This window comes from Phaseolus vulgaris, chromosome 1, assembly GCF_000499845.2.
Source record: "Phaseolus vulgaris cultivar G19833 chromosome 1, P. vulgaris v2.0, whole genome shotgun sequence".
NCBI classification, from domain to species: Eukaryota; Viridiplantae; Streptophyta; class Magnoliopsida; order Fabales; family Fabaceae; genus Phaseolus; species Phaseolus vulgaris.
The window spans coordinates 34,900,915-34,973,003 of NC_023759.2; the positions used below are offsets into that span (position 1 = coordinate 34,900,915).

The following is a 72,089-nucleotide window of genomic DNA, read 5'->3' on the forward strand; positions in this document are numbered from 1 at the left end:
TTTGATTTTTTTTCCTACTCTAACTGGTGTCTTAATCCATTGGTTTGTATGAAGTTGGTTAAATGATGTAATTTTGTCGGGTAGTTCTATAGTTGGTGTTGTGAGGGTTGTCAGGATCTACATAAGGGTTGAATCACCCCTAAAGTAGTCAATATTTAATTTATTGTTTATTACTGATAAAAAAAACAACATGAGAACATGCAATTAGTTAATGTGTACATGCAATAGTTTTGGAAAAAAAGTGAATGGAATCATAACTGATTATGGTATGACTCATAATTGATTATGCATGCAGTCATAATCGATTATGGACTGACAAAGATAAATTATAAGAAAGTGTAATTCCTCTGGAGACACTTGCATTGAAGGTAAAAAAAACCAAATGCATAATCATGTGAATGAAATAAAACAGAAAAAACTTTGTTATTGTACAAAATTGGCCAAACTTTCCTTTTTTTCTTCTTAGGGTGTCATCCATCCTTCCCCTCTTTCTTTTTTTCTCACCAAATCAGCACAAATCCATACAACCAACATGAAGAATGCAAACTCTTTCTCGACCTCCAAATTCACCGTAACACTCCAAATCCACCACAACACTAAAAACACCCAACCAAATAGAGCATTAAAGAAAATAGAGCATTAAAGAGATTATTGTTTTTGAATTTTGTTTGTCTTATTTTTTATGAATTAGGTTTGACTTTTTCTCAAAGATGATAGAAAGAGAAAATTATGAGATTAAATATGTTAAAGTGTGGTATCATAATTATGTTTAGGTATTGGGATATTTTTTTTTTGCTAAAATTTACATATTATTTTTTATTTATTTTGAGACATGTTTAAGTAATTCTGATTCCGTGTTGCATTGTAAATTATGTTTCTTACAATTTATAAAATTTAATTAAATTATTTATAATTAAAAAAATATTATCGTAACACACTCTACTCCAAATTTTTGAAAATGCCCTAACCATCAGTGTATCCTGTACAGGTCCTGTATCCATGGAAAATAATTGGTAATTAACATTTAATCCCATTTAGTAATAAATTAAGTTTTGTAAAACCTATATGTTGAGAGCATCACAGAGAATACACCACTTGACGATGGAAAGAAAAAGGAAGAAACACACATAGAGAATTAAAGAAGTAAAGAAATGCCTGGTGGGTTGGGTTTTCAACCACGCTCTCCCACCCTCTCTTCCTCTCTGCTACATACACAACGCATACATCCCACATTCCAAACACGCGTTTGCATGTGCTCCTATAAACTATCATCTCACAAAATTATTCATCCCATTGCTTCAATTTTTTAACATCTTACCTCATCCTTCATCAATCAACTTATATTTAACTAATCCAAAGTGACCAGGAGAAAACAATAATATTTTACTCAGTTTTTGCAGCCTCTTATTGTTTATTCAATTATCTTTACGTAAAGGGATAATGACTGCTGCATTATATATATATACTGAGAGGTCGAGATCATGATTTAGTTGTCAGAGAAACTTGTTAACTGCTCCCAACATGGTCGCATTGTTCTCTCCTCCTGTCTTCTCAGCCAAGGGGTGGCTCTTAGAGGAGGAGCCATTAGGCTATAATATTACCCAAAACCGCTTCTACCAAGATGATGTGTCATCGGAGTACTCCTTTCCCTATCAATTTTATCCATCGCAGCCGCAGATTGAGGTTGAATTACAAAGGTCCACTGCACCATCCCCTGATCCTGCCATGGTCAAGAAACTTAGCCACAATGCTAGTGAACGTGATCGCCGCAAGAAGGTCAACAACTTGGTTTCTTCACTTCGCTCTCTTCTTCCACTTGCAGATCAAACGGTACTTTACCTCCCTTCTCTCTCACTGCTACTGTTTCACTTTGCTAATACACAATAACATTTTAATTTCTTCTTATGGAATATGAAAACCAAATTTCAGTTCCGATTTCTATCTATCTGTACTTTCTTCTTCACATTAGCAGACATACTGATCCCTTTAGGAACCAATTTCATGAAATTAGTATTACTGTTATCAATAGCTTCCATGATGGTTTATTAGATTTATTCTTCAACTGGGATGTGTTCTTAGCTTCTCTTTATTTTGTGGTAAACATCTTCTATTTTCTATGCATCTAGGCTTATTCTTGGATCATAGTCAAATTAACTTTGCAGATAATTTTTTTGATTGATTTGTGAAGATAGAAGATAATTAGGGGTTAATTTATATCAGGCCTGTTAAAAGCAGCCTGTTTTATTGGTTAATTTTGAAATTTTCATCAAATAAGAAGCAAAGGGGATAAAATGGAGAAAATATTCCGCAGTATGAACCTATGTGATTCCTATCAAATTCTGTGAAAATTGACCGAATGAATGATGTAATAATTTCTAATAAAAAACTACTTCTAACAATGACGTGCTAGACCTAAATTACTTGGTTTACATTTAATTAGTTCTTTATTTAAGTGCAAGATTGAACGAGTCTATTCTTCATTTAGGTGGTATTGTCTTATTTATCTTTTTGATTTTATTTTAATTAGTATGATTATAGTGATAATATAAAAATGTTCAATTGATTAATATTATTTTATGTTTTTAAGTATATTAACAAAAGGTAAAAGCATGAGAAACAGATATGTGAAAAAGACAGGAATTTCATCGGTATTATTATCTAAGTAAGCTAATAATACGGCTAAAATCACAAAATCAATAAATCTTAACAAAAGCAAATGAAACTTCCCCTAAATTGTAATGTAAATTGTGATAAATAGAGATCTCATAATTCCATGTTCATGTATGGTTGCAGAAAAAAATGAGCATTCCTTCAACAGTTTCTAGAGTGTTGAAATACATTCCTGAACTACAACAGCAAGTGCAAGCACTAACAAAGAGAAAAGAGGAGCTTCTATGCAGAATTTCTCGGCAATTGCAAGGAGATGCAGTGAAGAAAGAATCTCATAGGAAAATTTCCCATCACAACTCTTCTTTTGTTGTCTCTACAACTAGGCTTAACGATTGTGAAGCTGTAGTTCACATTTCCTCTCAAGAGACCCACAAGGCTCCACTATCCGAGATCTTGCAGTGTTTAGAAAATGATGGCCTTTTTCTGCTAGATGCTTCTTCCTCACAAACCTTTGGAGGAAGGTTCTTCTACAACTTGCATTTTCAGGTATCTTTCATATATAACATTCCAATTTATGATTACTTCAGAAGTTCAAAGATAATATTAACTATTAGCTTTTTAATTATACCCTTTCTTTCATACTTATCAAGAAAAAAAAGGGGGCATGAAAGTAAGACAGAAAAAGGACATTAGCAAAAGGACAATGCTAATGCTAATTAACGTCCTATGTCATTGGTTAATGATTAAAAATGCACTAAATTAAGTTATAAGAAAACATAATATTTAATATTGTACTCTATAATTTTTGAGAACCAATTCATGAACTAATTCTGGTGTTTCTGCAGGTGGCAAAAGCAGATAGATTAGAGTCCGATATTCTGACTGAGAAGCTTTTACCAATATATGAGAAGCAAAGGATTTTTCAATGAAACTAAAGTTGGCTCTTATGATCAAATGATCTCTGATGTTGCATTTGACCCTAAAATAGTCTGCACATATTTGGCATGTACGGATGGCAAGTTCAGAAAGGAGAAATCATGCATGTATTGATTTTAGAATTTACTGAATTTTGTATAATTAATATAAATGTTACAAAGTAAAGTGCTATTTGTCTCTCCCCTTAGAGTAAAAAGTATAGATGGTTTTAGATTCAATTTTGAGCTTTTCATATTTCAGTTATATCATGGTTGTGGTAGATATATGTTAGCTATCTCAATCATCCTCCTTTGAAGAAAAAGTAGCGATACTTCTGAGAAAATAAGTCACATTTCCTATGATAATAAATGTGAAATAATCACACATATAAAATTAATAACAGAGCTCAATCAATTATCTCTATGTTTGTGAGTTGATGCACACCTTTTATTGGAAGAAAATCTTAAAAATGTGTTTCTAACACATAATTTAAATAAATCCTTTCTCTTTTTATTGGAATGAGTAGTAATAAATTCTGCATGATGGTATTTATACACAATGCAAGGTATATAATCCTCACATTTTGTTTCCGATATTTAAGTATTCCTAAAATTTATTGGCTTTTATCTTTCCTAAAAATTTCTTTTGCAAGACCAAGTCCAACAATCTTTCACTCGAAGATTAATTACAAATTGTTTTCACGCCTCAATCAAGTGCAACAACATTCTCTTGTATGTTATTCTAGTAAGTCATTAAGCATTTTTGTACTAGTGCAATTTCAATTTGTCAATGATTACTACCTTTGCCAACATATTTAGTAAACTCACTCCCTAGAAATTTTCTCATTGTTAGTACCCCAACCTTAAGCAAAGACTCGATGAAGTGATAATGAAGATCAATGGGCCGTGTTATAGAATGAAATGTTGAATCCTTTCTTAGATGTATCACATTCTGACTATCACTATGCAAAACACTTTTATGTATTAATCCCAATTTTGTTAAAAAACTTCGAAGTCATATAAATTTGTTTCTATCTCATGTTACTGCTACATACTCAACCTTTGTAGTAGATAAATAAAAAATATTTTGTATTTGAGATGTCCAAGTAACAGTGGTACTTCTTCGGTGATCAACTTCACCTTCAAAGTTTACATTTACATAACCTTGTACTTTTAATTCTCCTTTACTAAAGTACAAACAATTCTATGGTGAGCTAGGTAGATGCCTCAAAATCCATTTAACTGCTTCCTAATAAGTTTTACATGGATTTGACATAAACCTTCTAACAACTTTCACTGTATGGCCAATGTCAGGTCTCATACAAACCATCACGTACATCAAACTTCCAATAAAGGCGATGAAGGTGAGAACAAAGGAGGGATGGTGGAGGGGGAAGAGGGAAGAACACTGGAGAAGAGAGGCAGACCTCAAGGCAGCTACATCGGTGAATAAATCTGGGGAAGGGAACTCCTCTACGTTCTTTTTCTCAAATTTCCTTGATAGTCATGGAGAGTATGATATGTTTAGGATCTTCAAAAAATGGGCCAGAGTGAAAAAGGTGTTCATTTCCAGGCGGCTAAATAGGTGGGGAAGAACATTTGGGTTTGTGAGATTCTATCCAATTCCTAATGAGGCTAAGTTGGAAAAGCAGGTGGATCAAGTTTACATTGGTAACCTCAAACTGTATGTTAACCTTCCAAAATATAGGAGAGTAGAGGTCAAAGTTAAGAAGGGAAAGTCAAACACATCTAGAAACGATATCATTCGTGCTAAGAGCCCTCGAGGTAAGCTGAAGGAGAAGGAGGTTTTGTGCGAACACAGAACCGTTCGAAAGGGCGATTCCCAGAAACCTAAGCAGTCCTACGCTGAGGTTGTACACAAGTCCTCAAAAGGTCGCTGAACAGGCTCTGGTTTTGAAACAATGTCAAATGCCCCGTCTTGGTTGGCTTCTAGTGCAGTTGGATGAATGTCTCCTGATATCTCTTTTGATACTTTGAACGAAGAGTTTGTCAAGGGGGGAATGAGCATAATCAAGCTTAGATTCATGGTGATAACCTAGAGCTCTTAACACCCAAAGATGGAGAAAGGATGGATGATATCATTAAGCTTAATAACGAATGGTTCGTCTCTCTTTTTGACTCTATTGAACCCTGGCCTGAATCTTACGAAGCAGGACATAAAATAGTCTGGGTCAGGTGCTATGGAATTCCCTTAACTTTGTGGAACAAACACTGTTTCTCAAAGGTGGTTAGAGAAGTAGTGTCCCTGGTTAAAGTCGATGAGTCTACTCGGTTGTGGGAGAATTTGGAGTATGCTCGTCTGTAAGTCAGGCTACTCAAATAATGCAAAGCAGATATGGTGAAGGGGTTTAGGGTTAATGGGCAAGTCTATACTAGTGTTATCGTAGAGGAGGTACCCAACCAAGAAAGAGGAGAATGTTCATGTCACAATTATCACTATGCCTCATCCGATAGTATCTTGTCTTCGGACACTGTAGTGGAGGAAACCTACCTTTCTGGAAGGTCGAGCGATGAAGGAGACATCCATGGCTATGACGGTATGCGGCGGGACGTGGTACTCGAGGCGGTGAGGCAGACCCAACCCTTGGTACAAACAAATTGGAAGATTTTGGAGAATAAGGCTCAGAGTGATATGGGGTGTCAGTCTAAAGGTGGTTTTTCTTTCCTTAATATGGCAAAACGTGTGCAAGGTGGGTCTGAAGGAGGGGCAGCTTTAGCTGCTGTTAGTCAAGTCAACGAGGCATGTAAGGTGTTTCAGAAATCGCTGGCTAACCTAATGGAAGGGGCCCAGGGGTGCAACTTCCTTGCTGCTGGGCTTTGTTGGATTAGGATTCCTCAATCATATAATGAAACGAGAATAATGATGATTAAATAATACCTGGTAGACCCGTGATCGTATAGCTGAGGGACGAAGACATGATCTTGATCGGGTTCCTTGGTAGACCCGTGATCGTATGGCTGAGGGATGAAGACATGATCTTGATCGGGTTCCCCTTTAGGGTGTATCGCTTAGAATGGAATTATGTGAGTAGAGAGACAAAGAGATGAGAGGCTCGAAAATCCCTTTAGGGAATGAGTTTCGGCCGTGTGATGTTAGAATATGAGGGTGTCTCTTTAGTTGTCTGGTAATCTCTATTTATAATACACCCAAGGGGAAACCCTAATTATTTATGGTAATAGTAATTACGTCCATCAAGTAATTACCAATAATATAATAGGATAATTATGGTAATTGATCAATTAATAAGATAAATAATCATGAGGTGCCACATAATATTCTTATATTCTCCCACTTGGCCAAAGGATTATTTATTATGAGCATTAGATAAGTCTGGCCAGATTTTAATACTCATTTTAGTCCTAAACTGTAATTGTAGCAGAGAAATACAGTCTTTGAATCAATATTCAACTCAAGACCCCCATTAATCATACTACAATACAAATTTAAAACTTAAGTAAATTTTAGGATCAATTGATAAGTAAGCCCTTTAGACTTTGATTTGTACAGTTAGTGTCTATGTATATTTAGGCATGCATAAACATATTTAAGGACACACAAATCAAGGTAAATGAGGAAATTTTATTAAACATAAGTAAGTACAAATATGCTAAATAAGGTCTTTAGATAATCCCATCTTCGAAACATGTTCTTCGAATACTTTAGGTGGGAGACCTTTAGTCATCGGATCCGCAAGCATATTTTTAGTACTAATATACTCAACACAAAGCTTATTTTCCTCAACTCGCTCACGTACGAACAAGTACTTTGTATCAAGATATAATCCAGCGCCACTCGAACTGTTATTGTTCGAAAAACTAACGGCAGCTGAGTTATCACAATAAAGCTTCAATGGCCTGGAAATGGAGTTAATGACTTTGAGTCCAACGATAAGATTTCGCAACAACATTCCATGACAAGTTGCATTGTACACTGCAACATATTCTGCCATCATTGTTGAGGTTGTTGTTAATTGCTGCTTATGACTCTTCCATGAGATAGGCCCACCTGCTAACATAAAGATATACCGAGAAATGGATTTCTTGTCATCTTTGCAAAATTAGAGTCAGAATAACCCACCACTTCTAAACTGTCACTTCTCCTATAGGTCAACTTATAGTCTTTTGTGCCTTGTAGATATCGAAGTACTTTCTTAGCTGCTTTCCAGTGATCTAGACCAGGATTAGATTGATACCGGCCTAGCATTCCAGCAATGTACGCGATATCCGGACGAGTACAGACTTGAGCATACATAATGCTTCCAACTACAGATGCATAAGGTATCATCGCCATTTGCTCTTTTTCAGCCTCTGTTTTCGGACATTGAAAAGAACCGAAAACATCTCCCTTAATTACTGGAGCCACAGAAGGAGAGCAATGCTGCATGTTATAACGAGTGAGGACACGGTCAAGGTAGGCCCTTTGGGATAATCCCAAAATCCCCTTAGCTCTATCTCGGTATATTTCGATGCCAATAACATAAGCGGCCTCTCCGAGATCCTTCATGTCAAAATTATGCGAAAGTATGCGCTTTGACTCATGCAACATGTCTATACTATTACTTGTCAATAGAATGTCATCTACGTAAAGGACAAGTATAGTAAAGTTGCTCCCACTCATCTTGAGGTAGGTGCATTGATCCACTTGATTCTTAAGAAAACCTTGTTTCTTCATAACTTCATCAAACTTTATGTACCACTGCCGTGAGGCTTGCTTCAGCCCGTAAATGGATTTCTTCAGCTTGCAGACTAGGTGTTCTTGACCTTCAGGTTTAAAACCTTCTGGTTGTTGCATGTACACGTCTTCATACAAGTCGCCGTTAAGGAAAGCGGTCTTGACGTCCATCTGATGTAGCTCTAGATCAAAGTGAGCTACGAGGGCCATTACGATCCTTAAGGAATCTTTTCGAGAGACAGGTGAAAAGGTCTCTTGATAATCAATTCCCTCTTTCTGAGTGAACCCTTTTGCAACCAATCTTGTTTTGAAGCGTTCAATGTTTCCATTCTGATCTAGCTTGGTTTTGAACACCCATTTAGATTCTATGAGTTTTACTCCATCGGGTAATTCTACTAGATCCCAAACATTGTTTTTCTTCATGGAGTCAAGCTCATCGAGCATGGCATTATTCCATTCAGAAGACTGATCACTAGTAATGGCTTCATTGTAAGAGGTAGGATCAGTATACCTTCCGGCATCCATTTCTGCTTCAGTCAGGTAGGTTACATAATCATCAAAATTAGTAGTAGTTTTAGTTCTAGATGACCTCCTGAGCTGATTAACGGGTTCTGCATTGTACTGATGTTTGTCGTTTAGGGTGCCTTCATTCTCGGATGGATGCAGAGTAGCATCAGGTTCTGAGCGTGGAGTAGGTGGTGCAGTGACACGCGGAGTGGGTACAAGAGGAGTGATCAGAGGCAAATTAGTAGTCGATGTAGATCTCCCCCCCGCCTCTTGTACTTCTAGTAAATCCAGGTAAGGATTGTCACTGCTCCCACTGATCTTGAAATCCTCTAGGAAATGAGCATGCTTGGTTTCTACAATGCGGGTGACGTGGGAAGGACAATAAAATCTATAACCCTTTGAGTGATCGGAATACCCGATGAAGTGACAAGTTACTGTTTTCATGTCAAGCTTCTTTAAGAAAGGGTTATAAACTTTAGCTTCAGCAAGACAACCTCATACTTTCATATATCTAAGACTCGGTTTCCTTCCAGTCCAAAGTTTATAAGGAGTTTTAGGGACAAATTTGGAAGGAACTCTATTGAGTATATGAACTGCTGCTTTTAATGCCTCGGTCCAGAGGAATAAGGGCAAATTGGAGTTGGCTAACATACTACGCACCATGTTCATTAGGGTCTTGTTTCTCCTTTCAACAACACCGTTTTGTTGAGGAGTACCGGGCATGGTGTATTGGTTCACAATCCCCTAGCTTTTACAAAACTCATAAAATGGACCAGGGGCTTGTCCCAAATCAGTATGTCTACCATAGTATTCACCTCCTCTATCTGATCGCACAACTTTTATTTGAAGATCAAGTTATTTTTCAACTTCAGTTTTATAATCTTTAAAAGTTGTAAGTGATTCAGATTTTTCCTTAATGAGATACAAGTACATGTAACGAGAATAATCATCTATAAAAGTGATAAATGAATTATGTCCTGTTATTCCAACGATGCTGTAAGGGCCACTAATGTCAGTATGAATAAGTTCTAATAATTTTCAACTCCTAGTGGCACCTTTCTTAGTCGTGGATGTCATTTTGCCTTTGAGGCATTTGACACATGTTCCAAAATCAGTGAAATCGAGAGATGGTAAGACTTCATCCTTCACAAGTCGAGATAAGCGATCTCGTGAAATGTGGCCTAAACGTTGATGCCACAACATGGATGAAGTTTCTAAGTCTCGTTTTCTCTTGGTCTTTGTTAAGTTCTCATTAATATTATATGATAACAAAGATTTGGAGAAGTTATCATCTAGTTCTAACTTATAGAGACCGTTATCCAGAAAACCAGTACCAAACAATTGAGAATTTAAAGAAATAGTAATTTCGGGAACATAAAAGCCATCAATGTCTAACTTTGGTCCTGATACAAGATTCCGAGTAATTTCGGGAATATATAAGGTATCATAAAGTTTAATACATTTTCCAGTTTTCATAAGTAATTCTAAGGTTCCCACAGCTTCGACAAATAGTTCTTGTCCATTCCCCATCTTAAGTGTTCTTTGGTTTCTTTCCAGCTTCCGGATTGTAAGGAATCCTTGGATTGAATTGGTCACATGAACCATAGAACCAGAGTCAAACCACCAAGTATTAGTTGGAACATTTAAATTAAAGGACTCAATTATCATATTTAGATGATTACCTTTCTTAGCCAGTCACTCCTTAAAGCTTGAGCACTTAGACTGCTTATGTCCTACCTTGCGGCAGAACTTGCAGTAGGACTTGCTAGTGGATTTGTTAGAGCTGGAGGGTGCACTTGCATCAGTTTTAGGGACCTTATTAGATTCCTTTTCAATGGAATTTGCCCTTCCGCTTCTTTGATTCAGTAGCCACGAGGTAAGCAACATCTGGTTTCTCCAGCTTCAAGCGCTCTTCTTCTTGAACAGTCATAGCAATCAACTCACTCATGGACCATTTGTCCTTCTGAGTATTATAGTTGACTTTGAAGGCTTCAAACGCAGAAGGTAGAAAAGTCATAATGAAGTGGACTAGGAAACCTTCACTGATTTTCACCAGTCAAGGTCTCAATTTCCATATTAGGGGTTGGTTAGACGACGAATTAAGATACTTAGGCTAAGGAAAAAGTTAGAGTGACATAGGGAAACTTAGATCTAAAGCGGACATAAGTAAGAACCATTATGATAATGAAGTTGTGATAAAATCTATTATAACATCAAAATAATATACTAAATTAGGTTCTACTTAAATAATCAGCTTTCACTTTGGTTAATTACCAATTATTTAAGCATAATGAACAATTATAAGTAAGGTAAGAATGTGACACACCATCTTTGGACAGAAGTGAACATTTAAGCTTATGTACATATTAAGTTTACAAAACACAAGTGCAACAAACATCGTTGGACAGAATAGAAGTAATTGTGTTTTTAGGCAAATGTCATGTGAATATTTAATAATTAAGTGTACTCACAAGTAAGTGAAGGTGCTTAATTAGACTCAAATAACAAGACATAACCCATCATCGTTGGACAGAAGGGAGACTCCTGTTATTAAGTTTAAGCAAAAATTTTAATTTTAATTTTGTCAAACTTAATATATATATATATATATATATGTATATATTTAAGAGTTTAACAAAATAAGTATTTTTTTTAAACATAATTACGGTATCATGAGATTTACCATATTTAATTCGATAAATAAAAGGAAACGCATAAATATGTTACTCATAAACCTGATAAGGTGAGTAGCGGAATATTAAGGATTTGATTTTAGATTTGGTCTTCAAAATTTTAATTAGATTGATATGTTTCCAAGTTTGACACGACTACTATTTTCGAAAATAGTAATAATAATAATAATACCCGAAAATTAATAAGGCAAGAATATACTATCCTAAATAAGGAAAAACTTGGAGACTAAGATATCAATTTTTATTTTTATTTTTTTTAGGAAAACACAATCAAATCAAATCCATTCCTAATTAAGGGAATCAATTGTATTTCGAAAATTTGAATTAGGGAAAAATATTATTTTTGAAATTTCCTAATTAAGGGAATAATTAATTTCCGAAAATTCTTTATTCCTAATTTTTGAAAATTCATACGAACAACAAATAATGATGATGAACATAGAATCAAAATTAATTCCACTCCAAATAAGAGAATACTCACGAAAATTATGAAGAACACATAACATTCATATTAAATTTTAATTTTCAAAATCTTAAAATAATTATGGATCTCGAAAAAATTAAAATTTATTTTTATGATATCAAGGTGGATTTTTGAAAATAAGTGGTTCAATAATATACCAAAATAAAAACATCGAAAATCAATAGGTTGAATCAAAATCTTCGTTTCTTCCAAATTTAGGGAAAACGAAAGAAGAATCGATTAAGCAACATAAACGCTCTGATACCACATGTTGGATTAGGATTCCTCAATCATATAATGAAACGAGAATAATGATGATTAAATAATACCTGGTAGACCCGTGATCGTATGACTGAGTGACGAAGACATGATCTTGCTCGGGTTCCCTGGTAGACCCGTGATCGTATGGCTGAGAGACGAAGACATGATCTTGATCGGGTTTCCCTTTAGGGTGTATCGCTTAGAATGGAATTATGTGAGTAGAGAGATAAAGAGATGAAAGGCTCGAAAATCCCTTTAGGGAATGAGTTTCGGCCGTGTGATGTTAGAATATGAGGGTGTCTCTTTAGTTGTCTGGTAATCTCTATTTATAATACACCCAAGGGGAAACCCTAATTATTTATGGTAATAGTAATTACGTCCATCAAGTAATTACCAATAATATAATAGGATAATTATGGTAATTGATCAATTAATAAGATAAATAATCGTGAGGTGCCACATAATATTCTTACAGGCTTAACCAAGGTGAGGCCCAATCAACTAAAAGTGGTGCGGTTAGTAAAGAAGTTAACGTGAGGGGCCCAATGTTAGGAAGCAAAGGGGAAGCAGTTAACCTCTGCTGCGGTAAGGAAGGATCCGTTACCATGTCTTCGTCACCCTTTCAACGACCAAGGGAAGATGGGGATGGTGATCACCGTGAAGTGTTGAAATCACAGGAGTGCGATTTCGATGTAAACCCTGCCACGCAATTCGCCGTTGCAACGAGGGAGAGGGATCTTCTTCGGGCAGCTCGGATCCCCAATCCAGTGGAAAGGTCAAGCGGTGTAAGGGGGTCAATGTTGAAGAACCAAACGCTGAACACTAGGCAACATCTAGCGGAGATGTGGGTTGTAAATCCTCACCGGAATTTTGAAGGCTAAGGTCCACGCGGGGGCACGATACGCAAACTGCCCAACCAAAGTGGAGGTTGAACGGGGGAGTCAGATCAGTCCATCACGGGGTAAGTTCTTCTTCAAGGCATAGCCATTGTTCCTTTGCGGAGTCGGTTACCGATATTCATCACTGCAACAATCGGATCAAGCTTGAAGTTAATGATACTGAATCCGTTAGAATTTGGGAGTTAGGACGTAATCTGGTAATGCAATATTCAGGGGATGAGGGGAGTTTGGTTGGAGAATTGGATCGTTTGGAGGTAAGAGACAAGGACGACAGAAAGGTCTCTCGGGTGGGTAGTGTAAAGGAGTTACCATGATTATCGTCAATCTTAACATTAGAGGGTTGGGAGGGGGGACGAAAGCAAGGTATTTGAGTCACCTCGTGGCTAAGGAGGGTGCTGAATTTGTTTGTCTGCAGGAAACGAAAACTTCCTCTTTTTCAGATGTCAGATGTTTTTTGTTATGGGGAAGTTGTATCATTGGGTGGGTTCACCATGAAGGGATTAATGGGGCTGTAAGTATGATAACAATGTGGAATAAAGAAGCCTTCGTATATGGAAGCCATGTAGTAGGAACTGGTTTTATTGCTATTGTGGGCTATCATCTCGAAGCAAAACGTCATTGTGTGGTGGTGAATGTCTACGCAACATGTAATATACAGGACAAAGTCCATCTGTGGGAAGCTTTGACAACATTCAAGCAATCTCACCAGAACTTGGCCTGGTGTTTATGTGGTGATTTCAATGCCGTAAGGAGGACCGAGGAAAGAAAAGGGATTAAAGGTCACTCATGTTAAAAGAAGGAGATTGTCGGTTTCAATAACTTTATTGAAACCAATGGTTGGATGGACATTCCATGTGTAGGGACAAATTTTACCTGGTTCAAAAAAAATGGTACAGCAAAAAGCAGATTAGATAGATTTATGGTCTCTGAAGAGTGGCTTCAGATTTGGCCGACATCCAAACAGTATGTGCAGCAGAGAACAGTTTCAAATCACTGCGCTTTAGTACTAAAATCGTGCGCTAAAGATTGGGGGCCTAAACCTTTCAGAACCTTCAATGTGTGGTTAAAGGAACTGGGTTTTACGGCTTTGATAAAGGAAAAATGGGAATCATATCAGGTGGAAGGTAATAGTATATCCGCACTCAAAGATAAGCTGAAACTTTTGAAGGCTGATCTTAAAGTGTGGAACAAAAATGTTTTTGGTAGTGTGGAATCGGATAGAAGACGTATTGAGATGGAAATTGAGGAGTTATATGGTGAGGATGACATTGATGCTCTAGAGGAAGATGGGAGGATGAGAAGGATGGAACTGCTTAATCAACTGGGGTTGGTTAATAAAAAGTTAGACTCCATCTACAGGCAAAAAGCAAGAGTGAATTGGCTTAAATATGGGGACTTTAACTCTAAATTTTTCCATTCTATGATTAAATGGAAAAGGCTAAAAAATGAGGTCAAAGGTGTTGAGGTTGACTCTCAGTGGTGCGAGGAACCAAAAGTTGTACAGAGGGAAGCAAAGTTACTCTTTGAAAAGAGGTTCATGGCTACGCAGGACTTTGGTGTACACTTGGGTTCGGTGGAGTTCAGGTCCTTACCCTTGGAGGTGAGTAGGAATATGATTGTCAGTTTCTCTGAGGTAGAAGTGAAGAATGTTGTATGGGAATGTGAAGGATCAAAAAGTCTGGGCCCGGATGGGTTTAACTTCAACTTCATCAAGAGCTGTTGGGAAGTGATTAAGGGGGATGTTATGGCAGCAGTTCAACTTTTTCACGCTACAGGGTCTCTTCTGAAAGGTTGCAATGCGTCGTTCATTGCTCTCATTCCTAAAGTAAGAGACCCGTCTTCGCTTGATCAATTCAGACCCATATCCCTTGTTGGAGTTATCTACAAGATCATTACAAAAATCTTGTCAAGCCGCATGAAGAAAATCATGCCTTTAATCATTGACGAATGCCAGTCAGCCTTCCTTTGTGACAAAGGATTATTGGACAGTGTCGTTATGGCTAATGAAGTCCTTGAGGAGATCAAGAGGAATAGGAAGAGTGGGGTATGCTTCAAGGTGGATTTCAAAAAGGCGTATGATTTAGTAAGATGCAGTTTTTTGTTTGATATGCTTCACAGGCTGGGTTTCCATGACAAGTGGATCTCGTGGGTTAAAGGGTGCTTGGTTTCATCATCAGTATCTGTGTTGGTTAACGGGAGCCCTACGGAGGAATTCAAACTTTCCAGGGGGTTGAGGCAGGGTGACCCAGTGACTCCCTTTCTATTCTTAGTGGTTGCTGAAGGTCTAGCAGGGTTGGTTAGACAAGCGTTGAGAACGGATGTACTTAGGGGAGTAAAGGTGGGAAGAAATAGTATTGAGTGTTGTTTGCTACAGTTCTCATATGACACACTCTTTATGTGTGAGGACTCCTTTGATAACAGTTTTTCAATCAAGGCTATCCTTCGCTGCTATGAAATTGTATTGGGTCTAAAAGTCAACTTCCATAAGTCTAAATTGACAGGTATTAGTGTGGATAGTTTTGCTATGAGTACCTATGCCAAAACCCTGAATTGTAATACGATGAAGCTCCCTTTCCAATATTTGGGGGTTGAGGTGGGTGGAAATCGGAGGAAGAAATAGTAATGGGAACCGGTAGTTAAGAAGTTCGAAGCTAAACTTAGCACATGGAAAGGGAGATTTTTATCAATGGCAGGACGAATTTGTTTGTTAAAATCGGTGTTCACTGCCATACCATTGTTCTACCTCTCAATCTTCAAAGCCCCTGTAGCAGTGTGTAACAAAATCAGTAGTATAAAGAGGAAGTTCCTTTGGGCTTGGGGAAAACAAAATAAATCGATATCCTGGGTTAGCTGGGATAATGTGTGTAAGCCTTTAGAGGAAGGAGGCTTGAGGTTGAAGGAAGTGAAGAATTTTAATGTGGCTCTCCTGGCGAAATGGAGATGGAGGATCATGAGTGATGAAGGAGGGAAATGGAAAGAAATCCTTTTATCCAAATATGGTACAGAAGCAGAAAATATACAGGTTAGGTCGAAACACCAATCTTGGTGGTGGAAGGATTTGACCAAAATATGTGGTGAAGGAGCAAAAGAAGGATGGTTCCAAAAGGCTATTGCGTGGAAAGTAGGCAACAAAACCATAGTGAGATTGTGGGAGGATTCGTGGCTTGAGACTGCATGTTTTAAATCGTTGTACCCTAAGGGCTGTAGGAGGGACAAGTTTGACAGGGAGACTGATCTAGAGATTGATATGCTTTCTAGGTTGAATATGGGAACAATGTGTAAGGACTCCCATGATCATCTTCTGTGGAGGGGGGATAAAAAAGATACGTTTTCGGTAAAGTCAACATATTCTATGTTGGCTAATCACCAAACTCCTGCCACAAGGGAAGTCGTGTTCAACTTCCTATGGCGAGCAAAAGCCATGCCCAAAGTACTCATAACTGCATGGAGAATCCTTATTGATAGAATTCCTACTAGAGTAAATCTGTTAAGAAGAGGCGTGCCTGTGATTTCTCCCCTATGTGCATTATGTAATTTGTCATAAGAATATTCTCAACACCTCTTCCTAAACTGTGTTTATGAACAACAAGTGTGGTCCGGGTGTTATCGATGAATTAGTATTTTGGGAGCCCAAAATAAGGATCTCATGAACCACTTCATGAATTTCCATCTAACCCATCTCTCTAATAAACAGAACCAGGTGTGGTTAGGTTTTTGGGCGGCTATCGTTAGCTGTATTTGGGAGCACAGGAACTTAAGTGGTTTTCAAGGAAGGGGTGCCTGACTTTTATGAGATTTTCCAGAATGCTCAACTACAATCTTGGTTATGGTTAAAACACAAGACAATTGGCTTCTCGTATGGTTTCTCTGACTGGCTCTTGAATACGAACCAGTTCCTTCTCTTAGTTTGTTGAATGATCGATATTCTAGGTTCCAAGACTTTCTTTCCTAGAAAGTGTTTGGGTTTTCCTTGGCTGGTCTATAACATTTGGAATGTAGTTTTGACCGTGAAGATGTTGTAAGGTATTTGAGCAGGAACAAGTATGGAATATCAGGGAAGAGAGGATGTTTCTTAGCAGTTATAAGGTGGAGAAGTACCTGTCTCTGGTGGAGAGGCAACATGGGGCAGTAGTTATGTTGTGGAGGTCTAATTCTAGAAGTGGAGCTAAGGCAGGTTGGAGCGTTTTATGAAACTGCAGGCTGCCTAGAGTGGTTAGCTGGTTTACTTATAGGGAGGGAGCATAATAATTCAGTTTCATTATGAAGTTGAAGTAGACCATGGATGAATGATTGGGACATCTCTTTTCCTTTCACATGTTTGTGGATTCTTAAATGAGGTTGTTACAAATCACGTGTATGGCTAGAGCTTTTGGACGCGGTTCTTCTTGGTTCAGATTCTGAGTTTGGAGAAGCAAAGGGGAATCTGGTGCTGATTTGCTTCTTAGCTGGGCAGTGGTTAGACTCACAAACTGATTCAGATCTGTACAAAAAAGTGAAGAAGAACATTTCTGAAGCTATTCTTAGTCTTTGGTTGGGAGTTTTTAGGACAACATGAGGTGCTGGTTTTTTGGCAAGTTTTTAGGTCCACGATTATGTAGCAAAGGACGGGCAGCTGGGCCAACAATTTTGGAACAGGTTTCGGCTTGCATTTTCAAAATCAAGGAAGACTAGTTGCTATGGACAGATCATAACATGCAGGTTTTGCAAGGGCGTGGTAGGTGTGTGAAGCTGGAACACATACTTGGTGGACACGATCATCTTCAAACCAGGTCCACCTTTGATCATATAGGGTGGGAGACTTAATCATGTGACTTTTTATGTCATTTTGAAAACTTTCATTAATTGAATTTTTAATTCAATTGAAGAAAGATGAAACTGCAATCATCTTTTCCCGTGGCACTTTTAGTTATGGTTGAGACTTTCTTTACCTAGTATAACTGGGCTCGGAAATTCACAGCATCATAAATTGAAGAAAGATGAAACTGTACAGCTTAAATTCGTTCCTGCACGAATTCACAATTAATAATTTACGTTAATTAATTCATGTGCACCTTACGACTTTACGTCATTTTTTTAAAGTTTAATTAAAGTTTTAATGAAATTTTATTATGTTTTAATGTAATTTTATTTGCATTAAATTAAATTTTAATTAAAGTTTTAATGAAATTTTATTATGTTTTAATGTAATTTTATTTGCATTAAATTAAAGTTTAATTAAAGTTTTAATGAAATTTTATTATGTCATAATGTAATTTAATTTGCATTAAATTAAAGTTTAATTAATTGATTGAAAGTGAGGAATGAAAAATTATATTTCCGCTTTATGTATTTAATTTTAAATTGAAATTTTGGAATTACTTGTATGATGGATTTGTAATCACCACAAATCTTTAAGTTTTATTTAATTCCAAATTATGGATGAAATTTTATTTCATATAATGATATTATTTATGGAATTATTTGTATGATAGATTTGTAATCACCAAAGTGATCAAATCTTTAAGTTTTATTTAATTCCAAATTATGGATGAATTTTATTTCAATTAATGATATAATTTCTGGAATTATTTGTATGATAGATTTTTTAATCACCAAAGTGATCAAATCTTTAAGTTTTATTTAATTCCAGATTATTGATAAATTTTATTCCAATTACCTATAGAATGGATGCTAAATTATTTATATATATGGGTAAATGGAAATTCATTATTATAGGGCATTTTGGATCACCCAAAGGTTGATTAGTTGTCCTTATAATTGATGGATATGATTGTTGGTAGTGAGTATGTGTTATTAGTTTTGCTTGTATATCCAAAGATAACAAGTGTTTCTAGTTAATGCATATATCTTAGCAAATAAAGTTAATACTATTAGCATCATTATGTTTTGTGTATTAATGAATCTCCCAAAGGAGAACATTAGTATACATAGAATGTTTTCTGAATCTGTATTGTATGTTTAGTTTATGACTCAAAGTATTAATGTTAAGCATGTGTGATGAAGTATCTGTTCATGTATCTTTATGCGAATGAGCATAACAAGTAATATTAAGTCGGCTCTTCCCAAAACTGACAGTGCAAAAGAATTTATGAAATTTGTGGAAGAGCGCTCCCAAACAACGGATAAGTCTCTTGTTGAGACATTAATTAGTACATCAACCACCATTAATGCTTATTATGTATGTTTTGAATCAAACTTAACTGAAGTTCCACATAATTCTTGGTGGATTGATTCTGGATGCACAACTCATGTTTCTAACATGATGCAAGGATTCCTTTGAACCCGAACCATAAAGCCAAATGAAAAGTTTGTCTTCATGGGGAATAGAGAGAAGGTTCCAGTGGAAGCAGTCGGGACTTATCGTTTAATCCTCGACACTGGATTTTATTTAGACCTGATGGATACTTTTTACGTACCTAGTATATCTAGGAATTTAGTTTCATTGTCTAAACTTGATGTTGCCGGATACTGTTTTAAATTTGGGAATGGATGTTTCAGTTTATATCAACGTACCTATTTGATTGGATCTGGTACTCTTTATGATGGATTATATAGATTGAATCTCGATAATCTATATGCTGAAACTCTTATGACCTCGCATCATAATGTTGGCACTAAACGTAGTTTGGTGAATGAATGTTCTGCTTTCTTGTGGCACAAACGTTTGGGACATATTTCCAAAGAAAGGATGGAGAGATTAGTAAAGAATGAAATACTTCCAAGTTTGGATTTTACTAATCTGAATGTATGTGTGGATTGTATTAAAGGCAAACAAACAAAACACACAAAGAAGGGAGCCACAAGAAGTACTCAGCTTCTTGAAATTATACACACTGATATATGTGGACCTTTTGATGCAAGTTCTTTCAATAAAGAAAGGTATTTTATCACCTTTATTGATTATTTTTCACGTTATGGTTATGTCTATTTACTGCATGAAAAATCGCAAGCAGTGAATGCCTTAGAAGTTTATATAAATGAAGTGGAAAGACAATTAGACAGAAAGGTGAAAATTGTCAGGTCAGATAGAGGTGGTGAATATTATGGAAAGTATGATGAAAGTGGACAACACCCTGGTCCGTTTGCTAAGTTCCATGAGAGACGTGGTATTTGTGCTCAATACACAATGTCAGGTACACCACAACAAAATGGTGTTTCAGAAAGGCGTATTCGAACCTTAATGGATATGGTTAGGAGCATGTTAAGTAAGTCAACTGTACCTGTTTCATTGTGGATGCATGCTTTAAAACTGTCATGTATCTATTGAACAGGGTTCCTAGTAAGGCAGTTCAAACACCTTTTTGAATTGTAGACAGGAAGGAAACCCAGTTTGAGACACCTGCATGTTTAGGGATGTCAGGCAGAAGTCAGAATATACAATCCGCAAGAGAAGAAATTGGATGCAAGAACAATCAGTGGATATTTCATCGGTTATCCAGCAAAGTCAAAAGGGTATATGTTTTACTGTCCTACCCATAGCACAAGAATTGTTGAATCTGGAAATGCACGGTTCATTGAAAATGGTGAAACCAGTGGGAGTGATACTTCACAAAATGTGGAGATTAAGGAAGTTAGCGTACAGGTTCCTTTAACTAGTACCTTTACTTCAAGTATTGTTGTTCCTAATGTAGTTGAGTCACTCAACAATAAAGAAGAACAACAAATTAATGATCATGAAGTTAACAATGAACCTGTAGTAGAAGTTAACAATGAACCTGTAGTAGAAAAACCACAAGAAATAATATTAAGAAGATCTCAAAGAGAAAGAAAGTCTGCTATTTCGAATGATTATGTGGTTTATCTACAAGAGTTAGAAAATGACTTAGGTATTGATAATGATCCAGTTTCATTTTCAGATGCCATCAATGATGATAATTTTGATAAGTGGTTAGATGCCATGAAAGATGAGCTTAAATCAATGGCACAGAATGATGTATGGGACCTTATAGAATTGCCAGAAGGATGCAAGAGAGTCGGGTGTAAATGGGTCTTTAAGACTAAATGTGACTCTCGTGGCAATATCGAACGTTACAAGGCCCGACTTGTTGCCAAAGGTTTTACTCAAAAGGATGGCATTGATTATAAGGAAACATTTTCACCTGTTTCTAAGAAAGATTCCTTTAGAATTATCATGGCATTAGTAGCTCATTATGATCTTGAGTTGCATAAGATGGATGTCAAAACTGCCTTTCTGAATGGGGATTTAGAAGAGGATGTTTATATGGACCAACCAGTGGGGTTCATTGAAGAAGGAAAGGAACACATGGTGTGTAAACTTAAGAAATCAATATACGGGCTTAAACAGGCTTCTAGGCAATGGTATCTTAAGTTCAATGATACTATTGTGTCCTTTGGGTTTAAGGAAAACATCGTTGATCGGTATATATATTTGAAGGTCAGTGGGAGCAAGTTTATATTCTTGATTCTGTATGTTGATGATATCTTGCTTGCAACTAATGATCTTGGTCTATTAAGTGAGACTAAGAAGTTTCTCTCTAATAACTTTGAGATGAAAGATATGGGTGAGGCATACTATGTGATAGGAATTGAAATATTTCGTGACAGATCACAAGGACGGTTAGGTTTGTCTCAGAAAGCATATATTAATAAAGTTTTAGAGAGATTCAAAATGGATAAATGTTCGACATCTCCTGTTCCAATTCAGAAAGGAGACAAATTTAGTCTCATGCAATGTCCAAAGAATGACTTGGAACGGAAACAGATGGAGAATATACCTTATGCATCTATTGTTGGGAGTTTAATGTATGCTCAAACTTGTACACGACCAGATATTAGTTTTGCAGTTGGTATGCTTGGTAGATACCAGAGTAATCCAGGATTGGATCATTGGAAAGCTGCAAAGAAAGTTTTAAGATACTTGCAAGGAACGAAGGATCACATGCTTACTTATAAAAGATCTGATCATCTTGAGGTGATTGGATATACACATTCAGATTTTGCTGGCTGTGTGGATACACGAAAGTCTACTTTTGGTTATATGTATCTTTTAGCCAAAGGAGCGATTTCATGGAAAAGTGCGAAGCAATCAGTCATTGCTGCGTCCACTATGGAAGCTAAATTTATGGCATGCTTTGAGGCCACAGTTCAGGCTAATTGGTTGCGGAATTTTATTTCAGGACTTGGAATTGTTGACAGTATTGCCAAGCCGCTGAAAATTTATTGTGATAACTCCGCAGCAGTCTTCTTTTCTAAAAACGACAAGTATTCTAAAGGTGCTAAACATATGGAATTGAAATACTTTGCCGTTAAAGAAGAAGTTCAGAAACATAAAGTGTCAATAGAACGTATTAGCACTGATCTTATGATTGCTGACCCTTTAACAAAAGGGTTACCGCCCAAAACATTTACTGGTCACGTTATAAATATGGGCATTATGTTACTAGTGAATTATGAATGTTGTTATTAATGTTTATTTGACACTTTGAGCTCATTGATAAATAAAGTTTCTGAAATTTATGTTGTTTTCTACTTTATGTATATGCATGCAAATTATGTTATTATGTTGTGGAAAACAAATTATGTTGTTATTGATGACAATGACATTATGTTTGAACCTATTACGAATTTCTCACTATAAAGTCATATTAAGGAGAAATGATGATATAGTAGTACATGGAAGGAAATGTGTCGATTGAAATGACATATAACCGCCATGACTCTTATTATTTCTGTTTCCTTGATTATGATTAATGATAGAACCAATTTATGTAAGGCCTTTTAAATGCGCATTTATGTAATTATTAAATCATGAAAGTATTATAACTCATATGAGTCAAGTGGGAGAATGTAAGAAATTATGTAAATTAATTTCTATAAAGTGACTCACATGACTTAGAGTTTGGGCTTTGGGCCCGAATATGATTTAATAATAATAATAGAATTAAAGACCCATTGGTTAATGTGAGAAATATATATATGATGATATACCTAATGGAAAACCTACATCTGATGGAGATTGGGAACTAAAGGCTATAGGGTTCTGTCTCTGCAAATAATAGTTGTCTCACTATTAACCATCACGAAAGTGTGTGACAAGAACGGAATTGCTAAGAGATAGATTGGGACAAAGGAGATAAAGTAACTGCTCAATTAGGATCACTCATGGATCAAGGTAAGTGCCTATTCCTTCTTGATTATATGATTGTGTGAGAATCATAATATGATAAGATCTATATGAGAACATTATTGTATGTGTTCAATTTACGTTTATTCATGTTTTAAAATTACAGATACCTCTCCATCTGTCATGGTTTGGAAAAACTAAGCACATTATAAACTACCTTATCTAGGCCGTAGCAGTTACTTTTGGGGTTCTGGAGGAACACATTTGAAGGAGTTAGTTGCGTAGCTGCAGGGACATGTTCTTTAGATCAGGAATTTATGTGGGCAGATTCAGATTCAAATTCCAATGCTGAAATTTTGAAGAGTGGTTGTTTTTTCAACACCTTTAAGATTGGCGTGCTCTCAGTGTCGCATTGTCAACAGACACTGCTGGGGGAATCTTGGTGTTTGGCTGGGATGAATTTTGTAAATTTATCTCCATCCAGCTATGAAGCCATTACTTTGTTTCTTTGCGGGTTTTCTTCGGTCATACCCAACCAAGAGGTTTCTCTGTGCCATGTTTCCAAAGATGGAAAGACCCTCACTTGCTATGAAAGCAAAGCAAACTACCTCTGCTAGTGAGGTGTGATTCTCACTTATGGAGCTGCTGGAATTCTAATTGTGCTTTACTTCAAAAGGAAAGCAGGATGTGATCAAGGGTTGAAATATGTCAATGATGCTTCGTTGGTGGCGTTGATGTGAAGGCACATATACCTCATTTAGGGGTTTTTCTGAAAGAATAGCTAGTGCTGGACCAAGTATAAAGACAATATGGAATAAAGACAATATGCATCAGCTATTAGAATTCCTTAGCTAACGTTAATTTGCATTTTTTTTGCAGGTACAATGCTTTTCAAATACAGGGATGTAGGGGGCCATATGCTGAACCACTGGTGTTCCAAGTGAATTCAGTGGCTGGTGCTAGTACAGATGTTTTGTTGGTACAACATTATCCAAATGCAGTCCCAACTACCAATGTTTCCTTAAGCAGCCTAATCTGGTTTTTCTGGTGCTGTTGAGGCATTGGTCTGACCTATTTTCCTGGTTTTTTTATGTCTGTAGCAGGATCTGCTAACCCTGGAGAAGGTTTTCTGCGTTCAACCTGTGTGCTGATGAAGATGCAAAGGACTAGTTGGTTGTTTTTTTTACCAGTTTAGTGAGCTTGTAAGGAGATGGTATGTTGGAATGGAATGTGTGTCTGAACGTAGAATGCTGCAGAAGTTTATGCTTAATCATACGGCCAATTCTTTATGATGTTGGCTACAATGGTAAAGGTGATTGATATCATGTCGTATTATACACCAATAGAAGCATAAGTAATTCTGGAATCAATTTCACTATGTCCTCTTGTGAAAAACTTCTTTGTTACTGCCAAATGGAATGTTCTCTCCATGAATTTTGTAGGCCTTTATTCCCAATTATTTTGCTTGAAACTGAGGTCTAGTGGCAAGATATTCACATACATTTTATCCGTATGCATAGGGTGTAGGAGGCAATCTTGTAATTGTTTATAGCTTTGCTAAACAATAATGTTAGGGCTAGATTTGTGGGCTGCTTTTCCCCTTTGGGTTTGTGAGGGGAGAGGGGGGTTTATGATAGTTTAAGAAATTTGTGCTTTATAGGTTAGAATTGCTGAACTCTTAAACTAGGAAAGGGTATGTATGAGGGTTGGAACACTCCTTAAGTGTCTTGTTTTATTTTATTAATTCATTGCTGATAAAAAAAAACTTCCAATAGCTAAAGAATATGAAACCTTAACCATGAATTCTACTTTTTCTTTTTCCTAAGGTGATAAACTTTATTTCTTTCTTTATCACTAATGTGCACATATGCTACGTAACCAAAAACTCTAAGATGTGAATTTTTTACCTCTTTGCCCATACCTTTTCTAGTATTTTGGGCTCCAATGGTCACTACAAAAAAAACATTAAATAGAAAATAATTTTAGAGATAAAAAATAATTAGTTACTATATTGACTAAATCATATACTATTTTAGAGAATAAAAAATTATTGGTATCTAAAATAATTTCTATTATTAATAAATAGTTTCTAAATTAGTATCTTTTTTTTATCTGCAAAGAATTAATAGAATTAAAGGGGACACTTATGGGATATCCCAACCTGAATACAAAGCCAAGAGGCTACAAAAGCATACCTACTCTGCTATCATAACATAAACCCTCCAACCCACTAAGGGGTCGCGACAAACCCAAAGGAGCATACAAAAAACCAGCAACAGCTGGACCAGAAATGCAACCAAGCAGGGGCCTGTTGCATTTATGATCAACAACTGCCCCTAGACCTGTGTGAGCCTGTGCCTGCAATCAAACCCCAAAAACAGAACAACATAACACAAATAAAAACATCCTACCTAGCTATAAACCGACCAAGGCTTCACAAAATAACATATATGAATCCCCAACCCCATAAAGCTATATAAAAACAACATAACAATCTTCCTGCCAACGCTATATAAAAACACCGACAACTTCATCTTAACACAGAACAATCTTCTTGCCTCATACTCCATCCATTGTCTTCATCTTCCTTATACCCAAACTTTTGGAAAAAGATAAACAACATAATCTTAAACATCTACCAAATGATCCAAGCTTCATTTCCTTCACTGCTGCATAAAACAGAAGTCCCTACAATTCAAAATAGTTCCAGATCTTCCACCTTGAATCAATAGCATTGGCTGCAAGTGACTTCGTCTTGAGGCACCTGAACCATCAACAGATTCAGCAGCAAAGCCAGACCTGGGTACCCAAAACTTTGTCTTCCTACTGCACCAAGAATCATAATAGCTCATGAGCACAAGGGTGTTAGAATATATGACCTTAAACAAGAGGGGGGGGGGGGAGGGTGAATTGTTTATAAGAGATTTTTGAAAACTTTTGAAGGTTTAATGAAATTCAGTGAATAAATCCAGAAGAGGAATCAAGTTAGCAAAGAACACAATCTGTTTTAAAGTGAAACACAAAAAAAAATAAAAATCGGTTGTTTCTTCGATTCAACCGATTTTTTTATTCCAGTAAAATTATAAACAACTTAAAATAGAATTTAAAAGAGATCAGAGAAAGAGAAATGGTGATATGATTCCAATAACATGATAGGGATATAATATGAACATGTTATGGATTCAACAAGAGTTGGAATATGATTAGGAACTTTTTAAGAATTGGATCAATGTTCTTAACAATCAAGAACTCACCAAAACACAAGTAACCAAGCCAAACTCACATAGAAACCCTTAATATGGCATATGAACAGATTAAAACAAGAGAAAACACAAATGAACCGATTAAAACCCAAGGAAACACAACCAAAACCACAAGAACAACAAAATAGAAGAAACTACTGAACAAAAACACAAAACAAGCAAGTTCTACCGATTGAAATGACTAGAAACATCAAAGACATATTTTAGAGTTTGTTTTGGAATGGAAATGGATGAAGAAGATGAAAAGAACTAGGAAACTTATGTGGTTGTAGCTCTTGGAGATGTGCACGCCACTTGAAGGATGAAAGGCTTCAAGATGAGTGTAGTTGCCGCCACTTGAGAGTCCAAGAATGCACTCAAGATAAGACTAGAAGAGAAGAAGACACAAGTCTCTCTCAATTCACTCACCAATTTGAGAGAGGTTCTTTACTCAAAATTCAATTTTATTATTTCAAAGACCCAAGCCTTCCTTTTATAGGGAGGAAGACCAGTCACCTATTACAAAAGAAGCTTACAAGAGAAGCTTTCTAAGGTAGCCTTCTAAACTCTTCCAATTCTACCGCCTAAATGGAGAGTGAAGAGACACCTTCTAGACTTTTCCTACAACTAATGCCTATAGGTGCTATACAAAATAGGTGTCTTAGGTTTCCCTCTTTATCACCTTCCTAAACACTATTCTATATTATTTACAAATTTATACAAAAGAAACTATAAAGAGAGATATTAATTGGAGCCCATTCTTGAATGCTTGTAGTCTTCTTTTGGCTTTAGCTTTGGTCCTCTCTTTATTTTAATTCTTCTTTAATTTTTGAGAAGACTAGAAGGAAGAACTTTAAATGTTTGGGTAGATGGCCTCTTCCTCCATTAGTAAAATCCTCTCTTACTTGATCTCTATCAAATAGACACAAGCAATTTATACTGGTTCACTCTTACAACAAGAGCTACATCCAGTTCCTAGAAACCACAGGGTAAACCAATAAGCCATCAAACCAGATTACAAACACCACACACCAAAGTAGTGACCTTGAACCCCTCAAGAAACACACTACCTTCGGCAAACGACACCAAGAGTGTTGATCTTGAACACCTCAAGAACACACAACACTCCTTGTCAATACAGCAACAAAAATACAGAAGATTGAGAAAAGGATTACACCTGATCAAAGTACAACTGAAAAGAATAAAATTGCATTCCTATTCCACTCTCACTTGAAAATCCAAAGCTTGATGTGAATCTTGAAAACTTGAGATCAAATATGTCAAAACTGAATTTCTCAAAACTGTTTCTTACACTTCAGAAACATATAACAAACTATTTGTATTTTCCAAAGATTGATTAAAACATTTAATGAAGGAGCGTATTCAGTTAGAAACCATTTAAGACAAATTCACCATTCAAAACAGAATTCTGTTAGGATTTTCAAAGAAACAATCGGTTGAAAACATGAAACAACCGATTGATTTGGTTTGACAGCTAAGTCAACCAAGTCAAACAACTTTCAATCTTTTTCAAAACCTTTAAGATCAAAACAATTGGTTGATTCGACAAAACAACAGGTTGTTTTTCACTTAGTTGGAAAAACATCTAATTTGAAAAAGGTTTCAATTCACATCAGTTTTACATTCAAAAAAAGAGTGGATCACACTTTAATCTACCGAGATCCCACCCACACATAGCAACAATACTAGCATTTCATCAAACACCTTGGATTTGGATTCTTCAAAGCTCTTGATCACTCTTGATCAATAAAGGGGTCCAACCAGCATCACCGTCCAAACTTATAAAAGCCTATTTGATCCCAGCTAGACCAAACAACTCACAAAATAGGAATAACCCTATTAGCTTGCTGGGACTACCCCTTCATCACCACAACCTGCACCACGACAAATGGTCCAAGACCTCTCTTTTCCAGACACACTCATTTAAAAATCACAGACACAAAACTACCCCGCAAAAACCAAGACATGTTACCTAAAGCTTTTAATGCATATAGAAGGGTTAAGGACCCAATCTGCAAAGGCGTAGTTAAAAGAAGTCGCCATGTGTTTCAACCATAACCATGACTTAAGCTGAGCCATCTGGAAGATATCTACAGCATCTACTACTCCTTGCTTAAAAAGAATAGAGTTTCTCTAGTCCCAAATGCACCTCACTATAGCAACCCAGACTCTTTTCTAAACCAAATCTTGCTTACTACTACTTTGAGACAGATGGAAACTCATGAAATGCGTCTTTAAGTCAAAGTGTTGAACAAACATGATCCCTAACCATTTGAAGCATAAAGACCAAACACGTTGAGCATAAACACAATCTATGAGCAGATGTTGGCACACTTCCTCCTTAGTCTGACACATAACAAATACAAATGAGTTCATCTGCACTCCTCTTCTACTCAGACTCTCCCTTGTAGGAATTCTTCCTAAAAGAGCCCTCCAAGTTGTAGTAAACACATTAGGGAACGCCTTAGCCTTCCAAAGGTACTCAAAAGTAGAATGGTTGGTTCCTCTGGTTTGCTTCGCTAGGCATTTTTAAGCAACGTTCACAGTGAACAACTCGGATTTATCCACCCCCCATACATGGATGTCATTCACATATCTATTTATTGTAGCCCTTGATATGCACGCAACAAGGTTTGCTTCTAACTCTGATTCCCACTCATATCTGACCCGCCTCCACCTTAACCTCCCCCGCCAATCCGGACCTAACCACTCACCTACCTCTCCCACTTTTTGTTCCTGGTTACCCGACAAGGAAAACAGTCTCGGGTATAAAGTTTTGAGGTTTGTATCTCCAGCCCACACATCTTCCCAAAATCTAACCTTATCTCCCCTGCCTAATTTCCATTTTAGTTCTTTTTGGAACCACCCATCTCCTCCTCCCTCACTACAAACCTTTTTTAGGTCTCCCCACCACCACGATTGATACTTCACAGGGATGTGGAGACTTTCAAGATTCGTCCCATACTTTGATTCAAGCACTTCCTTTCACTTCCCTTTCTCTTGGGAAATATAACGCCATCTCCATTTAGATAAGAGAGCATAATTAAACTTTTTGATCTCTTTAAACCCTAATCCTCCATCCTCTTTCGGTTTGTACAAGTCTTCCCAGTTTATCCATGTGATCGACCTTTCCTCCTTACCTCACCCCCACAAGAAAATTAGCTACTAATTACTTAGATTCTAAAGTTAGTAGCTAAAATATTGGTAGCTAATTAGATACCAATTTATAAATTATTTTTTAATAATAGAAACTACTTTAGATACCAATAACTTTTTAGTCTTTAAAATAATATATAATTTAGTCAATGTAGTGACTAATTATTTTTTGTCTCTAAAATTGACTTTTATTTAATAATTTTCTTGTATTGGGTATTGATGGACCTCAATTAATTAAGTTGTTGTATTGATTGATTTTGTCATTGTTTTGGCAAGCCTGATAGCAAACACAAACTTCTACATGTTTGAGTCAAAGTTCGATTCATACACTAAACTACACCATTTTGTTGAGACGTACTCGACTAATCCTTTCTATTTTAATCTCGTGCTCATAACAAAACTTCTTAAATATATTCTCTTCATGTTCGTCACCATTGTTAGTTCCAAACTTATTAATCTTCAATCCTGTCTCATTTTCAACCAAATCGTGAAAGCCTCAAATGCTTCTAACTTATATTTTAGAAAGAAAACCCATACTTCCCTAGAGTGATAATTTATAAGGCTGAAAGTTTTGCTTTCCACCCCAATGGATGGAAAAATTGTTGAACCTTGAATATCAGAGTGAATGAACTCAAGTTTTCCTTCTTTAAGGTTCTTCCACTTGTTTAAATTTGGAATCTAATTCGTTGATGCTTTTCAAGTATATAGTCTTCACACATGTTAATCAAAACCTTCTAGTACTTGATCATCATCCCTTTCTCACTCATATGGCCTAACCTTTGATGCCATAAGTTGAAATTTTCATTTAGTTCAATTGTAATCAAATGATATGCTTTCGTAGTCTTGTGAAGAGTACCACTCTTTTTACCGTGAGCAATTATCATTGCACCATTGGAAATCTTCTAACAATCTCCATGGAAGATTACCGTGTAACCATCATCATCGACTAACTGACTTATTGAGATTAAGTTTTTTGTTAAGTTGGTGATAATTATAAGTTAGGTTTCTTAGTGAAGAAAATAAATTTAAATTACTTTTAAAATAATATATAACTATTATATTAAATATATTGTACAATAAAATCATTAAATGTCAATTAATTTAAAGACAAAAAATAGTTAGTTATTTAAGTTAGATACTATTTTACAAACTTTATAAACTAAAAGTATTGATATCTAAATTAATTTCTATTATCAATAAAAAATTTATAAAGTAGTTTTTAAATTGGTATCTAACACTAGTTACTAAATATTTTAGATTTTAAATTGATCATTAATTTAATTAAAAATTAATTTAGAATCTAGAAAGTTAATAGTTAAAATTTTGATAGCTAATAGTAGTAGATATCAACTTAAAACTTACTTTATAAATTTTTATTAATAATATAAACTATTTTAGATGTCAATAATTTTGTAGTTTATAAAATAATATAGTCAACATAATGATTATTTATTTCTTTATCTTTAAATTAATTAATTGGTGCTGTTTTTTATTTCTCATTTTTCTCCTTGTTCTATTTCTCTTTTACATAACAAACTTTACATATATCTCTTCTCAACACCTCTATGTTTTAAATTAATCATCAATTTGTAAAATTTTCAGAGGAAATATTAGAAATAGTCTTTCACCTCCATTCATTAAGTTGACAAAAGAGAAAATCACATATATAAATGGTACTACCCAGGGAGAGACACGAAGGTTCTTTCATTTCACTATATAGGTCATAGAAGAAAAGAGGCAATATCATCTGATGTTATAAGTTCTTAGTGAGTATGAATGGTGTTCTGTAATGTTTGTAGATATTTTTATTTAACTTATGTCTGAACTTTATCTGATCAAAATCTAAAATATCTGAGATAAAATTAGATCAATCTAACTATATAATAAAATAGTTCAAAGAGTTTACTTTTTTAATAAAACAAAAATGGACTTAAGATGATTGAAAACACAATTAGAAAGTATTTAAAAAATGTCTACATTGATGAAGATGCATTTCACAATGCACACAAAATGTCTACATACCTCCATTGATTGGTAGATGTTGACCTGATATCTTTCTCTGATGAAGTCTGTGGTGTAGCTGGTTTCGGTAATCCAATACAAGTTGAGCTGACAAAATTGGTGATGGATCTTGAGTGTGGAAATAACCTAAAGGATATCCCTGGGGCTACGGGCCTTGAAAGAAAGAAGGAGGCCATTCCGTAGGGGGCTGATCCTCGTTTTCAGCCCAGTTAGAAGAGGAAGATGGTGGATATGAGAAGAAGCCAGATGAAGAGGAGTGTGGTTTAAAGGATGAAACAGGTAAGATCTATATGGCGCACGAAAGCCCTTTAGGAGGCCTATGAGCGAGTGACAACGAAGTGAAATGACAGGCTTTCTCAAATGGCATAATCGCAAGAGTCCTTGCGCCAGGAAGTGGTTCGTCATCTAAGAAAAAGGGGAGCAATGGGGAGCAGTATGCGTATGGAGGAGCAATGCTAGGAGCATTGTCTTCACCACTTTCATCTGGAGATGGGGGAGCAAAGGAGAGAAGCAAGTCCAATTCCCCGCCACGTCGGAGAAAGAAGAAAGGACTCGTTGAATTGGGGGAACCTCTCTCTCACCCGAGACAGTCGGCAAGGCTCAACGAAAGACGTTCTCAGGCGGGTACCTCTTCTTTTCTCAAAGATGGAATATCTATAGCTTCAATTTCAGATAAAGATATTATCAATTGCAATTCTCGTATGGTTGCTCATAGTAACATAGCGGAATCACCTGATCTGTGGGCAATTGGAAAGCAAATCAGGTTGTCTTGCCGAGGAATGAAGAGGAGGTTATCAAAGAATACGACTGTATGGAAGTAAGAGATTCGGAGGTGGCAAGTAGCCATAAGGAAGGGAAAGAGAATAGTGTTTTATGATAATTATGAACTTGAATATAAGAGGTTTGGGGGGAGGCACCAAAGCTAGGTACTTGAGACAAATTATAGCGAATGAGGGTGTTGAATTCGTGTGCTTGCAAGAAACAAAAGTGAAGACTTTCTCATATGCTAAATGTTACTCTTTGTGGGGGGACAACAAAGTTAGATGATTACATTATGAAGGAGACAATGGAAGTGGAAGTTTGCTATCGATGTGGCATAAAGAAGCTTTCAATTATGATAATCACCTGATGGGGAAGGGTACATTGTGATTTTCGGAGTCATCTTAAAGCTAACCTCAGATGTGTAGCGGTTAATGTCTACGTTGCCTGCAACTTGAGAGATAAGAAAACCCTTTGGGAGGAGTTGTCTAACATCAAAGCCACCTCACAAGATGTGGTTTGGTGTTTGTGTGGCGACTTTAATGCTACTAGAAGTCAAAGTGAAAGGAAAGGAAGTACAGGAAGGGAGGATCATGCAAGTGAGATCTAAGGTTTTAATAGCTTCATTGATGATAACATTTTGCTTGACATTCCTATTGTGGGTAAAAAGTACACGTGGTTTAAGTCTAATGGTTTGGCAAAGAGTAGATTAGATAGAGTTCTTGTTACTGAGGAGTGGATGAAAAAGTGGCCTATGTGCAAACAGTATGTACAACGAAGGGAAGTTTCCGATCACTGTGCCATAGTGGTGAAGTCTATGGAAAAAAGATTGGTGACCTAAACCCTTCCGAACCATTGATGCTTGGTTTACAGAGACGGGCTTTGGTGAGATGGTGAAGACTAAATGGAACTCCTACTCCATCCAGGGGAGCGGGTTATTGAAGATGAAAGAGAAGTTGAAGTGTTTGAAGGGGGATCTAAAAGTGTGGAATAGGGATGTGTTTGGGAACATAAATACAAGTAAGAAGAGGATTTTACAGGATATTGAGGATATTGATTGTCAAGAATGCAATGGGACTATTACAGAAAGTGTTAGGCTAAAAAGGTGTGAGTTGATAAGTCATCTCAGGGAAATTGATAAAAAGTTAGATTCGCTGATTTGCCAAAAAGCTAGAGCAAGTTGGTTCAAGAATGGGAACTCCTGCACTAAATTCTTTCATTCGACCCTTAGATGGAGAAGACTTAGAAATGAAGTAAAGGGTGTTGAGGTTGGAGATCAATGGTGTGAGGAACCTAGTACAGTGCGCCTAGAAGTGAATAAGCTCTTTGAGAATAGATTTAAAGCCATGAAAGATTTTGGAGTAAAACTTGATGCAGTCGAGTTTAAGTCCCTTACTGTAGAGGACAATCTGGGTTTAATAGCTTCTTTTACTGAGAAGGAAATTAGAGACGCTGTGTGGCAGTGTGAAGGCACAAAGAGTTCAGGCTCTAATGGATTCAATTTTAATTTTCTTAAGAAAAGTTGGGAAGTCAAAAAAGTTGAGGTTGTGGAAGCGGTGGGGCAGTTTTACGAAACTGAGGGTATCCTAAAGGGTTGCAATGCCTCATTTATTGCTTTGGTACCCAAAGTTAGGGACCCTTCCAGTCTCGAGCAATACAAACCAATCTCTTTAGTGGGCGCTATGTACAAAATCATAGCAAAGCTGTTGGCGGACATGATTAAGAAAGTTTTCTCCTCTGTTGTTGATGAAAGCCAATCGGCGTTCCTGAAGGATAGAGGGATCCTTGACAATGTACATATGGCTAATAAGGTGGTAGAACACTTAAGGAGAAGAGGGAGAAGTGGATTGTGTCTAAAGGTGGATTTTGAAAAAGATGGGAATTCCTCTATGATATCCTTCATAGGATGGGGTTTCATCATAGATGGATTATGTGGATTTGAGGGTTCTTGGAAAGTGCTACTGTATCAGTGCTAGTCAATGGGAGCCCTACAGAGGAATTTAAACCTTCAAGAGGGCTAAGGCAAGGCGATCCCTTAGCACCCTTTCTCTTTCTTGTGGTAGCTGAAGGCCTTGCTGGGCTAGTAAGGCAAGCTGTGAAGACCAACATATTATCTGGCCTTAAGATCGGAAGAAAGGAGGTCGAAATGTGCTTCCTCCAGTATGCAGATGATACCTTGTTCCTCTGTGAAAACTCTCTCACCAATGTGGTGACTCTGAAGGCTATACTAAGGGGTTTTGAGTTAGCCTCAGGTCTCAAGATTAGTTTCCATAAGTCAAAGCTAGCAGGTATTAATGTCCTTAGTAGAGATATTGGTTGCTACACAAGGACCCTGAACTTCTCTCAGATGGGAACTCCATTAAACTATTTGGGCCTAGAGGTGGGGGGAAACCCAAGGAAGAAAAAGTTTTGGGAGCCTGTTCTAAGAAAGTTGCAATCACGGCTCAATGTGTGGAAAGAAAGATTCTTATCTATGGCAGGAGGAATATATTTAATCAAGTCTGTTATCACTGTCTCACCGCTCTATTATCTGTCTTTGTTCAAAGCTCCAGAGTCGGTATGCAAAAGCATTATCAGTATTCAAAGGAGGTTTCTGTGGGGATGGGGAAAGGAGAAAAGGCTGATGGCATGGGTCAGCTGGAAAAACATATGTAAACCGAGAAGAAGGAGAACTATGTATCAGAGACATTCGTAAGTTTAATGTTGTGCTCTTGGCTAAATGGAGATGGCGTTGTGTCTTAGACGAAAAAGAGAGGTGGAAGTAATGTTTGGACTTAAAGTATGGCTTGGAACATAATGTAGCTCAAACACCACTGAAACTCCAGTCATGGTGGTGGAGAGATTTACTGAAGGTCTGTAGGGAGAGAGGAAGAGATGGGTGGTTCCAAGAAGAAGTTGGCTGGAAACTAGGGAGTGGAGGTAAAGCAAGATTTTGGGAGGATGTGTGGGTTGGAAATGTCAATCTCAAATCTTTGTTCCTTAGACTGTTCTTCTTATCGCTAAACCAGGGTCAAAAGGTGGAAGAGGTAGGGGTGTGGGAAGAATCGGTGTGGCGATGGACCTTAAGGTGGAGGCGTGTCAGATTTGAATGGGAGATTCCTTTGGAAACCGGACTTGGTATACACATATCTAGAGCTACTGTAACAAAGGACAATAAGGATGCCCAGGTGTGGAGAAGCAATGAATCTGGGAGTTTTACGGTGAGTTCTGCATATGAATGCCTAGTTAAGGCCGATAGGGGCCCACATATTGCTGCTTTCAAGTACCTATGGAAGATTAAGACGTTCCCTAATGTGATGATCACATCATGGAGGGTACTGTTGGGTAGAGTACCAACTAGAGAGTGCTTGAGCAAGAAAGGGGTGACGTTGAACACTATAGTATGCGCCCTGTGTCAGTCCAAGGAAGAGTCGTGTCAGCACCTCTTTTTGGAATGTAAACATGCGCTGAGTGTTTGGGCCTTATGCTATAGATGGATTGGAATTTTGTTTGTCCAACATAATGATCTAATAACCCACTTTGAGAGCTTCCATTTGATCCAGAGTAGTAATAAACAAAACTTGGTGTGGAAAGGGGTGTGGGCAAATATAGTCCGGTGTATGTGGGAGCATAAAAATTCAGTCGTGTTCAACCAAGGAGTTGTAGATGTGGAAGAAGTGTTCCAAAATGCCCAACTTAAATCGTGGTTATGGATAAAGCATAAAGCGCTTAACTTTAATTACTCTTTTGCAGAATCCAATGTCGTGCATTAGTAGTTTTATATAAGCGGTTGTAGGTGGTGCCCAAAGTGGTAGTGTTGCGCTTTGGAGGAGGAAGGAAGAAAGATGGAGTGAGGCTAAACCGAAGGTGTGGGATGTAGTAGACCCAAAGTAGACCATGTAAATAGGGTTATGGCCGAATACAATGATGGAGAAAGTCCTAGATGAGCACATTGTCCTGGATGATGGAGGTTGGAGTGTAGGTTGAAAACTGCTGATCTGGTTTAAAGTAGACAGTGCAGCAGTTAATTAACAGTCGAGAAGGTTTTTCAGGTAGCATCACTTATCTGATGTGTTAATCAAAGCTGTTGTGAAGGTATCCTGTGTGGAAGCTGCTGGACGGGCATAGGTAGGACCTATCAATACTCCTGGTGAGGAATGGTGTTATGATGTGCTACCAAAGCTAGGAAGGTCTATCACGCATCCAAGAAGGACCGTCCATGTTAAGTATGGGTACTGTTATATATTAGCCTGCTAGGGTGCTTGCAGGACCACTAACTGCACTGATATTTGTAATTGGTGCTGCTGTATGGGGTGGTATACACTGATACTTGTAATTGTTGCTGTTGTATGGGGTTTTATGCTGTTATGTGGCCTGGATTACGACTTTTGGATGGCTTTCTGGTTCTATGGTTGCAGCTGGTGCATCTGCTGGTGGTATGGTCAGGAGTTCTGTCTTAAGGCTGAACTAAGCTTGGTATGGTGGTGTAGTGGGGTGGGGTAAGTGCTGGCTCATGGTTGTGGTGATGAGAAGGGATCCTTGCTGCAGACATGCTTTGGGCTTAAGCTTGTGTGCTGTTCAGGCCTCCTATAGCACAATAACAAGGTGACCTACTATAATGATGTGACAGCAGGAAGCAAATTCTATTTGCTTGGGTATAATGGCTACTTGTCTTTTAGAGGACCTGGTCGCCTTTCAAGAATGCAAGTGCATATCTCTTTGAAGTTGATTTTTGGTTCTTAAAGTTGATTGGGTTTGATCCATAGTTATTTCGATGTAGGTTTGGTTTTTTCTTTGCAGTATAATGGAGTTGTAATGTTTTTGGAGGGTTTTAGGATAGCATTGTACATCCTAAGCTATTTTTTGTTTTGTTTTGTATACTAGTTGAGATAAGTATTCCTTAATTCATCTTAATTCTTAAAAAAAACCTCTATTGATTGCTCATTTTACTATTTTTTTTTTTCTTTCTTAACAGTTTCTGTACTCCCAAACTTACACGTTACTATGTTAACATCTTTTCTACATTAAAGACTAGGTTAAAATGAAATATGATAGATAATTTCTTTTAATATTGTGTATTTTATTGTTCATATTTTAAAAGATCAATTTTTCTCTTTAATTCGACTTAGAGCCTTTTTAAATTAACATTTAGCATTTATATAAAATAATTGTTACATTTTAAGGCTAGGTTTAACTTTATCTTCTTTTATTCAACTTTTTTTTCTTAATTAAATTTAAAATATTTCATAAATTTAAATATTTCAAATTTAGTTTCTATTAAAAAAAATATTTTACCAAGTGTTCAATTTTTTTTCTCATTTTTATCCTCAGTACCATTTGATTTTGGCGGAATGACACGATGGTTATTTTTATCTTTCTATTTATAACTTATTATTCAACTAGTTTCTCCCCTTTCTATTCTCTGATTTTTTATCATGATGGGGTTATTTTTTTTTTTTTACCAAAATGGGATCTGTTTAAAAAAAATTACAAATTTAGGCAAGTCGTGCCAATTTGACACGACTTTATATGCACAAATCTTTCCAATTTGACACGACTCTTCCATGTCATACTAAAGTCGTGCCAACTTAACACGACTTCTGCCCTGTGATACTGAAGTTGTGCCAACCTGACACGACTTCTGCCACGTCATAATTTTTTTAAAAATTTTATTGTTTATATATTGGGTAGTAAGTTATGTAATGTTAAAAATTAATTTGATACATAATTTTCTAAGAGTGTTAGTTTTAAGGAACAAAAAATTGGATATATAATTATTTTGAAATTATTTAATTATTTCAAAATAATTACAAATTATTTATATTATTTGACTTATTTAAAATTTATATAATTATTTTTAAATTATTTAATTATTTCAAAATAATTAGAGTACTTATACCTTTTTATATTTTAATATAAATGACATTAAAAAAAATAAACAGGTTTAAAAAATGTATTATTTGAGTTGTGATAAAAAAAATTATTACTTCAGAAAAAAATGAATAATTGTGATACACGATTATCCAATTTTTTTTTCTTAAAACTAACACTCTTAAAAAATTATGTATCAAATTAATTTTAACATTACATAACTTACTACCCAATATATAAACAATAAAATTTAAAAAAAATTATGACGTGACAGAAGTCGTGCCAAGTTGGCACGACTTCAGTTTGACAGAACAGAAGTCGTGCCAAATTGACACGACTTGCCTAAATTTGTAATTTTTTTAAACGGATCCCATTTTGGTAAAAGCAAAAAAATAATAACCCCATCATTGTAAAAATCCCTATTCTCTTTCAAGTTATTGATAATTAATGAGATGAGTTAAAAAAATCAACTAGTTTCTTCCCTTTCTAATCTCTTTCAAGTTATTGATAATTAATGAGATGAGTTGAAAAAAATGGAAGAGGTGAGAAAAGTAATCATTGTATAATTCTGATCATGTCAAGATTAGACGATAGCGTATTTTGAAAAGAGTAAAAAATATTTCAAGCCTTTAATAAAACAAAAATTTGTAATAAAAAATAATTCAAAATTTTTCATAAAGGTTTGATATATGTGTGAACCTTATCCATTAGATAACTTAGAGCCATTTTATCACGTCATGGACTTTTGATCAAATGAATTGGTAGGATGGAGATGGTTCATTGTTTGTCATTGATAGTGATTTTGAAAAATAAGAGCTACAAGTGTTTGCGACAAGAGGGAAGTGAGAAGATTGGTCACCAATTGGATTCGTGTTAAAAGAAAGTGTGAGATTTTAAGGATAAACAGAGTTTGTAAGAACAATTAAAGAATTAAGTCACGACATGTTTATGCTATTGTTCTTTAGCATCAAAATATGCTTTTAAAAAAATATGCCTATACTATTTATCCATTTTTTCCGTCTTCTACTTTTCCTACTTATTTCAATCCACATAACTTAAAAAGTTACCCAGACTCGAGTTAATTTTGAATTATTTATAAATTTTTAGACCTGAATTAAGGATGGATAATTTTGAAATTCCTTTAAAAATATCATAAGTTTTATAATAACAATAGATAATTAAGCAGATGAAGAATGTATTTAGTCATAAAAAAATGTAGGAAGTGTAGTCATAGGCATTGAGAGTGTGGCGCAGCAGAGACGCGAGAGAAAATAAGAATTTGCGCAAAATGATGAGAAGGGGGACAAGTTAACTCCCAAACGTATGAATCCGGGAGAAGGTAGAAAATTGGAAGGAGGGGGTAATCGGAAAAAGTACGAAAGGAGAGAAGACTCTATGTGGGAGAATCAAGTAGAAGTTATAGATAATTGGCTACAAGGCAAGAGACCCTTGTGTTGGATCATCACTTGGACTTGAGGTTAGATTCCTTTAATCTCAATAACTTTGTTTCACATAGTGCTGCCAAAAACTGTAATAGACTGTTTTGCTTAAAAAATAATATTCTGAAGCAGTTAGAATATGGAATTTAGGTAAAGAGTTGGGTTTTTCTTATAATGGGGAAGATGACTTCATAATTGGTAGACTACATTTGAAAAATATAATATAAGAACAAGTCAATATTAGAGACTAGGTGGAGATATAAAAAGAAAATATTTAAGAGAGATTATAAGAAAAGAGTAGGTAGTATTAGTTTGTATCCAAGAGACAAAATGCTTATACATAAGTAGGGAGATTGTTAGATGTGGAACTCTAATGATATTGAACGGGTGGAAAACGAAATGTGTGGGTTATTTGGGTGGAAATTAGTGAAGTCAAAAGAACAAAATGTGAAGGCATGGTGTGTGGTAGGAGATTTCAACTCTATTAGGAGGTCAGGTGAAAGAAAAGGGGTTAATCCAACAGGGATTATTGGAGGGAAATAAGTGCTTTTAATTCGTTCATATAGAAAATGGAGTTGGAAAACATACCCATTGTTGGAAGGAAATTTACTTGGTATAAGGCAAACAAGTCAACTAAGAGTATAATAGATTGGATACTAGTTTTAAGGGAATGACTAGATAAGTGGTCGAATAACAAGAAATATGTTTTAAGCCGATCAATGTTTGATCATTGTGTTTTGATTTTAAAAGATATATGTTTGGATTGGGGACCAAAACCTTTCATAAGCTTAGATATATGGCAAAGAGATGCCATATTCATAGGCCTAATTAGGGACAAATGGACCAATTATGAGGTGCAAGGTTAGGAGATGTATATCTTTAAAGAGAAATTGAAGAAATTAAATTTTGATATTGAATCTTGGAACAAAGATATTTTTGGAAATGTAAACCAGTTGGGGGAGCAAAGGAAGATTCAAGATCTTGATGTGAGAGATGATGAGGAAGAATTAGGTGAGGAAGGGAAAGAACAGAGGAAGTTCTTGTTAGCGCAACAGAGTAAGAATGAGTTCAAACGAGACGTTATAATACAACACAAAGCTAGGAATAGGTGGATGAAACAAGGAGATCTGAATACAAAATGTTTTCATTCGATAGTTAAATGAAGAAGGTTAAGGAATGGTTTCAGAGGTCTGACAGAGAGTGATACGTAGTGTAAGGACCCGACAGTAGTTAAAGGTAAGGTTAAAGATTTTTCCAAGGATAGATTTGATGGGGAAGGTTGGAAATAGGTTAGGTTAGATGGAATAAACTTTAATACTATCTCCAGGGAAGACAATGAAATGTTGGTTGGGAATATAGATAAATAGGAGATAAGAGAAGCGTTATGGAATTGTGGTAGTTTTCAAAGCCCTGGTTCCGACAGATTCAATTTTGGTTTTTCAAAATTTTGTTGGGAAAAGATAAAAGTTGATCTAACCAAGGTCGTTCATAGTTTTGCTGAAAACAATAAATGGCTCAGGGGGCAAATAGTTCATTCATTTCTTTGATTCCTAAGTTCGATAACCCACAACACTTACAAGATTACAAACCAATATCGTTAGTGGAGTGTTTGTATAAAATCATAGCCATGATCATGTCCTCGAGATTGAAAGAGTTATGCATAAAGTGATTGATACTAGACAATCAACATTCCTCGAAAGCAGAGGGTTGATGGACAGTGTGCTGGTGGCTAATGAGATTATGGAGGAAGTAAAAAGAAAAAAGAAAAGTTGTGTGTTCTTTAAGGTGCGTTATGGAAAAGCGTATGATTGGGTTAGAAGGGAGTTTATCTATTATATGTTATGACGGTTAGGCTTTGGGTAGAGGTGGGTAAAGTGGATTAAAGCTTGCCTAGAATCATCCTCCGTCTTTGTGTCAGTGATGGGAGTCCAACAGAGGAATTTAAACCACATAAGGGATTGAGGCAAGGTGATATGCTAACCCTATTCTTGTTTCTAATAGTGGCAGAAGGACTAGCGGAAGTGGTTAGAAGTGCTGAAAAGAAGAATATGCTGAAAAGTATGTAGAATGGAGATAGTTTGGTCAAGGTGAATATATTACAATAGGCGAGTGACACATTATTTTTCTGTAAGGCTAAGATAGAAAGTGTTTTGACGATAAAAGTTATCCTGATCTGTTTTCAATTAACATCGGAACTTAAAGTCAATTTCTTGAAAAGTAGAATTGGTGGGGTGGGAGTGAAGCATTGAACCTTACTATGATATGCATCAATTCTCAACTATGATCTGATGAAACTCCCCTATAAATATCAAGGAATATTGGTAGGGGGATGTCATAAAAGAGCTAGTTTTTGGAAAGGAATGTTGGAGAAAATAAGGAGATGGAAGGGTAAATTTGTTTCAATGGAAGGAAGGATATATCTAATTAAGTTCGTGTTTACCTCCTTACCTTTGTTTTATCTATCCTTATATAAAATATTTGTGAAGGTGGCAAATGAGGTAGTGAAATTACAAAGAAATGTTTTATAGGGATGGGGTTCAGAGAGGAGGAAAGTAGCATCGGTGTCATGGAAGAAAATATGTGAATCAAAAGATCTTGGAGGACTAGGCATCATAGATATAAGATTTTTTAATGTAGCTCAACTAGGAAAATGGATATGGAGAATGAAATCAGAGGGAAAAGGATTATGGAAAGACATTTTAGAGTCAAAGTATGGAGGATGAAGAAATCTAATGGTTCAAGATAAGAGTAACAAGGAATCTCTTTGGTTGAGGGATATGAAAGATATGGAAGGTAGAGGAGTGGAGAAGTGCATTTGAAGATAACATTAGTTGGGAGATTGGAAACGGGAAGGAATCTAGGTTTTGGAAAGACAAAATGGTGGACAATGAGGATTCAAAAACCAAATTCCCAAGGCTAATTTCATTATGTATAAATAAAGATTTAAAGTTGAACCAAGCTGGGGATTGGTGCAACAACACTTGGAAGTGGAACATGGAATGGAGAAGGAGTTTGTTTGAATGGGTGATAAGTGTCATATTTTAGTAATATTTCACATTAAAAGACAAAAACTTATGGATATTTATTAATAAAAATAACTAAAATTTAACCCCTAATTTATGAATTTAAACTTTTTTACATATTTTGTGATTATAATATGAATAAGAATGATTTATTTCCAAATTTGTGTTAATTTCAGGATTTTAGGGGAAAATGGAGATGAAAGGGCGAAAAGAGAATAAACAAGATAAAAACGAAAAGCTGAAACACTGACTCAACTTGCCTAAGCCAAAAGCACTCTAGAGGAACTTGCCTAAGCGAGCCCAATTTCATCCGGGCAAGATCCCTCCAACGAAGTTTGGTTTTTCCTCATCCAACTCGCCTATACGAGTCCAATCATGCCTAGGCGAGAAGTCACTTAGCCTAAACCCAACTAGGTTAAATATGAGGCGTGAGGCATAACACTAGACATCATTGGGAGAATAGGTGGTGTAGAAAACCCTAGATGAGGCAACTGTCAAGGAGAAACATCTTGAATATTCTTTTCTAGCTTTCTATGCTTGTAATGGTCAACATGAGTGACTAATTCTATCCTTTGAGATTGAGAGTAATTTGTTCAAACTCTTATATATTGAGGTGATATTTAAACATAATATTATGTTCTTGATTGATTATTGGTATTGTCATTTTATTCAACAATTGTTTTATCATGATTCTGATCCTTAGATTTGACTGAAAAGTATTTCTAAGCATCTGACTTAAATGATAATGCTTAACATATTTGGATGTTAGGAATAGATTTGAAATGTTAATTGCTATCAAGATCTGATTGCAATGATAAGAGGTTTTTATAAATATGCGAGAAATCGATATTTAAGAGACTATCTTAATAATTTTATATGCGATGAATCAATATAAATGAATTTTATATGGGCATCAATATCAATCAAAGATATATTATTATGTTTTTCAAAATACAAAAGAGTGAGAAGGATGAACGGTCTCCAGGGGCGCTCATGTGCCGTTCGGTTGTTCTCATGCAGCACGGTCTCCAGGGGCGAGACCGACATGAGGAGGTCGTGTCGCAGTTGGAGCATCAGCTCTTGGAGGCCACCCAGTCTTTGAAGCAATCTGTGGCCGCCAATGCTGACCTCTCGGCCAAGATTGCTAAGGAAGCGGCCGAGCGGGAATTGGCGCAATCTGAGGTCGTTGAGGTGAAGCGCCAGCTGGAGGCTGAGCGGAGGAGGGCGGCCACTGAGATTGCCCAATTGAAAAAAGTGGCCGAGGAGAGGGGTGAGAAACTTGCCACCTCGGTTGTTGAGATGACCGCCCTTCAAGCGGCTAAAGATCAGGCCGAGGCCGAGCTGGATGAGAATTATGAGGAGGCTGAGGAGCTGCTGAAGCAATGTTTTGAACGAGCCGTGCGTCAAGCGCATGTGCTATATGGCGGGCCGCTGGCCACTGGTGAGTTTGACCTTGACTGTGAGGTCTACCAGGGTCGATTAATGCCAAGTGCTGAAGTGGCCGCCTTAACTGCTCAGGAAACTGAACCGGCCGGGACCGAGAAGGGGGAGGCCGAGGTTCGGGGTAAGGAGGTCGAGGCTGAGGAGGGTGAGTGCGTTAACATCCAGGATTAGGTTCATCTTTGGCCGGGTTGTGGCCTTTTCCTTTTTTTAGCATCCTCCTAGGCCGGGGCGTGGCCTTCTTATTTTGTGTTTTGATGTATCGCCCGGTGCTTCTTGTTTATCAATATATCGTCCAACTTTTCCTTTATCAGTTTTGGCATAAAAATTGACAAGTTAACCAATCGGTCTCCCATTGACTCGGGCGGTCAGCCGTGACTGCGAATGTTTAAAATATGAGTAAGTAAGACATGGGCGATCGGCCATTAATTGCGAGCGTTAAATTCGAGCAAGTAAAATATGGGCGATCGGCCATTAATTACGAACGTTAAACGCGAGCAAGTAAAATATGGGCGATCGGCCATCAATTGCGAATGTTAAATTCGAGCAAGTAAAATATGGGCGATCGGCCATCAATTGCGAATGTTAAATTCGAGCAAGTAAAATATGGGCGATCGGCCATTATTTGCGGACGTTAAATTCGAGCAAGTAAAATATGGGCGATCGGCCATTAATTGCGAATGTTAAATTCGAGCAAGTAAAATATGGGCGATCGGCCATTAATTGCGAACGTTAAACGCGAGCAAGTAAAATATGGGCGATCGGCCATTAATTGCGAACGTTAAACGCGAGCAAGTAAAATATGGGCGATCGGCCATCAATTGCGAATGTTAAATTCGAGCAAGTAAAATATGGGCGATCGGCCATCAATTGCGAATGTTAAATTTGAGCAAGTAAAATATGGGCGATCGGCCATTAATTGCGAATGTTAAATTCGAGCAAGTAAAATATGGGCGATCGGCCATTAATTGCGAACGTTAAACGCGAGCAAGTAAAATATGGGCGATCGGCCATCAATTGCGAATGTTAAATTCGAGCAAGTAAAATATGGGCGGTCGGCCAATACTTGCGATGTTGATCGAGCAAGTTTGGCGAGCGGGTGGCCGGCACTTGCGATGTTAATCGAGCAAGTGGGCGGTCGGGCAATACTTGCGATGTTGATCGAGCAAGTTTGACGAGCAGTCGGCCGGCACTTGCGATGTTAATCGAGCAAGTGGGCAGTCGGTCGGCGCTTGTTCGGTAGAATATTTTCGACAGGTGGTGGCAGAATATTTCCAATACTTTGATAAGAACGCCTCGTTAAAACCTCCCTGGTTGGGTGAGGAAAGAGTGCGCGATTTTATTAATTTTTAGCTGTAATAGAACTTGAGGTGCGTGGCATTCCACGTCCTCGGTACAATTTTCCCTGAAAGCCATTCTAGATGATAAGCTCCTCCTTGTGCGACTTCCCGGACTCGGAAAGGTCCCTCCCAGTTGGATGAGAACTTCCCTTCATTTTTTCTTGCGTCGCTGCGCATTCTCCAGACAAGATCGCCCTTCTGGAAACCTCTCGGCCGGACTTTGGTGTTGTACCGTCTGGTCGCCCGAGCTTTGCAGGCGGCCTCCCGAATCTTGCTTTTGTCACGGAGCTCACTTATCAGATCGAGGTTGACCGCTAGGCTTTCCTCGTTTAGGGTGAGATCGAACATTTGCCGTCGCATGGTAGGCTCGGCCACCTCAACTGGGATCATGGCCTCTGTCCCGTATGTCAGGCTGTAGGGTGTCTCCTGCGTGGTAGTTTGGGGGGTGCACCTGTACGCCCAAAGTACCTCGATCAGTTCCTCGGTCCATCGGGTCCACCTGGACGACCCTGACGACCGACCCGAACCGCCGACATCCCTTTACAAATAACATCATCGAAGTCCCACTTCCTGAGAAGTGGAAGGGTTTCAACCGAGACCGATATGACGGGTCGACCGACCCGGACGAGCATATGGACGCCTACACCACCCATATGAGTCTCTACACCTCGGACGACGCCGTCTTGTGCCGAGTGTTCCCCACATCCTTGAAGGGTGCAACCCTTAGTTGGTTCACCAAGCTCTCACCCAACTCCATCGATAGCTTTGCCACGCTCGTCGCAAAGTTTGAAACTCAGTTCGCGACCAGCCAGCCGCACCACCTGACCTCCATCGCCCTGGTAGGCATCCACCAGGAGAAAGGAGAGTCACTGAGAACCTTCGTGGATAGGTTCAGCAAGGTGGCAATGAGCATCCGGAATCTGAGCCCGGACGTTGCCATGCACCACATGCTGACGGCCCTTCGCCCGGGACCCTTCGCCGACAACCTGTGCATGCAGCCGACCGACAGCTTGGACGAGCTGAGGAAGAGAGCTGCCAAATACATGCAGCTGGAAGAGCTACGGGAATTCCGTAACCAGGCCCGTGTCGAGGCCGGTGGGGAGAAAAACAAGGAAGAAAAGGACCGCCAGGTGCGACCGAGTCAAAGGAACGACCGACACCGGGACAACCGAGACCGACCGATCCGGTTCTCAAGATACACACCCCTGACGACCGAGAGGGGGAGGATTTTGGACGAGGCCCTCTATGCCGAATTGATCCCTCCCCCAAGGAAGGTGGCCAGCCCAAATAATGCCGATCGGAGGAAGCAATGTCAGTACCACCAAAACACCGGACACTCAACAGACGAGTGTCAGGCCCTTAAGGATAAGATCGAGGAACTTATCCAGGCTGGGCATCTCCGTTGCTTCGTCAGGAATGGCCGAGACCCACCCGGCCGGGCGGATCCACCCAGGCGGACGAGGTCTCCTCAACGCGGCCGAAATGACCGAGATAACAGAGGCGACTGACAACCCGTGAGGGCCGACCCCCCTCGAAGAGACGATCCCCCCAGGGAGGCCGATAGGAGAGGTAACTGAGAGGTTATTAACACTATAGCCGGCGGCTTCGCCGGGGGAGGAAGCACAAACAACGCTCGGAAGAAACACCTCCGGGCGGTACACCAAGTGAACGCGGTGGCATTCCGGCCGAGGATGCCACCCATCACCTTCACGGACGAGGACTTCAAGGGCGTAGACTATCGCCAGCAAGACGACCCGATGGTGATAGCGGTCGACATAGACCGATTCACCATACGGAAGACCCTCGTGGACCAAGGAAGTTCGGTAGATATCCTTTACTGGAAAACTTTCAAGGCCATGAGGATGACCGAGACTGAGATGATGCCATACAACGACCACGTGGTAGGATTCTCGGGCGAAAGGGTGGGTACCAAGGGGTATATCGACTTGTACACCACCTTCGGAGAGGGGAAGAACACTAGGACCATCAAAATCCGATATCTGGTCATTGACGCCAACACCTCCTACAACATCATCCTCGGCCGACCATCCATCAACCGGCTGATGGCCATAGTATCAACCCCTCACCTCGCAATGAAGTTCCCTTCAAGAACAGGGGACATTCTCACGGTCCACGTAGACCAAAAAGAAGCACGAGAGTGCTACGCCGAGAGCCTCCGGGTGGAACCTTTAAGGGCCGACACCTCTCCCCTCAGAGTGAGGAAGTCCTCCCGAAAAGACCGCTCCCCCAGGAAGGACCGACCGAGGGAGATCAAGCCAACCGTGGCGTTGGTGGACCTCGATCCCCGGGTGACCGATGATAGACTGGAGGCAAGAGAAGAGCTGAGAAGAGTCCCCCTCCTCGACGAAGAACACAGCACGGCTGTAGAAACAGCCTTGGCAGCGGCCGAGGCCGAGATCATACACGCCGCGCTGAAAAAGAATGTCGACATGTTCGCATGGACGCCGGCCGACATGCCGGGGGTAAGCCCGGATATCATCACCCATCGATTGTCAATATTCAAGGAAGCCCGCCCGATCTCCCAAAAGAAGAGGGACTTGGGCAACGAAAAGCGACTCGCGGCGAAGGAGGAGGCCGGCAAGCTCCTGTCGGCCAGATTCATAAGGGAGGCCCGATACACGACATGGCTGGCCAACGTCGTCATGGTCACCAAGTCGAACGGTAACTGGAGGATGTGCGTCGACTACAGAAACATCAACAGCGCATGTCCGAAGGACACCTACCCGCTCCCGAACATTGACCGACTGGTGGATGGGGCGGCCGGCCACAAAATTATGAGCTTCCTGGACGCTTACTCTGGCTATAACCAGATAAGCATGCACCCGAGGGACAAGGAGAAAACGGCCTTCATGACGGCCGACGCCAACTACTATTACGAGGTCATGCCATTCGGCCTCAAGAACACAGGGGCGACCTACCAGCGCCTCATGGACAAAGTCTTCAAAGGCCTAATCGGCCTAGCGGTAGAGGTGTACGTGGACGACATAGTCGTGAAGTCCGACTCATTTGATCAACACCTGAAAGACCTGGACGAGGTCTTCAAGGCCTTAAGGGGAGTCAACATGAAGCTCAACCCCGAAAAATGTACCTTCGGGGTCGAGGGAGGGAAGTTCTTAGGCTTCATGCTCACTCACCGGGGGATAGAGGCCAACCCCGACAAGTGTCAAGCTATACTCAACATGAGAAGCCCGAACAGCGTGAAAGAGGTACAACAGCTCCTAGGGCGGTTGACCGCCCTCTCCCGGTTCGTCCCCCGCCTGGCCGAGAGGACGAGGCTGATGGTCCAGCTGCTCCGGAAGGGCAAAAAGTTCTCCTGGGACGACGAATGCGAGGAAATCTTCAAGCAGTTCAAGGAGTTCCTCACATCCCCGGCCGTCATCCAGAAGCCGAGACCCGACCACCCGATCCTTGTATATCTGGCGGTCTCGGAGGAAGCAGTCAGCGCTGCCCTGGTACAAGAGACCGAGGGCGAGGAACGACCGGTGTACTTCGTCAACCGAACCCTCTACTCAGCCGAGACCAGGTACCAGATGATAGAGAAGGTGGCCCTCACCCTAGTCCTCACAGCAAGACGAATGCGCCCCTACTTCCAAAATCACTCCATAACTGTAAGGACCGACTACCCTATTTTTAAAATTTTGTCTAAACCGGACCTTGCAGGGAGGATGATAGGATGGTCAGTCGAACTTTCCGAGTTCGACATACGCTACGAACCAAGAGGCGCCATCAAGTCTCAATGCCTGGCCGACTTCTCGGCCGAGCTGACACCACTACCCACCCTCTCAGGCGGGTGGACGCTCTATGTGGACGGCTCCTCAAACAAAACAGCCTGCGGAGTGGGAGTCGTCCTGGAGGGTCCGGGCGACCTCTTTTTAGAACAAGCGCTTCAGTTTGGATTCCGGGCGACCAATAACCAGGCCAAGTATGAGGCTTTGCTCGCTGGGTTGAACCTAGCCTACGATATGGGAGCACACGAGGTGACATGCAAAAGCGACTCCCGGGTGATGGTCGGCCAAGTCAACGGGGAGTTCAAAGTCAAAGAACCTCTGCTGCAGCGATACTACCACGCGGCCAGAAACAGCATCGCCCGCTTCAGCAAAGCACCCTTCGAACACATCCCGAGGGAGGACAACAAAAGGGCCGACATCCTGTCCAAGCTGTCGGTCAGCAAGAAGAAGAGTCATCAGAGGTCAGTTATACAAATATGGATGAGACACCCTAGTGTGACGGAGGCCGAGGCCGAGTGTCTGGCTATAGAGGAGGAAGAGGCCGAGGCCGACAATTGGATGACGCCCGTCATCCGATACCTAACGGACGGCACATGCAAGGCCGGCCAAGAGAGGGCGATGAAACAACAATGCACCTGGTACACCATGATCAAAAAGATTTGTACCGGAGAGGGTACTCGACCCCCCTGCTAAAATGCATCACCAACACACGGGCCGAATACATTCTGGCCGAGATCCATGAAGGGGTCTGCGGGAACCACGTCGGGGCGAGGACGATGGCCGCCAAGGTTCTAAGGGCCGGCTACTACTAGCCGACCATACAGGGCGACTGTGCCGAGTACGTGAAGAAATGCGCCAAGTGCCAAGAATTCGGCCCCCTCCACCACACTAGGCCGGAAGAACTGCACAACATCATCTCCCCATGGCCGTTCGCAATATGGGGGATGGACATTATCGATCCATTCTCCCCAGGGAGAGGGCAGACCAAGTTCCTCCTGGTGGGAGTCGACTACTTCACAAAATGGATCGAGGCCGAACCCCTCGCCTCCATCTCGGCAAAGAATGTGCAAAACTTCGTATGGCGGAGCATTGTCTGCCGATTCGGCGTTCTGCACACGATAATAACTGATAATGGCCAACAGTTCATTGACCGAGGCCTACAGTCTTTCTATGACGACCTGGGCATCAAGTCCATCACAGCCTCGGTGGAACACCCGCAAACCAATGGACAGGCCGAGGCCGCCAACAAGGTCATACTCAACGAACTGAAGAAGCGGCTGGGCAAAGCAAAGGGCCGATGGACCGAGGAACTGATCGAAGTACTTTGGGCGTACAGGTGCAACCCCCAAACTACCACGCAGGAGACACCCTACAGCCTGACATACGGGACCGAGGCTATGATCCCAGTGGAGGTGGCCGAGCCCACCATACGACGACAGATGTTCGATCTCACCCTGAACGAGGAAAGCCTAGCGGTTAACCTCGACCTGATAAGTGAGTTTCGTAACAAAAGCAGGATTCGGGAGGCCGCCTGCAAAGCCCAGGCGTCCAGGCGATACAACACAAAGGTCCGGTCGAGAAGTTTTCAGAAGGGCGACCTCGTCTGGAGAATGCGCAGCGATGCAAGAAAAAATGAAGGGAAGTTCTCATCCAACTGGGAGGGGCCTTTCCGAGTCCGAGAAGTCGCGTAGGGAGGAGCTTATCATTTAGAATGGCTTTCAGGAAAAATTGTACCGAGGACGTGGAACGCCACGCACCTCAAGTTCTATTACAGTTAAAATCAATAAAATCACGCACTCTTTCCTCACCCAACCAGGGAGGTTTTAACGAGGCGTTTTCATCAAAATGTCAGAAATATTTTGCCACCACCTCTCGGAAATATTCTACCGAACAAGCAGTGGCCAACCGACTGCCCACTTGCTCGATTAACATCGCAAGTGCCGGCCGACCGACTGCCCACTTGCTTGATTAACATCGCAAGTGTCGGCCAACCGACTGCCCACTTGCTCGATTAACATCGCAAGTGCCGGCCGACCGCTCGCTAAACTTGCTCGAATGACATCGCAGTATTGGCCGATCGCCCACTTGCTCGATTAACATCGCAAGTGCCGGCCGACCGCTCGCCAAACTTGCTCGAATGACATCGCAAGTATTGGCCGATCGCCCACTTGCTCGATTGACATCGCAAGTGCCGGCCGACTGCTCGCCAAACTTGCTCGAATGACATCGCAGTATTGGCCGATCGCCCACTTGCTCGATTAAAATCGCAAATTAAGGCCGAACGCCCGAATTATACTTATCGCAATTAATGGCCGATCGACCTGTACTTTTCTTGCTCGAATTTAAACGTTCGCAACTGAAATGGCCGATCGCCCATACCTCACTCGCTCGAACTTAACGTTCGCAGCTAATGGCCGATCGCCCATATTATACTTGCGCGAGCCTACCGTTTGCAGTTAATGGCCGATCGCCCATATTTTACTTGCTCAAACCTAACAATTGCAGTTAATGGCCGATCGCCCATATTTTACTTGCTCGAATTTAAACACTCGCCGATGATGGCCGACCGCCTGTATTTTACTTGCTCGAATTTAAACGTTCACAATTAAATGGCTGATCGCTCATATCTTACTTGCTCGAACCTAACGTTCTCAGTTAATGGCCGATCGCCCATATTTTACCTACTCGAACCTAACGTTCGTAGTTAATGGCCGATCGCCCATGTTTTACTCGCTCAAATTTTGACGTTCGCAGTTGTGGCCGACCGCCCAAATCAATGGGAGACCGACAGGGTAACTTGTAAATTTTTACGCAAAATAAAGATGAAAGAAAGATAGACCATATATTACTGATAGAAATAGGGCGATACAACAAAAAGCAAAATAAAGAAGCCACACCCCGGCCTAGGAGGAAATTAAAAACAAGAGCAGGCCACACCCTGGCCAAGGGAAAAACCTAGTCTTGGACTTCCACGCACTCCCCCTCCTCAGCCTCGGCCTCCCCCTCATGGGTCCCGACCGCCTGAGCCTCCGGTGCCTCCAAAGCCCCCGTATCGGCACTTGGAACCAACCGACCTTGGTGAACTTCATAGTCCATATTAAATTCACCAGTGGCCGGCGGTCCCCCGTAAAGAAAATGGGCTTGGCGCACGGCTCGGTCGAAGCACTGCTTAAGCAGCTCCTCCGACTCGTCGTAGTTCTGGTCGAGCTCAGCCTCAACCTGCTCCTTGGCAGCTTGGAGGGCGGCCAATTCAGCGGCCGAGGACGAGAGCTTCTCCTCAACCATCTTCTTCACCTCGACAGCTTCGGCTGCCGCCCTCGAAGCCTCCTCTTTGGCCGAGGCCAAAAGCCGTCTCGCCTCGGCAGCATCTTTCTCAATGAGCTCCCTCTTGGCAGCCTCCCGAGCTGGCCGAGAGGTCATCATTGGCAGCCAAGGACCGCTACAAGTTCTCGCGAGCCTCGGCCAGCTCCTGCTCCAACCGAGAGACATCCTCGACATGTTGGTCGTGACCTTCGATCCCTTGCTCAACAAGAACGATGGACCGACACATAAGCTCCAGCCCACTCTTCAGCAGGTCCATGGGGGCGACCGACCTGATCGACTCCCGGGTCCCTTCAGGGAGAGCCATGCGAACTCTACGCGTAAACTTATGACTACCCCCTAGAAGATCTAGGGCCGAGGTCGGCGGCCGATGGCCACCAGCTGAAGCACCGGATGCTTGCTCCACGTGCCGAGGGGAGAGAGAGCCCACCTCGACCATCTCGCGGCGGGAAGGAGGCGGCGTCGGCAAAGAGCCGGGGGAACGATAGGTGGTGGCAATGTTACCACCATCCCTCGCCCTTTTCTTGGACTTGTGGGAAGGGCCGGCCGGGTCCCTCTCGGCACCAGGGGCGGCAAGAGCGTTCGCAGGAAGAACGTCGATGCTTCGACGTCCCTTTCGGTTGGCCGCCCTCTTCCGGTACTCATTAAGGACGCTAACACCAGCCGGTTACTCTTGAACCATCGTAGCTGCAAACCAAAAAACATAAGTTAGAACAACGAAACTAAATATACCGACCGACACAACAAAAGACGAGCCCATACCCCTAATGGCCGCCCAACGCGCCGTCTCGGTATATGCACCGATCAGCGATCGGCAAGGAAGCTTCCTTGGGAGTGCGTCGAAGAAGGAGAGAATCTCTACCTCCTCATCACTCCCCATCGGCCTCGACCAACTCTTAAAATCTTTGGGCTCGGAGGTCCAATATAGGGGGAACCAAGACCGACCGGCTCGGTCAAAGAAAAAGGCCGTCGCTTCAGGCCGAATGATGACCTTGAGAACCTCTCCTTAAACCGCTTATACGAAACCGCAAAAGGGTCAAACAATACATGCCTCGGCCGGCCGGCCAAGGAAAGCCAAGAGGAAAGACGACCGGGGTGGGAACCATAATAACAAAGAAAGGAAGACGGGGTGGGGCGAAGCCGCATGGCGTCACACAGCAAGCGAAACGCTTGAAGGGACGCCCACGTGTTTGGGTGCACTTGGGTGGGTGCCACGTTGAGCGCCCGAGGGACGCCCATTGTGAACTTGTCGAAGGGGAGGGACACATGAAGATCGGAAAAGAAACAGGTGTACATGTAAAAGAAAGGAGGACCAGCACCAGCCCGATCCATACACACCCGCTCGACCGACCCACAAGGCAAGATCCTAAAGTAGTCTGGATCCCTATAACCGTCAGAGTCCTCACCCGCTTTCAAAACTGGGTACTTAGCTAAAAATTTGGCCACAGACTTCTCGGTAGCATAAGTGGACGAGAACTCCACAACCTTAGGATCCACCCAACTAAGATCCACTAGTGGAATGGCCGTCGGGATAGATTCCGGCCGGTCAATGACGTCGGCCGGAGGAGAGTCTGGTCGACCAACGACGTCGGCTGGGGCAGAGTCCGACCGGTCAACAGCGTTAACCGGGTCGTCCCCCCTGACCACCTCTACCATGGGTGGCACCTCAGCCACACCAACCGATAAAGAGTCGGTGGTAGAAGAAGAAGATGAAGAGGAAGAAGAGGAGGACGACCCAAGGACGGGAGAAGGACGACCGGGAGAAGGGGAAGAATGGCCGGACGAAGAGGAAGTAGGCCGAGACACGGTCGACATCACTGACCTTGCAAATAGTGGACGAGGCCAAACCTAGTAAAGTGGGCGATAAGTCGCTCGGATCTCAGAGCTAGGGGCGGAAGAACGCTCGGCTATCAAATAGACTCAGTTGAAAACACAACGTCAAGACACTGTGGAGACCCTTATTTATAAGGCCCACGGGCCTCGGAATTCGAAGCGTCGAATCGATCTCAACCGTTAGATCTCTTAGATCCAACGGTCCACAAGACCTCCCGCCCAAAAAACCCCTCATTAATGCCAATCATGTCACGTCACCAAGGGTCACGTCGCGCCGCCTAGGTCACGTCACGCCTCGAGAAATGAAATAGCCGCACGACCAAGGAAGACCGACCGACACCCATCATTAAAGACTCATCGGACATATCTAACACATCTGCCCTTGAGCCTGGGGGGCAAGTGTACCGGTATGGCCGAGAGGCCGAGACCTTAGAAGACTTGGCCGAACGGCCGAGAGGCCGAGACCTTAGAAGACTTGGCCGGACGGCCGAGAGGCCGAGACCTTAGAAGACTTGGCCGAGACGACTAAGAGGCCATGAGAAGACTTGGCCGAATGGCCGAGAGGCCGAGACCCTATAAGACTTGGCCGAAACCTTATAAGACTCGACCAAGACCAGTGGAATTTGGCCGATGGCCGACCCACACCATGGGAACTTGGCCGACGGCCGACCCCTATTACAGTTAACGCTCAAACCAAGATCAGTGAAGTTAATCCATCATTAAGAATTAGGTAATACAACCCTAAGCGGTATCCACCTCGATAAGCGGGCCCAACAAGGTAGGCCCATTAGAATAATATAAATAGCACGCATTCCAAGGAGTAAGGTATGTCATTTATTACTGTTCACCTACCTGAGAGCTGACCACCCGCTTTACTGACTTGAGCGTCGGAGTGCCTTCGCAGGTACCCCCACCATCCGGTGTTCACCCGACGACCGAGTGCCGAAGGATAAGCAGGAGGACGAGAAGAATCCCAGTTCATCACCCAGTCACCTGCCCGACCAAAGGAAGGAGAAGAAGACTTCAATAGTTCTCTAGGTCTCATCTCCCTAGCAGGAACATTTACCATCTCTAACAAATGAGGAAAACAAATCCAATTTTAGGATTATAAGTATATGAAGTTGTATAAGGATGTGTGAGTTAAAAAAACCTTGGTTCGGATGGTTGTTGCTTCAATTTTATTAAGAAACATTGAGAATTATATAGAAGGATGTCAAAAAAGCAATCAATATTTTAAATCTAACAGTCATTTACCTAGGAGTTGTAATGTATTTTTCATTACTCCTGAACCTAAAATGCACAATCCCATAGGACTTGAGGAGTACATACCTATATCATTAGTGCAACGCGGGTACAAGATCATATAAAAGTATTGTCCAATAGATTGAAGAAGTTTCTCCCTTGTATTATATGTTATTCTCAAGCTACATTTATCTAGAGAAGAGGTTTGTTGGACAACTTTTTGGTTGCCAACGACGTGGTGGAAGAGATTAGAAGAAAAAAAAAGAGAGGTGATTGTTAAGGTAGACTTTGAAAAGGCATATGATTCGATAAGCTGTGAATTCCTTTACTAGATGATGCATAAATTAGGTTTTGAGTGTAAATGGAAAGGATGGATAAAAGGATGTTTGAAATCTTCTTCTCTCTTAATATTAGTGAATGGGAGCCCATCCCAAGAATTCAAACCAAATAAAGGGCTTAGGCAAGGGGATGCAATGGTTCCCTTTCTTTTTCTAATTATGGACGAACGTCTATCTGGAATGGTGAGACATGCAATTAGTAAGAATATACTAAAGGGCTTGAAAGTAGGCCATAAAGAAATGGAAATCACTTTGTTTCTTTGTTAGGTGCAGTGTTAGAATATATTGATCATTAAAAGTATTCTTCGATGCTTTGAGTTGGCATCAGGCCTCTAGGTAAGTTGAGAGTTTATTTATTACATGCTAAGAAAATTGGGATTTTGTGGTAAAAGGATTGAATGGATAAAAAATTGCTTAGAATCTTCCTCGATATTTGTGTTGGTAAATAGAAGTCCAACTACTCTGTTCAAACCAAAGAAGGGCTTAAGGCAAGGAGACCCATTAACACCATTTTTCTTCCTCATTGCGGTTGAAGGGCTTGCATGGGTAGTTAGACAAGCGAAAAAGAAGATGTTAGTAGAGAGTATTAAAGTCGGTGAAGGGCGAGTAAATGTGAGTATGCTGCAATATGCAGATGACACCCTATTTTTTTGTAAATCCACAACTTAAAGTGTTTTGACCTTAAAAGCAATTTTGAAGTATTTTGAACTTGCCTCTAGTCTTAAGGTTAACTATTCCAAGAGAAAGGTTGGTGGATTGGGTGTGAACGTCAATCAGACGATGGTTTATGCTTCTATTCTTAATTGTGATATTATGAAGGCACCTTTTAATTATTTGGGGGTGACGGTAGGAGGGAATCATAAGATGTGTATTTTTTGGGAAGGGTGCTCAATAAGTTACGGAGTAGGTTGAGCTCTTGGAAAGGGAAATATCACTATATGGCTGGCAGAATATGTCTTATTAAATCAATGCTTACATCTTTACCGTTATTTTACATCTCCTTCTTTTGTATATCGGCTACTGTGATGAAGGAAGTGAAAATGATACAAGAGAGTTTTTTGTGGGATTTGGCCTCAGAGAATAGAAAAATTGCTTGGGTGGCATGGGACAAGGTTTGTGAGTCGAAAGATGAAAATGGCTGAGGGGTTATTTGTTGAAGATGGTTGCTGCCCCTTCAAGACATGTGTTTGATGAAGACATTTGTGTACATTTCATGTATATTTACATTTGCTTTAAGAATGTCTTAGGTAGAGTTTAGAGGTTGTTTAAGAGTTGGCTTTTTGCTGAGTAACTCACCTCTTAACCCCTGACCATGTGATAAGAGCAAGCACAAAATTTTCTGAAACTGTTTTTCACATGTTTTGCAAAAAACACCTCTACTGCATAAAAATAAATCTGTTCTTTTCTAAATAAATATATTCTTTTTTAACTGATGCTTTGGCTAAGTCTAGTGAAAATCAGATTTTGTGCATCAAGTATTTTGACTAAGTTTTCACTCTTTCAAAACGACTGTGTTTCAATAGTTAAGTCTTTTCTGTTATCGTTTTGAAAAATAAATCTGTTCATCTGTAAATGAATAGATTCTTTTTAATTTGGTGCCATGTTTATCTTAAACAATTTTTTTCGTTTTGTTTCTGCACTAGAATGGTTGACTGAGTCTCCTTCACAAAACAAATTCTCTAACTTCTTTTGAAAATAAATCTGTTCATTTTATAACAACTTTAACTGTTTTTTTAAAATTTGTTATAAGTTGTTTTTCTATAAAAAGAGAACTTGTTCCTGCGTTTAAAAGAGATCATACAATTGAGAAAACAATGTTTGCATAAGAGAATTAAGGATTTACAAAGAATTAGCATTTGTTCTTGAAAGATTTCCAAAATCAAAAGTGTGCTCGTTCTTGTTTGGTTCAAAAGCTTGGTGAGAGGTGCTGCTACTGTTTAAACGATCTGTTCTACTGGGTTAAGGCAGATTTATGCATCCTCTATCAGGTGTATTCGTTTCACATTTCATTTCTTGTAAAAGTGTGGTTGTAAACTCTTCTTGATAGGGTTTCTTGAAGAGTGTGTATGCTGAAATAGTGTTTTTCACCAAGTGTACCAAAGTTCTTGTAGGGTTCAAGAACAGTAGTGTTTGTGGTTGTTTGAATTATGATTTAGTGAATTTCACCTTGGTTTAGGTGAAGACTGGATGTAGCTCATTGGAGTGAACCAGTATAATTGCTTTGTGTTCTTTCTCCCTTAATCTCTGCACTCTAATTCACGCTTACCTGTTAATCTGCCAAAAATTGAATCTGTTCAATTAAAAATAAATATGTTCTTTCTGGGCTTGTTCATACAGTTCTTGTTTTCTGCAAAATCAGCTTGGTTTTGTGAAGAAGATACATGATTTGTTAAATACAACTGAAACAGGTTGATTGTGATAGGTTACCCAATTGATTGTCAAGCTAATAATTGAACCTTTATCACTTGCCTATTTAAAGTGCTTTTTGCTGAGGGATCTGCTGTTAATAAACCACCTATGTTCAATGGAATGAATTATGCGTTTTGGAAAATTAGAATGCGAATTTTCATGGAATCTATTAATGCATTAATTTGGGAAGCTGTGGTCCATGGACCCTATGTGCCAATGCAGGTTGTCAAGGATGAAGAAGTTGTAGAGCCAAGATCTGAATGGAATGAGACCGAAAGGAGGAAGGCTCAATATGATCTTGTGGCCAAGAATATCATAACCTCCGCATTAACAATGGATGAGTTCTTTAGGATATCCCAATGCAATTCAGCTAAGGAGATGTGGGAGGTCTTAGAAGTCACTCACGAGGGTACTGAAGATGTGAAGAGCTCAAGAAAACATTCTCTCATCCAAGAATATGAATTGTTTAGAATGCAACCCGAGGAGAGCATTGTTGATGTGCAGAAAAGGTTCACTCATATTGTGAATCACCTTACTGGTTTGGGAAAGGAATTTGACAGAGAGGAACTCAACATAAAAGTGTTGAAGTGCCTCGACAGAAGCTGGCAACCAAAGGTGACTGCCATATCAGAAAGCCGTGATCTGTCAAAGCTGGGAACTGCTGCACTCTTTGGAAAATTAATGGAGCATGAGCTAGAGCTCAAGAGACTCAAAGAGCAGGAAACAGCAGAAAGAAAACCCAAAGGACTTGCACTGAAAGCAAGTGAACAGAATGAGATCAAGGAGGAAAAAGAAGATGCTGAAAATGATGAAACAATCAGTCTTCTTACAAAGAGATTCGGCAGATTCTTAAAGAAGAAAAACAGAGATAGGAACCAGCAGAAAAGAAGGTATCCTAAACCTAATGATTCAAATTCCTCTAACTATACTTGCTTTGGCTGTGGCAAAACAGGGCACATCAAAATGGATTGTCCAAACAATCAATCAAAGGACAAATCTGCCAGCAAGAAAGTTGAAAGGAGCAAGGGAAGAAGAGCTTACATCTCATGGGAAGAAAATGAAGTATCTTCAACCAGCAGCTCTTCAACTAAGAGTGAGGAAAACAATTTGTGCTTCATGGTGAAGGATGAAGAGTCAATCTCTGATTCAGTAAGTGAATTCTCTATGGATTCTGATAACTATGATCAATTGTTTGCTGCTTTCAAGGAAACACATGATGAAGCAAATAGGCTAGCTGTAATATGCAGTAAGTTGCAAAAGGTAAATAATGTGCTTGCACCTAAAGTAAAAACACTTGAGGAAGAACTGCATAAGGCCAAAACAGATTTGGTAAGCCTTGAACTAACATGCTTGCATGCCTCTATTAAAGCTGTGAAAACTGCAAAAAATTGGAAAAACAAGTGGAGTATTTGCTAAAAACCCTTTCCAATTTCACCAAGGGAAGAGAAAACCTTGAGTCTCTCCTTGGCTCACAGAATGTTGTTTTCAATAAAAATGGTCTTGGTTATACCCCTGGAAATGTAACCAATGTCAAAAAGCTTTCAAGTTTTTTTGTTCCAGCAAAATCAGGTTTTTCAGCTTTTAACAGTGGCAAAAAGGCATCTCATGTAACCTGTTTTTACTGCATGAAATCTTGTCATACCTCTAGGTCATGCATTGCTAGAAAGCATCTTGTTCCTAAGAATTTAGCAAAATGGCTACCAAAGGGAAGGTTTTAATCTGTGTTGGACCCTATACCGAAAAGGGTACCATTTGTATCATCTGTGTTCTGTTTTGCAGATTGGTAGCAAGAAAAATTAGTGGTACTTGGATAGTGGTTGTTCCAAGCATATGACTGGAGATCTTACAAAATTCACTAGCTTGAAGCTCAAAGCAGAGGGACATAACCTATGGTGATAATAACCGAGGAAGGATTTTGGGCAGAGGCACTGTTGGAACAGGGAATTCAACCACTATTGAGAATGTGCTTTATGTAGATGGACTCAAGCATAGCCTTCTCAGCATAAGTCAACTTTGTGACAAAGGATACAAGGTGAACTTCAAGTCAAAAGGCTGCACAATCTCAAGTGATTCCTCTGGTAAGGTGTTGTTTACTGGTAAGAGAGTGAATAACATATATCTTTTGAATATCATGGAAACTAACTCTTCAAATGAGTGTTTGCTGTCTAGAAGTAATGAGTCTTGGCTGTGGCACAAGAGGTTAGCTCACATACACACTATTCACTTAAATAAACTGAAATCTAAAGATTTAGTTTCTGGTTTACCTAACATTAAATTTCACGATAACAGGCTCTGTGATGCTTGTGTGAAAGGTAAACAAATCAGATCCTCTTTCAATTCAAAAGATATTGTTTCTACAAAAAATCCATTGGATGTATTACATATGGACTTATTTGGACCTTCTAGAGTTGCTAGCTTGGCTGGAAATTTGTATGCTTTAGTTGTTGTGGATGACTACTCTAGATTTACATGGACTCTATTTCTTGCACATAAAAATGATGCTTACAATGCCTTTAAGAAATTAGCAAAGATTTTACAGAATGAAAATGGTTGCTGCATAAAATCAATTCGAAGTGATCATGGGGGAGAGTTTCAGAATGCTAGATTTGAGAGGTTCTGTGAGAAGCATGGGATATCACATACCTTTTCAGCCCCTAGGACTCCCCAACAAAACGGTGTAGCTGAAAGGAAAAACAGATCATTAGAGGAACTAGCTATAACTATGTTAAATGAATCTAGGCTTCTTAAGTATTTTTGGGCAGATGCAGTCTATACTGCAGCTTATGTGTTAAACAGAACCTTAATTAGACCCATTCTTAAGAAAACTCCATATGAATTGTATAAGGGCAGGAAACCTAGTGTGGTGTAAATGCTTTGTATTGAATAATGGCAAAGAAAATCTAGGTAAATTTGATGATAAATCTGATGAAGGTGTGCACATTGGTTATGCTTTGAATGGTCATGCATATAGAGTCTTCAATAAAAGATTGCTCATAGTAGAAGAATCAATGCATGTTGTATTTGATGAAGCTGATCATAGCATATCTAAAACTGTTGTTGATGACCTTGACTGTAATGAATTCAAATCTGTTTTAAATCAAAATGAATTGATTCATATTGATACTGCTGATGCACATGCTATGCAAGAACCTACTGTGTCTGCAGGTTTGCCAAAAGAGAGGAAAACCCCGAGAGACCTAACCCTTGATAATGTCATTGGGAACATTGAGAAAGGAGTGTCAACTAGAAAATCCTTGAATAACTTCTGTGAATCAATGGCCTTTGTATCTCAAGTGGAACCCAAAAATCTGAATGAAGCTCTCAAGGACAGCAACTGGATTTTGGCCATACAAGAGGAATTGAATCAATTTGCTCTAAATGAGGTCCGGACTCTTGTTCCTAGAATACCTTAGATGAATATAATTGGAACAAAATGGGTATTCAGAAATAAGATGGATGAGCATGGGGTGATTACCAGAAATAAGGCTAGGCTAGTGGCTAAAGGGTATAATCAAGAAGAAGGAATAGACTATGATGAGACATATGCACCAGTGGCTCGACTATAAGTTGTTAGATTGTTGCTTGCCTTCTCCTGCATCAAAGGGTTCAAGCTATTCCAAATGAATGTGAATGGTGCCTTCTTGAATGGCTATATAAATGAAGAGGTATTTGTTTCACAGCCACCAGGTTTTGAAGACCATCTGCATCCAGGACACGTGTTCAAACTCAAAAAGGCTCTCTATGGGCTCAAGCAAGCTCCTAGGCAATGGTATGAGAGGCTAAGTGATTTCCTCACCTCACAAGGCTATGACAGAGGCACATCAGATAAGACCTTATTCATTAAGAAGAAAGGAGATGACACAATTCTAGTACAAGTATATGTGGATGACATCATTTTTGGATCAAACAATGAAGAATTGTGTGAAACTTTTGTGGAAATCATGAAGAGTGAGTTTGAAATGTCAATGATGGGTGAGTTGAACTATTTTCTAGGCTTGCAGGTCAAACAACTCAAGGATGGCATTTTCTTAATTAAGCTAAGTATTGCAAAGATCTGCTGAGGAAATTTGAAATGGACAAGTGCAAACCAATCAGCACACCCTTCTCAACTAGCTGTCACTTGGATCATGATGAAGTTGGAATTTCTGTTGATGAAACCAAATACACAGGACTCATAGGATCTCTATTGTATCTCACTGCCAGCAGGCCTGACATAATGTTTGCAGTGTGCATGTGTGCTCGGTTTCAATCTGCTCCTAAAGAATCACACTACAATGCTGCCAAAAGGATTTTGAAGTATTTGCAAGGAACTAAAGAAGTTGCATCTCATTAAGTTTAACTGGATATTCTGATTCAGACTTTGCAGGTTGCAAAATTGATAGGAAGAGCACCAGTGGAACCTGTCACTTGCTTGGATCAAGCTTGATCTCATGGCAATGCAAAAAATAGGCTTGTGTTGCTCTCTCCACTGCTGAAGCAGAGTACATTGCAGCAGGGAGTTGCTGTGCTCAAACCATATGGCTAAGACAACAATTGAATGACTTTGGTATCTTACTTAACCATATACCTCTGTTGTGTGATAACACAAGTGCAATCAACTTAACCAAAAATCCTGTCATGCATTCAAGAACCAAACACATTGAAATTAGGCATCATTTCCTAAGGGAACACATTTCAAATGGAACATGTGAAATTAAGTTCATTGGTACAGATTTACAGCTTCCTGATTTGTTCACAAAACCATTGGCTAAAGATAGGTTTAATTTTCTGCTTAATGAATTGGGAATTATAAATGTCAATTGTGCCTAGCAGTGAAAATTAAATCTGTTTATTTGTAATTGAATGTGTTTATTTTTGGTACTGATATGTGTTGATGACTAGGAAAGAGAAATTCTGATCTTTGACTAATTGATTGACTTAGTGGGCATTAACCTCTGTACCTTTGACGGTTTTGGTCATGGTTATGTAACTGATTTGATGGTTTGGGTGCTCAATCAAGGTGTGGTATGTGTGCTCAATCAAGGTGTGGTATGTGTGCTTCGTGACCCTAAATATTTGTTGCATATTTTCAAAGATTCTCTGCACAATTTCAAAGCATAAAATCTTCATGCATATCCATTCATAACTACCACATCAACCCATTCATTTTACAATATAAATCTGTGTAAAAATCTGCTACCCACATTGGTTGTCCATTTTCGGTTCTCACCATTTGAAACAAAGAGAAAATTCTGGTTCAACCATGGCTTCTTCTTCAAGACAAAAAGAAAAACCAGGACAGGCAAAACACATTTCAAGGAGTGCTTGAAGGCTGGTTTGCTGGAGATGAAGAGGGTATCAATGCCTACGTCCACGAGATGAGCAGAAAGCAGATTAACATATCTAAGGTACTGGATTTCAACTGGTTGAAATCAGAGAAATTGATTGAAACAAGGACTGCATTGAAGCTCCAAAAACTGAAAAAGTTGCTAGAATTAACGGGTAATGTGTATCCTGATTTAGTTAAGGTGTTTTACACTAATCTAACACTGGATGAAAAGAACATTGTCTCCTATGTGAAAGGGATCAAAATGAAGGTCACAAGTGATGTCTGGAATTCAGTGCCTAGAATCAAATATTCTGACTGAAAGTGGGAAAAGGAAACACCAGTGGGATTCAGGAATTCAATAAACTGCAATATTACAAGAGCTGTATGAGGACCCCTACCTAGAGCATAAGCAGATTCCATGCAGGTCATTTGAACCTTACACCATGTCTTGTTGCCTACATTATAGCATGGCAGTTCATCCCAAGAGGTACAAATCATGTTGTGTTACATGAAGAGGAATTAATCCTTTTATACTGCATCATGAATCTGATCAAGGTAAACTGGGTGTTCATCATCAATGAGCACATGATGAAATCCAAAAGGTTAACTGATTATCGCTTTCCTTATGCTATACTTGTTTCAAAATTGATTGACCACTTTGGCATTGACACTTCAAATGAGCGAAATGAACCCATCAAAGCTGTGAGTGAGATTGACAACTCAACCCTCACAAAAATGGGGTTTCACAAAGTGGAAGACAGCTGGGTGATTCTCAAAGGCAAGGATCCTCAAGAAGAACGTGGAGTCTCAAACCTCAATAATGAAGATGGAGATGAGGTTGTTCCCATGGAAGATGACATAGTTCAAGCTGCAGAACACTCATGTTATGTTATCCATCACTCCTACGGAAAGGAGCCATCTGCTGATCATGCTAGAAGTCATAGGACAAGCTCTCCATCTGTAGAAATCAGAGGAGACTCACCTGCTCCCCAATCAGTGCATGAAGAGGTTGCTGCAACTCATCAAAATGCTATTGTTGCCTACCAAACTCCAGAATACAGAGGTGAACCATTATCCATGTTTGAAAGGCAAGTTCTGTATCGCCTTGATGTCATGACAGCAGAACAAAGGATATATTTTGAGACCAGTCAAGCAAGGTTTCAGCACCTTGATGATCAAATTGAAGGAGTTCAGGTGCAGCTTGCAGAGTTATACTACAAAGATTAGAAGTATCTTGCTTTCCATGCTTTCTTTTATCAGTTTTTAAATTCTGTAATGCTAAACAATTTGTCTTTGTTTTCTGGACTGCTATGGTTATGTTTATGTTTTATCTTTCTCTATGCTTAAATGTTGTTTGATGAATCCAAAGGGGGAGAAAAATAGCTCACCATGTTAGGTGAAGCTCGCTGAAACAGGAAGTTACATTCTGCACTGTAAAACTGATTCACATGTTATGCAATGTTTCAATTTTTTGGTTTAGTATTTGGTGCAGTACAGGTTCTTAAAGCAACAAAGCTATGGGGATTTGTCTCCATCAAACAGGGGGAGATTGTTGAAGATGGTTGTTGCCCCTTCAAGACATGTGTTTGATGAAGACCTTTGTGTACATTTCATGTATATTTACATTTGCTTTAAGAATGTCTTAGGTAGAGTTTAGAGGTTGTTTAAGCGTAGGCTTTTTGCTGAGTAACTCACCTCTTAACCTCTGACCATGTGATAAGAGCAAGCACAAAATTTTCTGAAACTGTTTTTCACATGTTTTGCAAAAAAACACCTTTACTGCATAAAAATAAATCTGTTCTTTTCTAAATAAACAGATTCTTTTTTAACTGATGCTTTGGCTAAGTCTTGTGAAAATCAGATTTTGTGCATCAAGTATTTTGGCTAAGTCTTCACTCTTTCAAAACGACTGTGTTTCAATAGTTAAGTCTTTTCTGTTATCGTTTTGAAAAATAAATTTGTTCATCTGTAAATGAATAGATTCTTTTTAGTCTGGTGCCATGTTTATCTTAAACGGTTTTTTTGTTTTGTTTCTGCACCAGAATGGTTGACTGAGTCTCCTTCACACAACAGATTCTCTAACTACTTTTGAAAATAAATCTGTTCATTTTATTTTCAATCTGTTCTTTTTATAACAGCTTTAACTGTTTTTTTAAAATCTGTTATAAGTTGTTTTTCTATAAAAAGAAAACTTGTTCCTGCGTTTAAAAGAGATCATACAATTGAGAAAACAAGTTTTGCATCAGAGAATTAAGGATTTACAAAGAATTAGCATTTGTTCTTGAAAGATTTCTAAAATCAAAAGTGTGTTCGTTCTTGTTTGGTTCAAAAGCTTGGTGAGAGGTGCTGCTACTGTTTAAGCGATCTGTTCTACTGGGTTAAGGCAGATTTATGCATCCTCTATCAGGTGTATTCATTTCACATTTCATTTCTTGTAAAAGTGTGGTTGTAAACTCTTCTTGATAGGGTTTCTTGAAGAGTGTGTATGCTGAAATAGTGTTTTTCACCAAGTGTACCAAAGTTCTTGTAGGGTTCAAGAACAGTGGTGTTTGTGGTTGTTTGAATTGTGACTTAGTGAATTTCACCTTGGTTTAGGTGAAGACTGGATGTAGCTCATTGGAGTGAACCAGTATAATTGCTTTGTGTTCTTTCTCCCTTAATCTCTGCACTCTAATTCACGCTTACCTGTTAATCTGCCAAAAATTGAATCTGTTCAATTAAAAATAAATATGTTCTTTCTGGGCTTGTTCATACAGTTCTTGTTTTCTGCAAAATCAGCTTGGTTCTGTGAAGAAGATATATGATCTGTTAAATACAACTGAAACAGGTTGATTGTGATAGGTTACCCAATTGATTGTCAAGCTAATAATTGAACCTTTATCAATTGCCTATAAAATTGAAGGTCACTGATTTGTGTGTTTCATAATATACTCCTAAAATCAGTGTCTGTGTATCTGGAAAATCAATCTGCATAATCTCGTGATTAACTTGGCTGATATAAACGTTTTCAAACATAAACAGTGCCAAAATAAATATGTTCATTTCCAAATAAATCGATTTATTTTCTGTGTACTGTGATAAATACTGATTTTGCGAGAAACTTTTAAAAGGTCAATTCACCCCCCCTCTTGAACTTTGACTCTATTAAACCCAACATTATTGATATAAGAAAATTCAACCTGGCTCTTCTAGGGAAATAAATTTGGAGAGTTAAGTCTGAAAAGAGAAGTTTATGGAAGGATATCCTAGAATCTAAGTATGGTGGAGGAGGGGCTTATGGCCCCAAGTTTAGAATTGTAAGGAGTCGATGTGGTGGAGGGACATTAGGAAAGTTTGGAATCTAGAGGAGTGGGGTAATGACTTTGATGACAGAGGTTGGTGGGAAGTAGGGGATGAAGAAGAAATTATGTTCTAAGAGGATAAGTGGGTGGACAATGTTCCCTTTAATGCAAAAATTCCCTAGGCTATTTTCGATCTCCTTAACATTGGTTGCACTCTGTCACAAGTTGGGGTTTGGAGTAATAATAGATGGTCGTGCAAGTTGAGTTGGAGAAGGGATCTTTTTGTGTTGGAATCTAGTCAGACTGAACTTTTATCGCAGGTGTTGGATAACAAGAGTTAATAAGAAAGGGTGAAGGTATGACTGATAAATGGCTTTGGAGGGATGTAGAATCTATGGACTTCTCTGTGAAGGAAGCCTATAATATTCTTTTGGGGGAGGAGTCTGCAGTGTATGGGGACTTATTCACGGAGTTTTGGAAACTAAAGATCTTACCCTCGACACAAATTACAGCTTGGTGGGTGTTATCTAATGCAATTGCCACTAAGGGAAAACTCTTAAGACGTGGTATTTCTCTAGTGTGTGACCGTTGTCTCCTATGTGGTGTGGAAGAAGAGACGATAAGTCATCTATTTTTTTAGTGTAGGGTTTCTTGGAGAATTTGGGGACTGTGTCTCGAGTGGTTAGGGATTTCTTCGGTATTGACATTTGGAATCATAGGAATATGGTTCTTTTTAAGAATGAGCGAATTGATCTAGTTGAGGTTTTTACTGTGGTACAAAAGGAAGACTTGGTCTTGGGTTACGTAAAAGAAAGATTGGTTGATTTCTCTTGGATTGGTGTTTGGAACCTCTATGTTGTATGAAATATTTGAGAAATTGATGCTTGGTGATTCATGTTTAACGTTTTGTCTAGGTTTGGAAGTTGTGGTGTGTTTTGTGCAGGTTTTCTTAGCTTTTGTTCATTCATGGCAATGTTAGTTTGATGATTTTGGTCTTGGGTTACGGTAAAAGAAAGATTGGTTGATTTATATTATTCGGATTGGTGTTTGGAACTTTATGTTGTATGAGATATTTGAGAGATTGATGTTTGGTGATTCGTGTTTAATGGTTTGTCCTGATTTAGAAGTCGTGGTGTGTTTTGTGTAGGCTTTTTGGCTTCTGTATTCTCCTCGCAGGGTCGGTTTGCTGGTTTGGGCGCTAGGGTGTTTGACTTACTTCTATTTGCTGACAAAGACCGTGTTTAGTTGTTGGATTTTTGTGTCTTGTTTGAGAATGTAATTCCTTTGGAGGGTTGCTGTAATTGTATTTTGTTGTGCTCTTGTATCTTGATCTGGTATGTTAATATGGTTGATGTGTTGTAATGCCGGTTGGATCTCCAACTAGTTGGGTGCTAAGAAGCTTGATTTGGGATTCTTTGTATAAGATTGGAACACCCCTCAAATGTCTTATTTTATTTTATTTATTCTTTGTTGATAAAAAAAATTTAATTAAAATATTAAAAAAATAGTGAATGAAATATGTATTTAATTAATTTTTATATAAGTAGGATTGGCGTCGGCCAACCGACGCAAAATACGCATCCATGCATCAGATGTGGCTGACACATACTATATCATATTTAAACACAAATTTCGCTGCCCCGCCTCACTTTCCTCTTTCCCCAAATTAACAAAACCTAATTTTTCACTTTAGCATTTCTCTACCACTTCGTTTGTTGTTGTGACTTTGTTGTCCCTTTTTTTGTCGTCGTGACTACTTCGGCATTGTTCACCGTCAGTGTGTTCTTGCTGCATTGGCTTCTCTTCTCATATTTTGTTCTCCATTCTCTTTTTCTTCTCCATTTTAGTTCTAAGTTTTTTTATGTCTGCTTTATTTCAGCTCCACCCTTCACTGCCGTTGTTCAGCTCTACCTCCGGCTCCACCACGGTCAGCTTCCCGTTCCCGCTGCTCCAACACCATTCATGGGAGGTAAAGTTTTAAAACTTCAGATTTTTTTTATTTTTTTTTGTGTTGTTGTGTGAATGGATGTGATTTGATTGAGTTTATGTGACTGTAAACATAATTCTGTTGTGATAATAAAAAAATTAAAACAGAAATGAAACTTTGAAGCTTAAAAGCTTATGTGCGGGGAAGAAGGTTGTTACGTGTACAAAATTCATGGACAAAACGTTAATTTAATTTTAGTAAAACTGAATTACTAAAAGTGATTTAATAGGATTTACAATTTGATTAAAACTAATTTAATAGAATTTGAAAGTTAAGGTTTCCTTAAAAAAATGAAGAGAATAAAAGGAAGAAAGGTAATTAATAAAGAAGGAAAGATAATTAATAAAAGGTTAGGTAATTAATAAAAGAAGTAAGAATTTGTTTTGGAAAAAAAATTATTACTATTTAAAAATAATTTAGGAAATTGTGTTTTTAATTTTTTTTCATTAAATATCTTGTAATAATGTAGATTTAGAAGTTTTATTTTATTTTTTCCATTGATTAGGTTTAATTAATGGTTATGTTGTAATAATTAAGTACATTCTAAATTTAGAAATTTCATTTTTTTCCATTGGTTATGTTTTAATAATAATTAAATACATTTATAAGTTTTCATTTTTCCATTGTGTTTTAATAAAATATTAGTGTTGCGGAGAGTAAACTTTTTCATTTTTCCATTGGTTATTTAAAAAAAATTAAAAGGTGATAGGTGTACAAAATAAATAGGTGCTGTAGAGAGTAAAAAACATGGGCAGCAGATTGGGCCAAGTGTTTTCAAGAAAATTACAAATAGTGATGTGGGGAGTGTATAAATTAAATAGAGGTTGCATAGAGTAAACGTGATAGGCAGAAGAATGGGCCTATATTTTTCATTAATATGTTGCAATTAGTAATCTGGAGGGTATAGAAAACAAATAAGGGTTTCATAGAGTAAAAGTCTTGGAAAGCATAATGGGCCCATGTTTTTGAAGAAAATGTTACAATTAGTGATGTGGGGGGTGTATAAATTAAGTAGGGGCTGCATAACTTGAACATTATTGTATCCTATTCGTCTAGGATTTACAAATACAAAATTCTTACACTAACACAATAACTAATTACATGAATTAGTATGTTTTAAATATTTAACATACTAAGTTTAAACAATAAAGTTTACATGTGACATATGTAGTGCATTGGACCCTGATATCCACATGATTCATGTATTAAATCGTTTGTAAGGTATAAGTATACTATTAAGTATTGAAAATTTCATCATCAACATGCAGAAAAATGGATCGAGATTTTATGTATGAAATGCTTGATTCTTGAAGAAGATTGCTTCATCAACATGCAGAACAATGACGTTCATGCTTTTGTTTCTAAGGCAATGAATCAAGTTTCATACATACCAGATGGAGGGGTAAGGTGGTCCGTGTGTGAAATGTTATTGTGAGAAAATTGTCAAACCTTCTCATGTCAGGAGTCATCTGCTTCAACATGGCTTTCAACTCAACTACAAGGTATGGATTTCACAAAGAAGCAGGGAAAAATGAGGTTAACTTAAACATTGCATTAAGTGTGATGATGACTTTGGGTCATTAGCCGAAATGGTGAACAATGCATACATGCAAGAAAGTGATATAAGAACTCGTTATGTCAATGTTATCAAGGATGTAGAACAAGAACCTAACGCTTAAGAACAAAAATTTTATGATATGTTAATATCTACTCATCAACCCATTTATGATGGAGCAACTTAGTCTAAATTGTCAATAGTCGTAAGGTTTTTGGGCTCTAGAACCAATTGGCACACAACTGAAAAGTGTTTAGATTATTTCATTGAAATGTTACTTGATGTAGCTCCAACAGAGAATTGCATACCTAAGGCTTATTATGAAACAAAAAAAGTTATCTCTACTCTTGGGTTGAAGGCTGTCAAGATTGATTGTTGAGGTTGGATGCATGTTGTATTACAAGGACGACATCGAATTAAATGAGTGCAAATTTTGTGGCCTTCCCAGGTACTTGCCTCCAAAGGTTCAAAACAAAACATACAAAAGAGTGTCGATAAAAAAATGTTTTATTTGTCTATCATACCAAAATTTCAAAGATTGTATACGTCAATGAAGTGAGCTAGCCAAATGCGATGGCATTTTGAAAACATAACTAATGATGATGTTTTGCGTCATTCATCTGATGGGAAAGCTTGGAAAAACTTTAATAGTGTATATCCCGAATTTGCAGCTGAACCCTGTATTGTAAGGTTGGGACTGTGATCTAGTGGATTCACTCCTTATGTCCAAGTTTTAGCATCCCCATATTCTTGTTGGTCGGTATTTGTCACCTCTTATAACCTACCCCCTGAAATGTGTATGACGAAGCCGTACATGTTTCTAAGTTGTCTCATATCTGTTCCTAGTAACCCAACAAAAGAACTAGATGTATACTTGCAACCAATTATTGATGACCTCCAAAATTGTGGTCTGCTAGTGTTTTAACTTATGACATATCAACAAAAGAAAATTTCGTCATGCGAACTTGTTTGATGTGGACAATTAATGATTTTCCAGCATATGCGATGTTGTTTGAGTGGGGGACTAAAGGGAAATTAGTTTGTCCTTATTGTATGGGGGACACAAAAACATTCACACTAAAGCATGGAGGTAAAAGTTCCCGGTTTGACTTTCATGGACGATTTTTGTCATCCAATCATCCTTTCAAGAGGAGTCAGGGGAGATTTCTTAAAAATAGAGTTGAAATGGATGGCCCACCTTATGTCTTAAATGAAAATGAAGTATGGGAGATTCTTCATAATTTCCCAAAAGTGACAGATGGTCCATATTTTGGGATCTGCCATTTTAGAAGGACAAAACTTTTTTGATAATGTTTTCAACACTGTAATGGACATTAAGAACAAAACGAAGGACAATCAAAAGGCGAGAATGGATGTTGTTGAATTGTGTGTTCGTGGAGACTTGGAGTTGGTTTAATTACAAAATGGAAAGTTTACAAAGCCAAAGGCTAACTACACATAATTAAAGAAAGATGCTAAGTCAATTTACAAATGGATCACCAAGTTGGAGATGCCAGATGGTTATGCCTCTAACATTGCAAGGTGTGAAAACAAAGACAAGGGAAGTATGCATGGTATGAAAAGTCATGGCTTTCACGTTTTCATGGAGTGTTTACTACCAATATGTTTTCGATAATAGCCAGAATTTGT

At 39.0% G+C, this 72,089-nt stretch overlaps 2 protein-coding genes and 1 long non-coding RNA gene across 3 annotated transcripts in view; all 3 read left to right on the forward strand.

Moving 5' to 3' along the window:
* Positions 1 to 1,487: 1,487 nt before the first annotated feature.
* On the forward strand, positions 1,488 to 3,764 carry LOC137813990 (transcription factor ORG2-like). Its single transcript, XM_068616504.1, has 3 exons — positions 1,488 to 1,830; positions 2,794 to 3,156; positions 3,456 to 3,764. The coding sequence occupies exons 1-3, from the start codon at positions 1,522 to 1,524 to the stop codon at positions 3,537 to 3,539; spliced, it is 756 nt and encodes a 251-aa protein (XP_068472605.1). The 5' UTR covers positions 1,488 to 1,521; the 3' UTR covers positions 3,540 to 3,764.
* Positions 3,765 to 21,566: 17,802 nt separating this feature from the next.
* On the forward strand, positions 21,567 to 24,580 carry LOC137816161 (secreted RxLR effector protein 161-like). Its single transcript, XM_068619244.1, has 2 exons — positions 21,567 to 23,172; positions 23,291 to 24,580. The coding sequence occupies exon 1, from the start codon at positions 21,670 to 21,672 to the stop codon at positions 22,465 to 22,467; it is 798 nt and encodes a 265-aa protein (XP_068475345.1). The 5' UTR covers positions 21,567 to 21,669; the 3' UTR covers positions 22,468 to 23,172; positions 23,291 to 24,580.
* Positions 24,581 to 68,340: 43,760 nt separating this feature from the next.
* Positions 68,341 to 72,089, forward strand: part of LOC137813991 (uncharacterized) — a 7,362-nt gene continuing 3,613 nt past the window's right edge. Inside the window, exons 1-3 of the long non-coding RNA XR_011081578.1 lie at positions 68,341 to 68,670; positions 68,777 to 68,866; positions 70,153 to 72,089. The exon at positions 70,153 to 72,089 is cut by the window's right edge and continues 2,149 nt beyond it. This is a non-coding gene — a long non-coding RNA (uncharacterized lncRNA). The remainder of the gene's footprint in view (positions 68,671 to 68,776; positions 68,867 to 70,152) is intronic.

Excerpts from the sequence above, each read along its gene's own strand:
- LOC137813990 (XM_068616504.1), top strand. The coding sequence starts at position 1,522 with ATGGTCGCATTGTTCTCTCCTCCTGTCTTCTCAGCCAAGGGGTGGCTC. Across the intron at positions 1,831-2,793 it reads TTCCACTTGCAGATCAAACG|AAAAAAATGAGCATTCCTTC; the intron begins GTACTTTACCTC and ends GTATGGTTGCAG. Across the intron at positions 3,157-3,455 it reads TCTACAACTTGCATTTTCAG|GTGGCAAAAGCAGATAGATT; the intron begins GTATCTTTCATA and ends GTGTTTCTGCAG.
- LOC137816161 (XM_068619244.1), top strand. The coding sequence starts at position 21,670 with ATGGATAAATGTTCGACATCTCCTGTTCCAATTCAGAAAGGAGACAAA.